Source organism: Lygodium microphyllum, chromosome 30 (assembly GCF_053477565.2).
Source record: "Lygodium microphyllum isolate KBCC chromosome 30, Lygodium_microphyllum_v1.1.10, whole genome shotgun sequence".
Lineage (NCBI taxonomy): Eukaryota > Viridiplantae > Streptophyta > Polypodiopsida > Schizaeales > Lygodiaceae > Lygodium > Lygodium microphyllum.
The window spans coordinates 101,102,206-101,174,294 of NC_141164.1; the positions used below are offsets into that span (position 1 = coordinate 101,102,206).

Below are 72,089 nucleotides of genomic sequence, written 5' to 3' on the forward strand. Positions count from 1 at the left end.
GAGACGTGGGAGAGAAGGGCACACCTAATGTAAGTGCTGTTAACAATGTTATGACAGCCTTATTACACTTTCATATATATATATATATATGAATAAAGAATATGGGCGATCACTGTACACAGGTAGGCCCAAGGGCCTTTTACCCCAACACGCTGAAGTAAGCACTTAGAGAATGGTCTAATAAGATTGGAGAGTATCTTGTCAACATTAGCTTGTATGTTTTTGATGTTGATTACTCACTTTATGTGAGAAATGAAGATGCAAGCTTGGTCATTGTAGTCATCTATGTGGATAACCTAATTGTTGCTGAAGTTGAGGACCTTTTGAAGAAGAAGTTTGAGATGAATGATTTGGGAAAGTTGAGGTACTTTCTTAGTATATTGAGGTGATTAGATGTGATGATGGTATATGGCTGTCCTAAAGGTAGTATGGCTTGGATATGTTGTTCAAGTATGGTATGACATCATATAAGCCTATTTCAATGCCATTGGAGCAAAATGTGAAGTTGAATGCTGATGTTGAGGATAAGATAGAAGACCCTAATATGTTCAAGAGAATAGTAGGGAGTCTGATTTACATGACTATCACAAGGCCAAACTTGAGTTAATGTTGTTGGCCTTGTTAGTTAGTTTATGCAGATGCCTAGAAAGCCTCATTTGGATGTAATTAGATGCATATTGAGGTATGTGAAGTCCACTTTGCATTATGAACTTTTTTATGAGGCAAGTAAGGATGTACATGTGTTTAGATACGTAGATGGAGATTTTGCTGGTAACATATTTGATATAAGATCTACTAGTGGATTCATGTTTTCCCTTGGTAGTACAATAGTTACATGGAGCAATAAAAAGCAACCTATAGTTGCTTTATCGATTATAGAGGTTGAGTATAGAGATGTTGCCATGGCAGCACGTGAGGTAATATGGATACAAAATTTATTGGGTGATTTGGAAGTGCAAGAAAAGTCCAATTGCCATTCATTGTGACAACATGAGCAGCATTTACAATTAGCTAGGAACCCAATGTTCCATGCTAGGATAAAACATGTTGAGGTGCATTACCACTTTATGAGAGAGAATGCACTTGAAAGAGAAATTGACTTGCTATATGTCAACACATAGAATCAGATAGCTAACATTTTCACAAAGGCATTGGGCGCAAAGAAGTTTTGAGAATTTTGAAGCTTACTTAGAGTTACAGAGATATAGTTGAGCTTGAGAGGGATCATTGAGATGACAAGCTTAACATGTACAAACATTGATGATGGAGCACTTAACTAGAGTCTACACTTAGTAAACGGGTGGTCATTATAGTCCTCACATAGCCACTGACTTATCACTTATTATATTTAGTTTATTGCATCTAACTACAACTGACATAGTTATAATGCCAATCAATTAGTATAGTCAATTATACACTGTTGGACTTAGTACGCTACTTTTCTTTATATTATATCTTGTCTACACTTTGTGTACATTGTATTGTGTGTGAAAGAAAAAGAAAAAACCAATAAGAAAACATTTTGGCCTCCATCTCTTTTCTTATGTTTTGGAGTGAGCTTCCTTTTGTGTGTATGGTGTGTGTTTGGCATAGTAGCTCAAAGCAAGTTCCCCCACCACGCAATTCTTCACACTTTGTCCACATTCAAGGGCTCAAGCATACATCCTTTTTACTCATGCTCAAATTTATTGGACTCAATTGTTTTGAGTAGCAACTTAATGCACACAGATTATTTCAGAATGGTTTATATGTGAGTTGGTGTGAGCATTTTAAAGTATAGGATGCTTAATTATTCTACAATGTCATTTGGTATTTTGGAAGTACTCAATATGCACGTATCCCTTTTGGCACATGTAATCTCCTTGTTGATAGTTTGGTTTTCTGCTCTAATATTACACCGAGAATATTTATATGCTTGTTATGAACTCCAAATATAATTGGCAATGTTAAATCATCTAAATGAAAATCGAAGAATAACATGATACCTCGACATTGTCCTTTTTTTCCCTCACGATTAGATATTTGAAACTTTTTGAAACTTGTACTTTGCCGTTCAATGTCCCAATGCTCACAGTGCACCATAGTTTTTTTTCAAAGCAGGCCTTTGTTATTACATCACCTTGTTTTACATGCAAATACAAGTTATATAATGTCCTTTCAATGTTTTCCACGAGTAATTTATCAAGAACTTCAAGTTGCACAATGAGACTTCAAGAATTGCATTTGTTCTAGGCCAACTATGTCAAACTGAATCCATAGTTAATTTAGATGAAGTAATATATTTGATTGTTCCTTATAATGATGAGCACAAAAGTTGTTGCTTTGGTGACAATTTAAAAATAGGAAAAAGCATGAAAGCCACTACAGCAAAGTCTACTCAAGGCAAGCCATCTGATTCATCACCATGAATGAAATTCGGAACATGTTCACCTCAAATGTAAAGATAAATATGCTGCACAATTGATGATTGAACCAAAAGCTCACTAAATCTTAAGTACATATAGCAAGTTTACAAGCTCATGCATGCTGCCTCTCTTCCTCATACATGGCTAACATGCTGCACCTCAACAGAAGAAAGATGCATGTATAACAAGTTTGTCCTGTGTGTCACAGACTTGTGAAGCATGCATTGCAGACTCCAGAAATATAATGAGCACAAAGGATGATGAGAACTTTGACACAAAGAGACGCTTCTGAGCCGTGCCTTGCCAAATAATCTAGACTGAACCAGATCAAATGCCTACATAAGCAGGTGGCAGTAATGCAGTTGTAGGTTTTAAGGCCTTCACCTATACAAGAGCAACAGATAACAAAAGGTTCCTTGTCATTTACAACATATTTTATACCTCTTCAATCCTGTCTATGCCACATCCATCACAAGATACATAACTCACAACACCGAAAGATTAACTACCCAGTTAGACCATCATAAGATGCATCAACTCACAACATAGAAAAGTTAGCTGCTCACATCAACCAAGCCATATGATAGAGAATTGACACTTAAAAGAAGGGGACAATGTCCACAGACTGCTCCATCAGTTTCAAAGTTACATCAGGCCTTTGCTTTCCATACACTCGGATGCATTCATCCATGGCTAGCTGGAAAAGCCTATGGACTGAGACAAAGCTCTTCTGTTGCTTTTCCATAACTGTTGCTAAAATTGTTGCAAATGACAAAGTGCGCAACATGCCAGGAACAGTGGCTTTCATTGCCTCCACGAGCTCCAACGCAGTGGGACTTACAAGATCAGGTGACCAGGCAAAGTCTGTTGAATATCCAATGGTAAGCCAATTTCCTAAGAAAGCAGAGGAATATCCACCTAAAATCCATTGCTTTTGCAGTTTTGTTACACTCTCAAGAGAGGCCACTCTTGTTTTCAAGCTATCAAAAATGCCTGCAAGTTCACGGCATGCAGGATATGCTCTCTTCTCTCTTGTAGTGGCAACAGAGTATACTTCTTCTGAAGCCTTATCATATAAAGCATGATAGTGCTCGCTAATGTCCTGAAGCTGCTCTTGTACAGACCGCTCAACAATGCACCGCTTACACTGGCATCGAAATCCATACCCCATGGATTCCAGCACTTGTTCTCGCTTTTCCAGCGGTGACATGCAGTCCGTATACCCAATTGTTATCTCTTCTTTTGCTTTGATGTCCTGGGAGGCCATAATCAGCATGGCCTCTCCCACCACAAGCCTGCTTGCATTTGGACTGCAACAATGGTTGATGAAGGAAGGAAGCAGCCACAGCCCATTGAGCTTGACTTCTTCCTCGTTCCTGGGTGCTGTCAGCTCGCCCTCGAACGAGTTAACATTCAAGATGTGTACAGTGCGCTTCTCGTCCAACTCCAAGACCTCGGTTGTACCACTGACTGTGTATGGCACATTGGGATCGAAAAGCCTGATGTCAGGCACATCCATCTCGTCATGGTACTCATATCCAGCAAGTGAGTAATACTGGTGGAGCGCACGAGGAGATTCCTTGAGGATGGAGGCAATTTTCGTATACAGGTCAATACTGTGGCAATCATTGTACGACGCAGCAAAGGCGTTGCTGATGAGCAGGACGTTGCCTGCAGGGACGTCCTCGGTGGCATAGAGGCCCCGGCCGCGGCCATCCGGGGTGCGGCTGATGGTCAAGGGGCCGACATAGTCAGGGCATTTGGGGGCCTTTCTCCAGTCGCAGCCATTAAGAAGATACTGAGACAGATCAACCAACACAGGAGAGCCAGGCGAGACGAAGGGGGAAGAAGAGAGCGAGGGCAGGATGGATGAAGAATAGCACCTGATGAAGTGTTTCTGCTGGGTTACTCTGGCTCTGAGGGAGTTAGGATTTCCATTAGGGGAAGGAAGATGACCCGCGTCTGCCTGTAGCGCCCCTGCACGTTTTCCCCTGAGGAATGAGCTGCACCTGATCCTCGCAACACCGCTAAGTACTTGCATTCTTCTGAAGGTTGCAAATTGGGCTGACATTGGGTTCAACCTTCCTAAGAAAATACTCTTTAAGTGAGTAGACCCCCTCGTGAATTTTCTCCGATAGATCCCATGCACTTTGATTCTCATCTTCAACAACATTATGATGGATTTCTTTTGAGAGTGACAAAATAATGGTAGACTTGTATAGCTCATCAACTTCCATCTAAACATCATCATCCATATCTTTAGGTTTAACACCTTTGAAATGTAAGGGTTTAATTTGCAACTTCTACACTAAAACCTGTCATATTTGGGACTTCCAATACCCATAGTTGGTACCATCCAACTTGGCAATGTTAAAGAGAGATGTGTCTTTTAGTTGACCAGCTATACTGTCCCAAAGCAAAGCAAAAAAGCAAAATTGTAGATTGCTGTAATTAGCAGAAAATGCACTAAAACTATTGCTAAAACTAGCTGAAAGAGTGGATATCACCAAGAGAAGTACCTGTCCACAAAATATGACCAAGATAACATTAAATAGTAAGCATTACCCTCATAGAAGTGCTCAAAATCTACAGATTTCAACTTCTTGTAATAAATGACAACAGTATGTAAAACTGTCCCAAAATGAAGTAATCATTGATATATATATCATTGCAATTGCTAGGTAGCAAGATACATCCAACAATGAGTGTCTAGGGGCAAGAAGGTACCAAGAAATGTGACAGAGATAGGTGCTGGCCCCAATTAGCATATCAAAACAGCCCACTACAGACTAATTGCAGACATAAAGCTCTCAAGAGAGCAAATGCATGTAACTGTCCCACAAGCTCAAGCTCAAGTGTAAATAAGACTATGTGTACATCCAAATATACCAAGAGACTCCCACTAGAAGTAAAGTCAGAGGCAAAGAGAGCAATCGATGCTCTAATACATCAAATACATAGCATTAGACATGCCAAATCCTAGTAGGGTACATCCGGAGCATAAATCCCAAGCTATCTAAGACCCATAAAGCATAAGCCTAAAAGCATTCAACAAGCATGTAACTGACAACCAAATGTAATGCCCAGTAGATTTAAAATGCTCAAATACATCTGAAGACGAAGCTCCAAGTAACTGTCAAGCATGGGCAAACCAAGTGGCATTCATATGTGACCAAAGCATAAATGTAAGAAGTCTAAATGTCAAGTAGTGACAACAGGCATAGACCGGTCCAAAGCATGCCAACTGAAGCCAAATGCCAGTGAAGAATGACCAAGTTGGAGCCTAATACAAGCTCAAAAGCATTCCGGAACCAAGAAAAAGCATTTGACAACCTCCAAATATATCGGTATGATCATTTAAACCTCCAGTAAGCACCCCGTATCCATGAAGCAATGCATACACCAAGTAAATGAGCTTCAGCCCACTGTATTACAGCAAGCAATTTACTATTAAATGAAGCTCAAATGATGCTCAAATCCACTCTAAATCAGTCCCGAAGCATAGACATAGCATCCCATAACATCCGGGCATCATTGAGCACCAATAGACATCAAACGGGCAATGCCAAGAAGCATCAAATAGTAAATGTCAAGTACTGCCCTATTTTGACAATCCTAGGACTGTGTATACAGCAAGGGCTGAAGGGGAAAGCACTCGAATCGATCATCGGGAGCCAAGCACTAATGCCGGGGAGTCAAATAATGATCGGGAAGGTTGCCAAGAGTGCTGGGAAGCCGAGGAAGAGCAGGGAAATGCCAGGAGCAGGTTAGCCTAGCCCAGTAAAAATGTACTGAAATTTGCGATGGCTATTCTTGGGGACTGGGGGATCTTCAACAGTCCTCGGGGGAACTTGTCAATGTCGAGGGGGCTCCAATGCAGCCCGGGAAGAAGACGATGAAGGTTCGAAAACTCGGGGAGGAGGTAGGAGATCAAAACATACCTGCAAATGAAGGTGCCATGGTTGCCATTGAAGCTCAGGTTGAAGCTCTTCAAATCTAGGCTGAAGAGAATGCCGAGCAAGCTCCCAATGCCTTTGCTCTGATACCAGTTGAAAGGGAAGTGGAACCCAGGAGGAAGAAGCTTGGCGGTGAGAGCTATGGCGGATGGAGAGCAAGAGCCGAGAGAGAGAGAGAGAGAGAGAGAGAGAGAGAGAGAGAGAGAGAGAGAGAGAGAGAGAGAGAGAGAGAGAGATAGAGACTCAAAAGTGGGAGCTCCAACAACCACAATGTGTAGCCGGGCCTTCTTTTATTCAAACTGTCACTAAAAGAATAAAGAATAAGTGACTGTGATGGGTGCCTGCCACCTCTAGTGTGCAGTGGCGGGTACTATCAGTGTAGTAATACACGGGTGGCTAGGTGGAGGTGCCTTTACCCCCAATAACTGGATCTTTGGATGATCAAGAAGAGAAGTTGAAAGTCCTTCTTAATAGTGTGTGTTGTATAGAGGATGGAGTATGTGAGTTAATTGCTCACATGAATGAGAGCTTAGTTGCACCAGAGAACATTGCTCTTAATATGCCTTACTTTTTTGAAAGTTTATCTTAATAGATTTTCAGCAATGTTAATGTAGATGAATTGCCATGTAGGCTCATCTTCTTGCATTGGAGAACATTGCCCTTGATATGCAGCTTGCTTTTTTGAAAGTTTATCATAATAGGTTTTTGGCAATGTTAACCCATGCTTCTTTGCCATGGTTTGCTTGGTATATGTAATCCCTACAAGACTTCTTAAATGAGTTGTTTGATGGAAATCTCCATTTTGAAATACATTGTCTATCTCTTGCAAATTATAAAGCTATTTTAAAAACATTTTAATAGTCCCTCTTTCTCTCTGCCTCTCTCTCGATTACTATACAATTTTGCTCAAATGTTTTTGTAACTTTGATTAGATTAGATACATAGACTGGTTGAAGCTTAGACACACATACACACACACACACTCTCTCTCTCATTCATCTTCACACACACACACACACACACACACACACACACACACTCTCTCTCTCTCTCTCTCTCTCCTGTCATTCTTCTTCCTCTTCTCTCTCTCTCTCTCTCTCTCTCTCTCTCTCTCTCTCTCTCTCTTAGTTGGTTGGTTAGTTAGTGGGTTGGTTGTTTGGGTAGTTAGGTTAGTAGGTTTCTGTCTTCATTATTTTGAGTTGGTAAGTTATTGTAAGTCCTATGGGATTGGCACCAATAAGTATTTCGAGACTCGAGACACATTTTCGTGTAGGACATGTTCTTTTCTCTCAAGAATGTGCAAATGTAGATGAATGAACATCCATTGGCAAGGCCTTTAGGTGATGCTTGACTGGCCTTTAGTGGGTGCCATGTGCGCATGGCACTCGTGCATAGCCATATATGCATTCTTTCATGCATTTAGGGTTTGTGGTTGCGAATGTGTCTACCACTTATGTCTTGAATAGCTTTGAGATTTATTTGTTTTGTGACTCTTATATTCTCTTTAAAGTTTGATATAGTCATGGAACAAAGCGAAGCCATGGGAGATATTCCTGACGTAGTGCTTTTGACTCCATTGAATGTAGTGGATTCAGTAGAATTAAACAAAACAACGATGACATCATCTCTTTGACACTTGCTAGCTTGGAGTTGTTCGCATGGGTATGGAAGATAGTTGCTTTAATTGTGCTTACATCAAAGTGCTATGTATACTTTTGGCGATAATAATTTATACATTTTGTTGTAGCCACGTATGGGCTCTAATAGTTAGAATGAATGTGCAAAAAATGAAAGAGGTGGTAAGGGGACAAGGAATCATCAGATGAACGGCCGCAATTGAGGAGAAGGAGTTGCTTAGGGTGTAACTTAGAAGTTCGGATTGTCTTGGATATTTTAAAGTGCTTGGGCTAGCAGTTTTTTGTGATAATATATGCTTCTTTTTTGTGAAGCCTACATGGAATGTGCTAAGATGTGCAATGATTTTGATATGACAAAGTATATTTGAGTAAAATGTATTGAATATGTACAATGTGATGTCTCTTTCTCAATGTTTGCATGGAGTAGTTTTGATAATCTAGTGATGGTTCGTATTTTATATCTGATTTTTGATATTGGATATTCGAATATACGCAATACAACTTTGAAATCAAACCATGCCTTTGACAAAATGTGTTGATAAGTGTTTTTGTGGTTGCATGCTTATTTTGTTTTGTTTGTTAATTGGAATAGATCAATTGTGCATGTGTCTATTATAACTAAATTCTCTCTCTCTCTTTCTCTCTCTCTCTCTCTCTCTCTCTCTCTCTCTATTGGAGCCTGCAAGAAATGAACCTCCACTCACCCTTGGAGGAGATCACAGCACAACTGGCGGGAACACTCCACACCTCGACGGCCAAGTACTTCCCCTGCACATCCCCCCGCCCCTCTCCTCCTCCGGACAAGAATGTCCCATAGAATAGCTAGTACGACATAGAGTGCAGGGAAACCCGGCTTCGTCTTCAACAGGACGAATCATGGGGAGTACACAAGCACAAATAGGCAGGCTTGATCTTCCGTCGCCTCGTACGAAGGAAGAAACATGCCTACCTATCCAAAGTGGAATGCGAGTTCTACCAGCTATTCTTGGGATAGGACAACAAGGAGGTGTGGAAGGCATTCCAAGAGCCCCTTGCTCAGATACCCATTACCTCCCTGGACACATGGCATGCATATGTGACCTCACTGTACCAAATACCCGAGCAGCCCCCGCTGCCCCAACCACCAGGAGTAGACCCGAGTCATTTGCATTCTTTAGCACGGAGTGGGTTCGGGATGCCATTGATAGACTATAGAATGGCCGAGCCCAGGACCATGAAGGCTTAGTAGCAAAGCACCTAACCCATGCCCGGGACGTACTTGCACCCCTTCTAGCCCACATGTTCAATAGAGCCTTATGTGAGGGCTTTCTTGCCAGTTGGTTGGCCAACACCATTATACCTATCCTGAAGGAGGCTGGAGATCCCGTGGCCCCCATGAGCTACCAAAAAATCATGGTTGGTCATGTACTAGCCAAGATTTATGGATCCATCCTAGACCATGAGCTGAGCAAGCTGGTGGAGCAACACTAGCATCAGGCGATTGGACAAGTAGGGTTCATGAGGGGGTACTCCACTCTTGACCATATATTCACACTTAGAGCTATTATAGAGGAGGGCAGGGCACATGGGAGGCGGGTATACTGTTGCTTTGTGGACTTCCACAAGGCCTTTGACAGGTACTGTGAGTCAGGCTCATGCAGAGACTACAAGAACTGGAGGTCTCGCCTGAAATGCATTGGGGGATACTGGCACTATACGAATTGGTCATGGGCCGAGTCCGAACATGAGGGGGGCTGTCAAAGGAGATAACCAGCACCATTGGAGTTAAACATGGATGCCCAATCTCACCTACTTTATTTGGTCTCTACATTGATGAGATATCAGAGTACATGTATAGATTGGGAGGGGAGGGATCTAGCATAGGAGGGATTTTGATACCCATCTTACTATATGTGGACGACATAATTCTCATCTCTAGCACACTCGAAGGGCTCTACAGGCCTTCTACTAGGATAAAGACCTCACCGTGAACTTGGAGAAGACCAAGGTCATGGTGTTCAACACTTCAACCCAATGGATTCAATGGTCGCTACCCCCCTTCACATACGAGAGAGTCGTCCAAAAAACTAGCACTGCAAGCGGACACTGAATACTGGTATGCCCAAACAGAGACTTGACATGGACCACCTCCCCCCCTACAATATAGCCTAGATTGCCCCCACCTAGAGCTCAGTTAGGAGGAGGTGAATTGTATCATCAGAATGGACATCATTCAGCTACACATGGCCAAGACATGGGTGACTCCTAGAGAAGACCTAGGGACAAAGAAGGCTTTCTACCAGGAGCACTTCCTGCACATATCTCCAGACGACTTCATTGGCCGCCCAAGCTACATGGACACATAGTTGTCCCACAGAGTTAGAAGCTCCATCAGATAGATCTGTACATCTTCACACGAGCTATGGGTCAAGACAGGTAGATACGGGGCCTAGCCCCTCCCCTTAAAAGATTGGATCTTCCAAATTTGCCAACTTGAGCCAAAGACAAAAAAACACTACATATGCAGGTGCCCAACATACTACGAGATTCAAGATTCGGGGACGCTTCCACTGCTTGTTCAGAGAAGGATTCGGGCTACTCTCTAGAGTGATGGATTTCAAGGACTAAAGATGCCTTGGGCTCTTCCTGCTAGAAATACGGCCCACATAGAGACCACCTCCTCCGGACCTCGGAGTAGAGACAGAGAGCCGCCCAACGCCTACTCATAGAATTCTACCGAGAGCCAACTACCATCCCCACTCCTAAGCCCCCACTAGCCCCATTGACCTCTTGATCATGGGGGATCACCCTAGCCATAGCCATGGCAAGAAACAAAGCCCAGTGCCCACACCCAACTGCCTCTGCCCCTATAGGAGGCACATGTCAGGGATACAAGGGATACTACACTGCCATTGAAGGCCCCCGCCTATTTAGCCGCTTGATGCTAGATAGACTCATGCGGGACATTTTAGGATGACCAAGCTCCATGAGTAGTTCCACACCATACTTGGAACACATATGAAATGTACCCAGCATATATACCATTTTGTACCTACTCAATTAGTTTATCATAGCATTAGATGGTAGCAAAATTGGGACCTGGAAAGTTTCCAAGACATTTTGGTCTCATGGGCCAACTTGGCCTTTCTAGACGTTAATATAACTTTCTTTCTTTCTTTCTTTCTCTCTCTCTCTCTCTCTCATGGGTGAGCTCAACATCTTTATAGTCAGATACATTGATTGGGTTGCAAGCATTGTCTCAAATACATTGACTTGGTATTGTGTGTCTTGATATTTAATATTTAATATTTAATGTACCTGTACATATATGTTGAGCTATGCCTTCGATGCAATGTGCTGATAACATATTTTTTGGCCATCCAATCAATATGGGATGTTTGCATCGAGCAATTGGCAGAGACTATGTGTTGCATGTTCGTAGGGGTGTGCTTACCTCCACAAGGTATGAGTGACGACATATTTCTAGGCTCTAGGCTCGGAAAGGGATTTTAGATCATGGCAGACCCATTCATAGGGATGTTGAAAACATGCCTTTTCATCAAGAGATTCCAAATGGTTATCATGAACTAGGCCAACGATAGAGACCTGGCTAATGCTTTGCCATCATTGGTTGGTTGCAGTGCTGCTTGACATCACATGGATGCAGAGAATCATGTGATTGGTGAGTCATGTGTTAACAATGTTCTGACATTTAACTCCCAGAAAGGGATTTCAAGTTATGATAGAACCATTAGGGGATGTCATCAAAGGATGCATAATGTTCAGAGTATGCCTTTTCACATTGAGATCGCAAGTGGTGATAATGAACTAGCTTTGGTGTGGATTTTGACGAATGCTTTGCCATCGGCGAGTGGTTGCAATGGCCTTAATCATGTGATTATCAAGTCACATGTTAATAATGTTTCGATGTCTAACTACCAAAATGGGGAAAGTCATAATGGAATGGTTTATGATAGTGTGTCTCGCTATGTTGAAATTGTAAATGGAGATAATGAGTCAGTTGAGCAGCATGTTGATATAGATTTGGCTATGATGCATGTTGATCATGTTGTGCCTAATATCTTAACATCAAGAAATGATTGTGACACTGGGAATCACCACAATGTGGAAAATTCCATAGTTAATGAGTTACATGTTGATAATATTGCTATTTTTGACCCCCAAAATGGTGAATTGTGCTCCATTTTACATACTTTTCCTGCAACAATGGATGTTCATCCAACAACAACTATATTGCTATTTCAAGAGCTGCATGTGCATTCCATGGGGAGTCTTTTTGAAATATGTGAGAGGTGTTTAGCTAAGTTGTGGATATGCAAGACTCAGGTGCAAGGGTCGATTTCGTTTAGAAAGCACTGTTGTCGAAATGGAAAAGTAATATTGCCATTGTTGCAATGTCCACCACACCCATTGCATGATTTGTTGCATGGTATACACCCTTAGAGTAGGATATTTCAAAACACCACACCCATGGCATGATTTGTTGCATGGTATACACCCTTAGAGTAGGATATTTCAAAATAACATATGGGGATACAATAATGCTCTTGCATTTGTATCACTTGGAGCCAATGTTGACGATTTTCCTGTTGTCGGGAATGGTTACACCTTTAGAGTGCATAGCTCTATTTATCACCGTATAGGTTCTCTACTTCCTTATGTACAACATCAAGAAAGGCCAATATTTATGCAACTTTATGTTTATGATACCAAGCATGAGTTGTTTAATTAGTTGGGGGTTATGCATGATTTATTACCAGATTTTCTAGGGGAACTTCAATGTATGATGCATGGACACAACATATATGCACATGCTTTTAGGTTTGTGGGTATGCAACTGCAAAATAATATCGTGTAAGAACTAAGAATGAGCATTTTTGGTGTTCAAAGAACCGGCAAATAGTACTTTGCTCTTGCAACTGAGGTTGTAGCTATCATGCCGGGGCAGGGTGATGAGAATACTCTTGATCTTCGGGATATTCATGTTTACACTCAGGGTGGTCGGTGTATTGCTATTTCAAACTTGCATAGAGCATATATGCCAATGCTATATGTTCTCCTTTTTCCTATGGGAGATGATGGTTGGCATATAAAGGTTCCCTATAGTAATGTCAATGTTCCCTATAGTATGGTTGGCATATAAAGTTCCCTATAGTAATGTCAATGTTCATGTTCATGGGAGATAATGGTTGGCATATAAAGGTTCCCTATAGTAATGTCAATGTTCCCTATAGTATGGTTGGCATATAAAGGTTCCCTATAGTAGTACATATATGAATTGTCCAATAAAAATTGTGTTACCCAAATGCAATTTTATGCATTCCATCTTTAGGTGTGCAAAGATACTAAGGTGTGCATGTTGCGGGGTGGTCGACTATTGCAATAGTTTATTGTTGATGCTTATTGTAGTGTAGGGTAGTGCATGTTAACTTGGTGTTGCCTCAATCAGTAAGTGTTGCGATCGGAGGCCTACAAAGGCTTGGCAGACATGGTGTGGGGGTAAACGATAATGGGCCAGTGCAGATTGTTGGTGCCTCTATTGGCAAGAGGATAGTTTTACCATCGTCATTCATGGGTGGGCCAAGGCACATGTATCAATTATTTCAGGATGCCATGGCTATAGTGCAATTCAAGAGAAAAATTTATCTTTTTATAGCAATGACATGCAATCCAAAGTGGTTAGAGATAACATCCTTACTTGAGTAAGAAATACAATGCACACGTAAATGTGGAGGTGTGCTCGACAGTAGCGGCTATTAAGTATTTGTATAAGTATGTGTAGAAGGGGCATGACTGTGCAACCGTCAAATTTTTTGTTGGGGTTGATTCAACATGGAATGATTGCAATGTTCACAAGGTGGATGAGATTCAAAGTTATTTGGATGCACGGTATGTTTCTGCCTCTGAGGCATATTGGTGAATCTATGATTACGCATTGCACGATGAAAAGCATGATATACAACATTTGCAAGTGCGCTTACTTGGTGAGAATTATGTGGTGTTTTGAGATACAGATACTATATCAGATATTGTGCAAAATGAAGCCCTTTAGAAAATTACTCTTATTGCATGGTTTGTGTGTAATCACATTCATCCAGAGGCTAGGACAATTTGCTATCAGGACTTTCCAGTATACTGGGTGTGGAATGCACGACATAAGATGTGGACTAAGAGAAAGCATAGGAATACATGTGGTCGGATGTATTTTGTGGAACCTACCTGTGGTGAGATCTACTATTTGTGGATGGTGGGCATACTTCGTTTGAAGATTTGCTTTGATGGGACCTAAAATGGGATGGCACTGGCTATGGCACTAGCTGAACCTCATGCACACACACACGACACCCCACATGGCCTCGCAGCCAGGAGCGTCTAAGGCTCACACTACACTAACTACTAATATCGACTTTGCGTTTATATTAGAACATAGTCCAACGTTTACCTTCCCTTCTCCTCAGAGGGAGATCCCATAACATATAGGCATAATACCTCATAGCACATACATAGGGAAGCACCTCTCGGCTAATTGCCTCGACTCCATTGCGACTCTCCTACACCTTGGGGATTGGCCCCAAGATGCGTCGCACCAACATAAAGTACACACGATACAAGCTCTACTCTTTCATTTTGAACGTATTCCAGGAGATACCATGTGTCCTTACCAAATAATTTCCCAAGAACGATCGACTAGCCTACAGCTTAGGACGTCTTCACACACTCAAGCGTAGGTCATCATAATGAAAAATAGGTGCTATGCATCCAGTTCTTTATATTCTGATACCATGGTTGATATGCACATGAAAAAGTGAATGATCCTAATGTGCTTAAACATAAATTACAATCCGAAACTTGTCGTGCACAGCCGGGCTTTCCAAAACTCATTCATTAACTCGTTACGGTGATGTAAGGATAGCACCGAGACAACGCTCATGCTACTATCCTCTTAATTAAAATACTACGAACTGTACATCATGATATACATAAGCAAAATCAACACTAAACGGCACCCAAATCGCATCATTCAAACACCCCATCCCCTACTTTTAGGTAGTGCTTCCATTGCATAGGTGTAGGGGTTTATTTTGTCATGTTTTGATGTATGAAAAGTGATAAATCACGAACTTTGACAAAGAGATATGAAGCATATTTCTATTTTTTCCATGTTTTCTCTTATTTTTTAGCATTTATTTGATAATAATCACTATTATTTTTTTATTTTCCTTATTTCAATCATTTTAGCATACTAAAATTTAATTTTATGTTCCATTTTTTCCCATAGGAACACATTTCACCCACCCGAAATGACAAAAACCAGCACTCAAGCAAATTTTCATCACATAATTTCATCGTTTCCATAATCAAATGTCAAAAAAACTTCATTTCCTTCATAAAAAATAGTAATACCGTATTTCTATGAAACTCAAGACCCATTGAATGACTGTGTGACTAGCGGACGGAGCCTCCATTGCTGTCAATTCCATGCTGCACATCAAGCTTCAATATCTCCATCAATCTCCATCATCATTTGCTTCAATCTCCTTCATGATTCTTCCTTCAAGATAATGTGCATGAATAACCCATGGAAGAGAGAGAGAGGGAGAAGAGAGAAACACTAGCAATTTAAATCCTCCATTAAAATGGGCAAGCTTACAACCATCTTGTTCCTCTCTCTGCCTTGATTGAGAATCTCCCTCTCTCTCTCTCTCTCTCTCTCTCTCTCTCTCTCTCTCTCTCTCTCTCTCTCTCTCTCTCTCTCTCTCTCTCTCTCTCTCTCTCTCTCTCTCTCTCTCCAAATGGGTTTGAATCGGAGAGGCATCGAGCGAAAATGACGAGGCGCATTGATGCTTCCCTCTGTTCGATAGTTTTTGCATTAGTTTTGAGACTTAATAAATTATTAAGCCTAAGGTTTAAAACATTAAAATAACTGGTTTATCTTTTTGTGTTCACATTGTCTCGCAAGTGGATATTTCAGTTTTGAGAGGGCAAACGAACTCTAATTTGCAATCCGACTGGACATGCAACTTTGTGGTGTCAAACTCCATCAATTTGGCCTCTCCCACGTACTTGACAGCTTCCTGATCCGGTAGCTGCATTAGAACAACGAACTTTGCGTGGATTAAATGGGGGTCAAATGACCTCCGATTGACGAATCGAGACTTGCATTGGATTCCTGATGTCAAAATTCATCTAGGAAAACTCTAGCTCGGCTATGCACCACTATTTGATTTTTCATGAAAATTGGCTCTTTAATAGCTCCAAAATGAGCTTCAACGCTTCAAGAACGTGTCCAAATCAGGTCCTAAAATCCAGCTCTCATTGGTGACCATGGGATAGGGCGACTAAGTGCGTAGAATCCCACGAATGAACGTGCACATGCATAATCATAAAGAGCATCAAGCTGATTCAAAATAGATACACAACAAAAGTCATCACAGCTCTCACATGCTAAAACCAAGGCATGAAATCCACGAGGAGTAGGCCTAGCATAATCTGATAGAAAGCCTAAATCTAGTCACTAACCGACTGCTCCAACACGGCCAAAGCTAAAAAGAACTATCAAAGAGGTCATCCTGAGTGGTGGTCTAAACTACCTACCTAACTCAAGACAACTCAACGAGGAGTTCCGACTAGGCGAGGAATCCTATAGCCTGATCAAGAAATATCATCTTTTAGCACACTTGCCTTTTAGGCATTTATTTTCCATACTCAGGCATGTAAAAAGGAGGGAGCTGAGTATAGTGATCCAAGGAGGACAAGGCATTGGCCTCAGGTCTTCTCTCGATACCCTAGAGCCTACCAAGCCCTCGCAAGGCAACACGCAATCCTTTTCCAATGCTTACTTTTATTTTCACTCCAATCTTCTTTTATTTTTATTTTCAGCTAGATGCCACCCCTAGGAAGACAAGGCATCGAGGCCCCGGGTCTTGTCTTGTCCCCAGGAACCTACCAGGCCTTCACAAGGCGATGAACAACTGCTCAAGGAATTTTCTTTCTTTCCTTTTTCTATTTTTATAGAGGTTAGAACCCCTTTTTACACAGCTCTGGATATTTATATGTTTTCTTGCAGATATTTAGGGTTTTTCCCTTTGTATCATCATTTTGTATGGTAGGCTTTTCTAACTATCTCACACTAACGAGCAGGTCAGCAGAACATGGTCACTAGGATTGCTATCTAAAACATATATTTCAATGCCTGACAATGCCTTTGTAGAAGGCAACAACTGCTCAAACCTCCCACAGACACACTTAACCTAAACCTGGGACTTCATGCCTTGATTGTCGGTCCCCAATGAGAAAAGAAATCCCTCACAAGTAACAATACATATATAGTATAAAAACAAGGTACTCAAAAAGGAAAGATATCACCTAGATTGGGCCATGACAAGTGCCGACACAGCAAAGGCTCCCCCCCAGGTTCCATGTAATCTGTCTAGCACAGCACTAAAACAGAAAACCGTAAAATGCGCCCGCACTACACAGACAAATGGCCCTCTTGGCCTAAAATGGATAGGTCATTCTAATCCATGCAATACATGGCCTTCTTGGCATATATACCACATCCTATCAAACTAACTAGGATACCAAGGATAGCATACAATAGGACGGCTAGCCCCATGCTACTCATGCCACATAGCTCAAGGTTTAATCTTGGGCTCTTATAAATCCACTAGCCCAAGCCTTTCTACCGATATAACCTCGATATGGCCTATCCTTCCTTGGGTACCATTGGCTAGGTGAATGACATCATTGGGCTCACATGTCCCACATTTATTGTCATCCAAAGGAGCTGGTCATTCAAGCAGCTCTTAGAGGCTCCTTCAACAGAAAGAATCACAGTTTGGTGCTCATTCAAACCTTCCCTATTTGGGTTTTTTGGCATAAGTTAGTGTTGCAACCCAAACTAGGTAGGGTTTCAATCCGAGACCCATCACATGATTGTATCCTAGAGCGGTGCATATTGTCAGATGCAACATTATGGCATTTTATCACACCTACGTGGGAATTGATCACAATATATTTGCATGGTGTTATTGACCTTGTATCTAACACACCAGCTGCATTTTGAGAGATCGTGGATTTCCAACCCCATCTCACATCACTTCTTTCATTCATAGGCTGCCTTGACTGCCCACATTGGTCCAATGGACTCACTGTGGATTTATCACTATTAATAGATGGCCTCACAGCCTTATGGCTTCTATTTAGTACAGGTGGCCCTTTGGCATGCCACATCTTCTCTATGTGAGATGTCTTTACTTGCCTTTGTCCACTCTGCAATTGCCTATTTATAGGAACCATGCTCTTACTGATAGGAACAACATCTACTCGAAAGCATGACTCATTTAAAGATGGCAAAGGTCTCTTTAGAGCATTTCCATTGGCAAAACTAGAACCTCCCATAGGATACTTATCCACACTCCTAGGCCCAATGCTTCTATCAATGTTACTGTCACAACTACCTCTCATGGAAGCATTGCAAGCCTTGATGGGACTTACTGGGCTTGGAATCTTTTGATCCCCAGGGGGTATATTATCACTACTCATCGAATTGCCATTTTCTGCTTATAGATTTTGGCTACCAAGATCCCCTGCCAAGGTTGTCATCTCTTTGCAAAATTGGTTGGATATTTGGTTGCAAAATTGGTTGTCATCTTCGAATATACTGCTCATAGTCAATTGCATGCCCCTTGGCCTCATTTAATGACTAAGGATTTCACATCCTCACTTGGATTTGCGTATTAATATCTAAGCCGCTCATAAAGAGCTCACATAGCACATCACCTGGTAATATAGTAGCTCTTCTTGGCCAAAGCCTAAGAATATCATCAAAGACTCTAGCATATTCTTTAGTAGAATGGTAAGACTCTTGTCTTATCTCCATAAGCTGCCCTAAGACCTGGGTCATAGGCCTTCTTTTCATATTCATCTAAAAATTTATCGTGCAGCTCCTCAAATGACTTAATTGACCCTCTTGGGAGGCTTTACTACCATTTCCTAGCTTCTTCCTTCAAGGTGCTAGAAAATACAAGTATCCGATGAATATCATTGAACCCACTTGCAAGGCAAATTAGGACGTATTCTTTTAAGTGCAACATTGGGTCCTCATTTACGAACCCATGAAATACTAGGAGTTCCCTATAAGGAGGAGGGCATTTAGTCCTCTCCTTTGGGATTAGCATTGGGCTATTAAAATCTTCATATTCATGACCTAACTCTAGTGTCTTAGGGTCTCCAACCTCTTCCATTGAAATCTTTACTGGTGTAGGGAGGTTAATATTATCCTTGCCATCCCTTTCCACTAACTCACACTGAGTGGTTTAGGGAGTCCTATAGCTCTTAGCATATCATTCCGATCCTTTCTTAGAGGATCTTCCAAATCTTGCCCCCCCTTCCTGATGCCAGGAGGCATATTTCACAGTGGATTTCGTGAGGTTTTATGGTGGATTCCATAAACTTTGTTGATCGGGGCTCATACACAAAGTGGAATCTTTGTGCAAGAAGTTGATGGGGACGCCTATCCTTTTCGGGCGTTTCATTAATTTAGTGTGTACATGGGTGATTCCATAGCGGGTGATTCCGCAAAATACATATTAAATTAATAAACGTTTATGAGTTTAGAGTGCGCACTCGTGATATATTAAGGTTAGGATTGATTTCTAACCAGTTGATTTATTTATGTAGCTGAAGACTACTAGGTATTCACTTTTGTCGGTTTAATTGTATTATTTTACTAACGATTGTGAATGCTTTAGTTGATGTGTAGAGATAGCAGCAGTGATGGAGGAAAGCATTGGAGGATAGCATGTATTTGAGTTATCACTTATATTTTGATGGGCACATACCTTAGGCATGGCGCCTATATTTTGTCGCGCCTATTTATTAAGGCGTTGGATATTTATTTATTATTTTGTATGCGCATGGGCGCACGATTATGATATTTGTATTTGGACATTGTATTGGGTATGCCTGACTCTTTGGGCGCCCGTCCATTAGCTTTATTTCTATTTTGTGCTAAAGCAAACTCAAAAGCCAAAAGCGTGCTATTTTGTAATTTGGGCTATTATTTGAGCTTGAAGATGATTAATACATAAAATACATGCTTTGTGGAGCACTCACATAAGGCATGGGGGGAGATTGCACCCAATTGGTCTCTTGTTCCTATCGTGCTTGCTTTCTACCTTGAGTTTTGTGCAAAAAGTAGAGTTCTTTTGTTCTTTGGGACCTTCCGGCATTCACTACGCGAGCATACAACATCCGATTTGTGCACCAGTGGTATCAGAGCCAGGTTGAGATCAAGAGCTTCCAATCGCTACTCATCTTACGCGAAGGCGGAGCTCCTGTAACGATCGAGCTCTACAGTCAGTCTCATCGCGAACGGTCAGTACGGGTGGATTCCTGGCGGTCAAGAACCTCTGTCTACATCCTCTGATCGCGAAGGACTGGCCTGAGGAGGCGGAGGACCACGTCAAGATCTCCCTACTCAAGTCGTTTCTTCTCAGACAAAACAAAGATAATCTTCATCTGTAATCTTTAAAGTTTAAAGCTAAAGCTTAAAACTAAGCTTTTTAAAAAGCTTAGTATCATAATTTTTCAAATCGGCGGCAGAGTGGCAGCATCCCGTGATTTCCACGCTGAAAAACGGGCCCCCTCCCTAAAATTCATCGTTTCCAGGTAGACTTAGCTATAAGCTAAGTCACTCAAGTCTTCAATCACACAAAGCTTCAAAGTTTATCAAGTTTCATAAGTTTTGTTACTCTGCAAGTCAAACAAGTTCCCAGAAGTCAGAACTGACTTATGCCAAAAACTCCCATAAGGACTGTTCCTGCGCAGAAGCACTGAACTGCAAAGTTGTTCCCTGGAAGACTCTGTTCGCATACGCAGACTTACTAAACCAGTTTTAGCACATGCAGAAGGACATACACAGATTTTACAAAGACTACAAACCCCGCAATCACAAAAGTCGAAGACCGTGAAAGCCAAACAAAAATCTATAAGCCTTGTACACCCGACTTTGAGCTACGCTCATCCCGCTAATTGGATTTTGAGAGTGTGAGGTCTTTTGAATTTTTACAGGATGACGGAACAAAATATGGATGATTTAATGGCTGAAGGCGATCTTCCTGAACCTACGATGGAACAAAAATTGGATTTAATTATGATGCAATTGGACGAAGAACGAAGAGCCCGGCAAGCCTTGCAAGTTCAATTGGGCAATTTACAAAGATCGACTATCGACAAAGATGGACCACAACCCGAAGATCTTATCCGACGAACCATCGATGCGACTCTCAAAGCTCAATCCATCCTCAAAGAAACAAATATAAGTAAAAGAAATTTCAAATTCCGTACTTTCAATGCCACTCGAGATGGAAAAACTGTTCTTGCATTCATCAGTCAGTTTGATGATTACTTTCATGAAGAGACATACGCTGAAAAAGATAAAATCAAGTGTGTCACTAATCATTTAGTGGATAGAGCATCTCTTTGGTGGACCGTAGTTCGTAAGAGCATATATTATCCCACTACTTGGGAGAGTTTCAAGAAGAAGTTTATGCAGAATTTCCTTCCTCCACAATTCCATGAAAAAGCCATAAAGCAATGGGATCTTCTTTAGCAAAGAGATCGTGAGCCTATTTTTCATCAGTACACCGAACGCTTTTGGAATGCCTTACTCCAACTACGCATGCTTGAAGAAGTACCTGAAGCGACTCACAAGCGCAAGTATATGTCTGGATTACTTGGGCATTACTACGCTGAAGTCAATATGTTCAAGCCTGCAACTCTTGAAGATGCAATTTCTTTAGCTCATGACACTGAAGACAAGATTCGAGGAAGAGACAAGCATCCACAACAATTTCAAGCAAATGGTAACTATGGTTCAAAGCAATTCAATTCAAATTTTAGAAGATTCAATCAAAGTCGATTTCCTTCATCATATTTTCGTAAGTCTTGGACAAAACCACCTGCTTTGCTATCAAATACCAATCAAAACCCTAAGCCATCTTCACAGCCAAATCCTAATATTCCTAGACTTCCTGCCATTGCAAACAATGTATATAAAGCCAAACCTATAATGTGTTACAAATGCCATCAACCTGGACATCTAGCAACCAATTGTCAATTGAAGAAGCCACCTGTCCATATCAATTATCTTGGAGCAATGGAAGATGAAGAATATGAGGAAATGCCTGACTTCACGGAAGATGAGGACAACATTACTACTCCTTCGGATACTTTACCAGGTATGCCAACCCCACATTCTTTGTTGACAATGAAATGTTTAGTGCATGGAAAAGAAAAAAATATTTTGCATGATGATGGTAGTACACATGATTTTATTTCTGCAAAGTTGGTGAAAGAATTGAAATTACAAACTGTTCCTATGCATTATCGCATTAAAGCAACATTCTTAGGCACAAGGTATAATGGAACACAAGAGGTGCATGATTTAGAAATTCAAATTGGTGAATACACTGAAAGAAGGAATTTTCTAGTTGTACCATTATAGTCCAGTGATATTATCTTAGGTATGCCTTGGCGTCATCAGCATAATCCTGACATAGATTATTCCACGCATTCAATTAAAATTCATTTTCAAGGAAAACACATTACATTGTATGGTATGCACGCATCTAATGCTTTCCCACTGCTTACTCATACTCAAGCTAAACGTGCATTACGCAAAAGTAGTAAATCTTATCTAATTTGGGTGAATGAACTTCAAGCTAAAGAAAAACATATGCACCCTAGACGTAAAGAATTCCTTGCACAATTTCAAGATTGTTTTTCAGAAGATCTACCACCTGGACTACCTCCTTCACGTCTTGAAGACCACAAAATAGATTTAATTCTTGGTACACAACCACCTTGTAAAGCACCATATAGACATAACCAGATAGGGCAGAAAGAAATTCAAAATCAAGTTGAGGAATTATTAAACATAGGATTAATTAGACCTAGTAGTTCTTCATTTGGCCCACCTATTTTGTTGGTAAAGAAGAATAATAATACTTATCGTATGTGCATTGATTATCGTGCTCTAAATAAGATTACTGTAAAGAATAGATATCCAATTCCTAGGATAGATGATCTTATGGATAAACTACAAGGTTTTGCCATATTTAGTAAAATAGATCTTAAATCTGGTTATCATTAGGTGAGATTAGATAAATCTGATATATTTAAGACTGCATTTAGAACACAATTTGGTCATTATGAATTTCTAGTGATGCCTTTTGGATTGACTAACGCACCTGCTACATTTAGTAGAATGATGAATCACATATTTTTGAAATATCAGCATTGTGTTATAGTATTCTTTGATGATATCTTGGTATTCAATAAAAATGAGAAAGAGCATTATGAACATCTGTCTTTGGTTTTCAAGTTGTTGAAAGATAATCAATTGTATGCTAATCCGAAAAAGAGTGAGTTCTTTCAAACAAAAATTGAATATTTAGGTCATATTGTGTCATCAGAAGGTATTAAGGTTGCCTCTAAGAAGATAGAAGCAATATTGAACTGGCCTATACCTAAAAATGTGCATGAGTTACGTTCTTTTCTAGGTCTTGCTAGTTTTTACAGGAATTTTGTGCGAAATTTTTCATTACTTGCTTTGCCTTTAACTAAACTTTTAAAGAAAGGTATTATTTATCATTGGTCTGATAATCAACAGAAATCTTTTGATTTATTGAAACATGCATTAACCCATGCTCCTGTATTACAACTACCTGATTTCAATAGACCATTCTTTTTAGTAGTTACTGATGCTAGCGGATCTGGAATAGGAGCCATACTTATGCAATATAATCATCCCATAGCCTATTCTAGTTGTAAACTAAAACCATCCGAACTTAAATATTCCACATATGATAAAGAATTGTTAGCTGTTGTACAAGCTTTAAGACAATGGAAACATTACTTAATCGATTTTGAGTTTATGATTAAAACTGATCAACAAAGTATTAGACATTTACTTAGTCAACCTCAAATATCTGACCGACATATCAAATGGGCAGCTTTTATTCAGAGTTTTCATCCTCTTATTCAATATCAACCAGGTAAAGAAAATATAGTGGCCGATGCATTAAGTAGAAGACCGACCATTCATAATATCTCTGTTATATCATTTGATTCTCTAACCCCTATGAAAGATACTTATCATCAGGACATTACTTTTCATGCTGATTGGAATAAATTAGTTGGAAATAACTGGATTCCTATTGATTCACTGTCTTATAATGATGGATTCATGTTTTATGAAAAGAGATTATGTGTTACAGTTCCATTTAGATCTTTTGTTTTGAATGAGATTCATTGTCCTCCATATCAAGGTCATAGAGGTATCATATCTACTTTACGTACATTGACTGAAGATTTTTATTGGCCACATATGGACACTGATGTATCTAACTTTGTTTCTGAATGTTTGGTTTGTCAAAGAGTTAAGAGACATCATGGTGAACAGTATGGTTTACTTATGCCTTTATCTATTCCATCAAGACCATGGGAACAGATTTCTATGGATTTTATTACTGGTTTACCTAACACCAAAGCTAACCATGATATGATTTGGACTGTAGTAGACAGGTTTAGTAAACAAGGATATTTCATCCCATGCAAGAAGACTTAACAACATCTCAGGCAACACAATTGTTTTTGAAAACTATTTTCACTAATCATGGATTACCAAAAGCTATTATTTCTGACCGTGATTCTAGATTTTATAATAATTTTTGGATTACTTTGTTTGCTAACTTAGGAACAAAGATTGATTTCTCATCTGCATTTCATCTTGAAACTAATGGACAAACAGAAGCCACTAACAGTACTATTTTAGATCTTTTATGTGCTTACACTATTTTTAAACCACAGACATGGGATACACATTTACATTTACTGTAGTTTGCATATAATAATACACCACACACAGCTACAAAGAAAGCACCGTTTGAAGTGATTTATGGTTATAGATTGTCTACACCTGTTGCATCTTTATCAAATAGAATTCAGAGTGCTGATGATATTGCTAACATGCATGCTACTATTTTTGATGAGGTTAAAGACATGATTGCCAAAGCCTAGCAATCATATACAAAACAAGCCAATAAGAAAAGACATGCCATGAATTTCAAAGTTGATGACTATGTTTGGTTAAGAATAGAAAAACGTAGATTACAAAGTGTAGATAAACACCCAGTTGTGAAATTAGCACCTAGATTCTATGGACCATTTAAGATCATTCATAAAATCAATGACAATGTATTCAAGTTAGAACTACCACCTCACTGGAAAATTCACAACACCTTTCACATTAGTTTATTATGACCCTTTAGAGGCCAATTACCTCTACACCCTATTTATGAAAACCCACCTTTGCTAGATGACGAGACTGAAATAGTTGAACTTGAACCTATTATAGATAATGACTTTATAACCACTAGAACTGGCCATAGATATTCTAGATATTTGGTCAAGTTTAAAAACCATCCTGTTGAAGAAGCCCAATGGATGCATGCTAGAGACTTAAATGCTTTCCCCACTCTGTTAGCTCCACATTGAGCTAATAGCAATTGAGGACAATTGCTATCCCACCCCGGGGGTATGATGCCAAGAGGCATATTTCACAGTGGATTTTGTGCCACGGTGGATTCCGTAAGGTTTTACAGTGGATTCCGTAAACTTTGTTGATCGAGGCTCATACACAAAGTGGATTCTTTGTGCGAGAAGTTGATGGGGACGCCTATCCTTTTCGGGCGTTTCATTAATTTAGTGTGTACATGGGTGATTCCATAGCGGGTAATTCCGCAAAATACATATTAAATTAATAAACGTTTATGAGTTTAGAGTGCGCATTCGTGATAAATTAAGGCTAGGATTGATTTCTAACCAGTTGATTTATTTATGTAGCTGAAGACTGCTAGGTATTCACTTTTGTCGGTTTAATTGTATTATTTTACTAACGATTGTGAATGCTTCAGTTGATGTGTAGAGATAGCAGCAATGGCGGAGGAAAGCATTGGAGGATAGCGTGTATTCGAGTTATCACTTATATTTTGATGGGCGCATACCTTAGGCATGGCGCCTATATTTTGTCGCGCCTATTTATTAAGGTATTTGATATTTATTTATTATTTTGTATGCGCATGGGCGCACGATTATGATATTTGTATTTGGACATTGTATTGGGTATGCCTGACTCTTTGGGCGCCCCCCGTCCATTAGCTTTATTTCTATTTTGTGCTAAAGCAAACTCAAAAGCCAAAAAGCATGCTATTTTGTAATTTGGGCTATTATTTGAGCTTGAAGATGATTAATACATAAAATACATGCTTTGTGGAGCGCTCACACAAGGCATGGGGAGAGATTGCACCCAATTGGTCTCTTGTTCATCTCGTGCTTGCTTTCTACCTTGAGTTTTGTGCAAAAAGTAGAGTTCTTTTGCTCTTTGGGACCTTCCGGCGTTCACTACGTGAGCATACAACATCCGATCTGTGCACCACTTCCTAGGCAGTTCCATGATGGCTTTATCTAGGAGCTTCTGCCCCTCATCAAAAGCAAACTTATCCTTAGCACTTAGGACCTGGGGATTGTGCCTTTTAAGCAATGATTTTCCCTTTACAGCTAGGGCTTCTAACATCCTTGTGATACCTAAAATTTTGGCACGATGTCCCACCATATGGGATGTTTCAACCATAATTGCACTCCACTGTATGTCGAGTATTTCCCATGGCACTATGGCTTTAGCATAATCACTTGTTGATGCCATGACCGCCATAGCATCCAACATACTTGTTCCATGGCCTGTAGGTTGATGGATGGTTATACATGATTTCTCTTGGGTAGAGACCACACCAAGGCAAACCTCGGCCCATGCCATCGCATTAGAGGATGGGATAACCACTAACCGGTTACTCTTCTCATCACCTAAATTATCTTCTGTAGAGGACTCATACTCTACATAACTAACTAAATCCATCATTAAGTTTTGTATAGGAAAAGCGAAGGTTTTCCATCCTTGAATGAACCCCATTTTATGGCCAGCTTAGCACACTACTTATGGAAATTATAAATTTAGGTCCCTTTACAACCTAGATGCAGAAACTGCCACTCATAGGTAGCTTCCGGCAGACGCACCACTGATGGGACCTAAAATGGGCCGACATTGGCTATGGCACTAGCGAACCTCATGCACACACACATGACACCCCACACAGCCTCGTGGCCAGGAGTGTCTAAGGCTCACACTACACTAACTGCTAATATCAACTTTGCGTTTGTATTAGGACATAGTCCAACATTTACCTTCCCTTCTCGTCAGAGGGAGATCCCATAACATATAGGCCTAATACCTCATAGCACATACATAGGAAAGCACCTCTCGGCTGATTACCGTGACTCCACTGCGACTCTCTTACACCTCGAGGATTGGCCCCAAGATGTGTCGCACCAACATAAAGTACACACAATACAAGCTCCACTCTTTCATTTTGAACGTATTCCAGGAGATACCATGTGTCCTTACCAAATAATTTTCCAAGAACGATCGACTAGCCTATAGCTTAGGACGTCTTCACACACTCAAGCGTAGGTCATCATAATGGAAAATAGGTGCTATGCATCTAGTTCTTTATATTCTGATACCATGGTTGATATGCACATGAAAAATGTTGAGAAATAGACAAATGATGTATGCTCCAAGAAGAGTTATCTTGAATCCCATATGCACAGTGAGGACAGTGGAGAAGTTGGAAAGCTATAAAAGCATGTACTTGGTTCACCTTTTTTATGAATGCTATTGTACTTTGTACTTAGAGTCTGTAACTCTATCCATTCAAGATTGTGTTTATGAGTCCAAGCTAATCTATCTTGGAACCTAATTCACTTGAGTAAAAGTTTGTATCTAATGTCTTCTTCATGTCTCTTGCTTATGAGTTCAAGCCTCCATAACTAAACTGGGTTCAAGATCCATGTTTGTTAACATGGTATCAGAGCCATGGTGAGCTCAGTTTAGCCCTTTCTCCTACTTCTCCAGCTTATCGTAGCTCAACTCCAGCTCAGGACAACTGATTGAGTTCATCTCCTACTTTATTTTCACACACTTCTTCTTGGCCACCATAGCCAGATTGTACCTATCTTCAGTGAAGCTCTCAGATCTCATCATACAGACAATTTTAGCTTAAGGTGTCTATTGAGAAACTCTTTCTCTGCTCCCAGCGCAGCTCCTTATCACATCAGAGCACGACATTATCCATCGCAGAGCCTAGCATTACAAAAATCGGCCATCACTGTCTCTGCTGTGCCTTGTGGCAGTCGTACAGTCTGCGCGACATCTGGAGGCTGCGATTCGCTCTGCTTGTATGGGGCATTTAAAGCCTATACTGTAGGCTATCCCCCATCCAATTCTCGGCCTGAATGGCTGCGCCAAGCTCTTGCTATAACAAAAAAACCAGGGCTGTCTGAAACCCTAAACAGTGGAAGCCATAGCCAAGAGCTTAGAAAGCTTGGCAACCTTGTCTTTTCTTATTGGCATCATCAATAGTGACCTTGATCACTCTGAAATTACCTCTGAAGCCAGGATTTGTGGAGACTGGTGATGATACGGCACATCCTATTGTGCAGATTGGAAAAATTCCTTTGTCTATGCAGGATGGGAAAAAGAAATACATGTCGGATGTATTTCATGTCCTGAATATCACCAAGAACCTGGTTTCTGTTGGTCAAATGGTTGAGCAGGGCTTGCAGGTCAGATTTAATTCTCATGGATGCTTTGCTGAGGATATGAAAAATAAAGGTCGCTTGATGCGTTGGATGCAGACATGCCTGAATTGAGTGCAGCAATGTTTGCACATGGGACCGGTGTAGTTGCAGATATTGAAATCTCGCATAAAAACATTGGTCATGTTAATGTACATCGACTTAAAGCAATGCAAGCCCAAAATATTGTTGCAGGATTGCCTAAATTCAAGGTTGCAGAAATACATAAGGTATGTGAAGCCAGTCAATTTGGAAAACATGCAAGGAAACCATTTCCTAGACATGTTCAAGAGAGTAAGAAGCCATTGGAATTAATCCACTCTGATGTGTGGACTACTAAAGCTGCATCTATTGGAGGCTGTCATTATTTTGTCACTTTTATTGATGACTATAGCAGAAAAGTTTGGGTGTATTTTATGAAAAAGAAAAGTGAAGTGTTTGGGCATTTCAAAACTCTTAAAGCTATGGTTGAAAAAGAAACAGGCCTGCAAATAAAATGCCTAAGGTCAAATGGAGGGGGAGAGTATCTCTCAAATGAGTTTGCAAGGTTCTTGCAGGAGCATGGCATAAAGCAGCAATATTCATGCAGTCATACCCCACAACAAAATGGAATTGCAGAAAGAAAAAACAGGCATATTGGAGAGGTATCTCATGCCATGCTCAACAAAAAAGACTTGCTAGATTTTTACTGGGCTGAAGCAATTGCTATAGCAGTCTACATAATGAACATGACTCCCACTGCAGCAATACATGGGATGACTCCAGAGGAGAGGTATACTGGTAGGAAATCAGATATTTCTTATTTGGAAATTTTTGGGTGCATTGCCTATGTTCATGTGCCAGATGAGTTGAGATCCAAGTTGGATCCAAAAGCTGAGAAGTGCATCTCTCTGCAGCAGTAGAAAGGGTATAGATGCTATAACCCTTCTACTCGTAAGTTTACAGTGAGCAGAGATGTTGTTTTTGATGAGATGAGTAGCTGGTATAAACCAGTAAATGTGATTGATGATGTAGATGCACAAAATGGTAATGCTGCACAGAATTCACAGCAGCAGTCACAAAATATTAGTGGACCTGGAGTGTCCTCTAGTAGTGGTTCACATTCTTTGCCATGGACAGGCAGATTGAGATCAGGAGAATCTCCTCAAAGCAATGCAAATAGTGATATGCAAGTTTCACGAAAAGGAAAAGAGAAGGTAGATCAGCCCATGTTTGATGTGAATGCAGGTCACTCTTATGTGGATGGTAAATCCAGTGGCTCAGAACAGAGCATTGATGATGAGTTGGGTATTCCTTCTATTGTTACACCTGGAGTAAGGAAGACCAGGGATGTTTTGAGAGCACCTGGGAGTGAACCTACTTTGCACAGGTCTACCAGAGCTAGGTATCCTGTGGATAGGTTGAAATATGATGGATTTACAACCATTCACTATGCCTATATGGTCAAAGTGATACAGGAACCAGAACCCACTTCTTTTGAGCAAGCCATGGGAAAAGAAAAATGGGAGAAAGCCATGGATGAAAAAATGGATGCCTTGGAAGAAAATGCTACGTGGGAATTGGTACCTTTGCCTAAAGATAAGAATGCAATTGGTTGTAAGTGGGTTTATAAGGTGAACTACAATGCAGATGGTTCTGTGAACAGATACAAGGCAAGATTAGTAGTCAAGGGGTATGCACAAACATATGGGATTGATTATGAAGAAACATTCAGTCCGGTTGCAAGGATGGCAACCGTAAGAGCAGTAATTGCTATGGCTGCATCAAAGGGATGGTCTTTACATCAGATGGATGTAAAGAATGCCTTCTTGCATGGTGATTTGCAAGAAGAGGTCTATATGGAGTAGCCACCAGGTTATGTGCATGTTGTTCATCCTGAGTTTGTTTGTAGGTTGAAGAAAGCCTTGTATGGCATGAAGCAAGCACCTAGAGCATGGTCTGACAAGATAGGACAGTATCTTGTCGCTATTGGCTTTTGGATTTCCAAGGCAGATTTCTCACTTTATGTGAGAAAAACAGAGAAAGAAGTTTGAGATGAAGGATTTGGGAGAGCTGCGTTATTTCTTGGGCATTGAGGTGATTAGATCACCAAGTGGGATATGGCTCTTGCATAGGCAATATGGATTGGACATGCTGTCCAAATATGGGATGACAGGCTGTAAGCCTATTTCAGTTCCTTTGGAGTAGAATGTGAAACTGATCGCAGATGTAGGTGAGCATCTCGAAGACCCTACTATGTATAGACGCATAGTAGGAAGTTTGATTTATATGACTATTACCAGGCCAGATTTGAGCTATGCTGTTGGATTGGTAAGTCAGTTTATGCAGGCTCCAAAGAAAACGCATTTGGATGCGGCTAGACGCATACTCAGGTATGTGAAGTCCAAATTGCAGTATGGACTATTTTATGAGACTAGGGTTTAGATACAGTTGCATGGATACACTGATGCTGATTGGGCTGGTAGTATTTCTGATAGAATATTTACCAGTGGATATGTGTTCTCTTTTGGGAGTGCTGCAGTCACTTGGAGTAGCAAGAAACAGCCTACACTTGCCTTGTCGAGCACAGAGGCTGAGTACAGGGGTGCAGCAATGGGCTGAATGTGAGGTAGCTTGGTTGCATAAGCTACTTTACGATATGCATCAGCCTACAGATGGGCCAGTTTTCATTTATTGTGACAACATGAGCAGTATACACTTGGAAAATAACCCAGTCTATCATGCTAGAACAAAGCACATTGAGGTGCATTATCACTATGTGTGGGAGAGGGTTTTACTAGGTCTTATTGATCTAGTTTATGTCAGGACAGAGGATCAGGTAGCTGACATATTCACGAAGGCATTGGGCGGCACAGAGAAGCTGCGCAAGTTCAGAGACCTGCTTGGCGTGCAGGATCACCCCTCAGCTTGTGTGACATGGAGTACCGTGTTGAGGAAGGTCTGCCACTGTGTTTTAGTAGTTATTTTGGCAGCTTCAACCTTGGCTTCTGCAAGCACCCTTTCACATTCTGCCACTGCCAAGCGTTCGGTCAAGTCTCTCACCCTGTCAAAATTATTCCTTTCCCAATCCATAGCTCTTTCTTCCATCCTTTTTCTCTCTTCTTCCAATTGGCTTGCCAGGGTGGTCACTACCTATTGCTGCTCATTTGTTAAAAACCACAATTGGTTCCTTTCTCTTGACTTTTGAGCCAGCTGCTCTTCAGCAATCCCTTTGGCTTGATCTACAATGTTGAGCCTTTGGTGCACCTCGACCAGTATTTCTGATTTTTCCTGCACCAGAGCTGCTCTTGGCCTTGGATCTTTGCAAGGAATAGCCTTTTTTGATTGAAAGCCATGGCCATGAGGGCCTCTACATCTTCCTGGGAGGTCTCCAATGCATCTTGTAATCTTTGCGCTTCATCTTGTAGCCATTTTGCTTCTGCTGCTGAGACTCCTGGCCCTTCACTCTTCAGAAACTCGATTTCACTTATTAATCTGTTTTGTTCTTCTAGCTCCTGCCACAAACGGAGCTCCATGGTATGTTCTTGTGGTGTATTGGCTTCGCCTTCCTGAACCTCCTGTCTTAGCATTTCCACTTGAGCGACCTTTTGTTGTAGATCATTGTATTGCTGCACTAGTAGCTTTAGACTCCTTTGCTCTACCACCAGGTTCTGCTCTTCGTCTTTCAGCCTTTGTCTAAGGCGGCTTTTGTTGTCCTGGGCTTCCTTTGTTTTTGCTACTAGCTGGTCCTGTAGGGCCTTCATTTCTCTTTGTCGGTCGGCTCCCTGTCTTGAGACTTCTAGCCTAAGAGCAGCTGACGTTTCTTTTTCTTTTTATAGCTCCATCAAGGCCACTTGCTTCTCTTCCTTCACCTTGTCTAGTTGTGCCAGTAGTTTAGCCACATATGCATCATAGTCGGTGTCGGCAGGCATGGGAGTATGGGGTGTGGTGGTTGATGCCTCCAGCCTTTGTCTTTTAGGGTCTTGCCGTGACTCTGCATCTGAGCAGTAGCGGGCCTTTTCAATCTGGTTTCTGGCATGATCTCGGCCACTTTGCTCACTAGCATTTGCATCATGTTCATTAGCTGTGCCGTGTCGAGGGGAGGTGTGGGTTGTGTGATGGTTGTAGTTGTGGTTTCAGCCGTTGCAGGCACAAAAGAGGAAGGAAGTGGACGTAGTAGGGACTTGCCCTTGACTACAACCACTGGAGTTGCTTCCACACTTCAACTAGCTTCAGCTTTATGACGGGGGCTCACAGGTTCGAGCTCTCCACTCCCGTGAGTCTCTTCCACAGATCTTCATGTAGCCTCTGCCAACTCGGCTAGCTCCTTCAGTCTCTGCTCTTCAGCTTCTTCTTTCGCCCTTCTTTTCCTGTCCTCTTCTGCCTTCTTTGATTCTTCTCTTATCTTTGCAAGCTCTTCCTCCTCTTTCCTCCTTCTTTCTTCCTCAGCCCTCCTAGACTCTCTTTGAGCCCTCTTGATTTCAGCTCATTCTTCTTTGCTTAATTCCTCTTTTCTTTCCTTCTATCTCCTGTCCCCTTTCTTTTGTCCTTCTGGTTTGCTTGCTTGTGTAGGTGGCACCTCCTGTTCTCCCTTGTCACTTATCGTTCTTTCACTTGATTCTTCTCCTTCATGGTGAGGTGGGCTTTGATGCGGTGGGCTTTGATGTGCAGCTTGCTCTTCCATGACTCCAGCATCCTTCATTGCTTCATTTATGATGGCTATCAAAACACCACCATATCTAATTGTGGCTGCCTTTGAGGTAGGTTTCTTCCTTGTGGAGCGTGCTTTTGAGGCAGGGGATTCTCCTCCTGCTCGTGCTTCCGCTGGAGTGAGAAGGGCAGCTGAGCTTTGAATGGTTTTCTGCACGAACCCATTCCAGTCTACCTCCTCAGGGACTCCTGCTGCGATGCTTTCTAACAACGGGACCCCGATCCTGTTCATCAATGCGTTGTACATTTGGCCCGAGAAGAATGTGTGGATCATCTTCACTTGCACCTTCATTGCTGGATCCGGGATGTCAGCCAAGCTAATTCCATCCACTGTGTGCACCTCTTCTTTCTTTACCCCCAGCATGGCATAAACATCCCTTCTCGGCTGCCTCTCTTTCTTGGGTACGAGCCCCAAGGCCTTCTCTACGATTGCTGCATTGAGGGGCACTTCAACTCTTCTTTCTTGCTCCCCTGTCCTCACTGTGACAGTGCCACAGTTCCTGCTCTTGTTAAAGTTCCTCAGAAATTCAGCACACATGCCGTAATCCATGGCCTGCCCCACCTTTTCCACATACTTGTCGAGGTGGCATCTGTCCACCAATTCTTTGACTACAGGTTTCTCCAAGATGGCCTCATCCAGGTTCAGCGTGTGCTTGAAGGTGAATTGATTGAATCCTCGTGTCTCGACGCTGATGCCGAACTTGGTCATCTCTTTTTCAAAAAATGGGAGTTTACCCCCCTTTGTCTTGTTCTGCCATGGTGGTTATCTATCTACATACCATGCCAACATTAATGCTTAAATATCGGCTTATTTCTAACAAAACTAAAATTTGAGAGAAAAATGTATGTGCCAAAAATTGGTATACTTGCTTAGAGGCTTGAATTTTAGAGACAGGCTCACAGCAGCAATTGCTATTGTTTTCCCTTTGCAGTATCTTCCATTGAAACTCAATTACTCATAACATTCTGCTAGATAGCATGACTCTCATTTTGCTGACTCTCATTTTGCTCTGCTCTTGCTCACATTGCTCCCCCCTGTCTTGGATCTTTCAAGGAATCCTTCCTAGGATTAGCACAGGAAGTACGAGGCAAATGCTGTTTTTCGTGGATTGACTTACTTAGCCAATAACTAATCATAGAAGCTTGGATTGTATTCGAGTTGGGCATGACAATCAAGAGCAGATGGTTGGATGGAGACTTGGGAGATGTAGGTCAAGACATCGTGAAAGAGATCTCCAGTATTAAGGCGGCTTGCAACATGTAATTCCTCTTCCGTAAGGAATTGGTCAATGTAAGGGCAAGCAAGCACATGGTCGTCTAAATGCTGGTTGCGGGTGATGGCCAAAACCCTAAACGAGATAGGTGCCACATAAGTAGGGTCATATTCGATGGTTTTAACTGCCCTGCATTGCTCAGCATTGGTCATTATCCGGCAACCTTTTTTCTCCCATTGGATTCTCAGAGCAAACCACAGCTGCAAGAACGTGGAAGGCGAGTTTGCCATCTGCGTGAGCTCTTGCAACTCGTGCTCAGGAACAGAATGAGAGGCTTACGATATGAAGTGATTAGTCTTCTGAGGGCAGCTTGCTCCTTTGAGATTTCGTCGTTTGCTATCAGTTCAGCATCAATTTTGGGGAATTTACCAGTCATAAGTTCGTATTCTTCCCAAGTGCATGGTAATGCACGAACATCCGAAGCAAGTGTTTTGTCAAGAAGACCTAGGTCTAGCCTCTCATAACTTCTAGCAAATGTAGTGAAAGTTTTGTCCAACATCTTGATGCAGGTTACTAAGTCATCCCCAGAAGTCGCGGTGAGGTCTTTAGCCAAGGAAAAGAAAGGTCGTATCACGTAGGAAGGTTTAAGACCTGTTGGTGGGAATGGTGCAAATGGACTGGATAGTGGTGACTCCATCATTGGTGTCACAGGTGTGGCTTTGCACTCCAAAGCACTTTGAGGTGCTGTAGGAAGCTCTGGGGGCATGGGAGTTGTGCCTCTGAGTGAGCAGTCATGGGGGTATTTAAGTTCTCTGGATTAGGTAAGTCTAAGGCTTGTGGCGTTTGCTTTGGTCGATAGATGAGCTGGGGCTTACTAGCCACATCGGGGAATGTTTTGCTGACTATGCCTTGGGCACCATGTGTGCAAGCCTCCCTCATTGGGGTGAGATTGCTTGTAGATGAGCTTTTAAACTTGCCATTTTCAGGCACCCAAATCGAGGGGTTGCCCTCATAGTATCCTTGTGCTCGCAAGAGATCTTTGGGGATCCATCGCGGCATGGTTGTGTGTCTATGTCGATAGTGTCTAGACTACCTCTTAGGCCGTGATGGCTGATTATTTTGGCATTTAGAATCATGTTTGGGTGGTCTACCCGGATGTGGTCTTTGCCGTTTTGGCACCCATATAAGCTTGGACTCCTTGGCCTTGTGAGCACTCTTGGTGGGTTTGGGCCTAGGGTCGAGAGCCTGGCATGAGGCCTTAGTTTTCTTATGTTTAAACTTGGGCTGAAGCGTGGTCATAGGGGTTTCTACCGGTGGCTTTGTAATGGTGGAGGAGTCAGGACAGCCCTTGCTGAAAGTCGTCACTATATGCACATTGCCTATAGCAAGTTGAATGCGGTTTAGGTTGTAATCCACATTACAGTTCGTTTGCTTCTCGAAAGTACGGCCTAATAGTGACATATTACCGGCTCCTTTAGTGTCGGGCAACACGTGGAAGAAAGCTGGTAAACTTTCAGACTCGATAGAAATGACTACCTTGCACTTCCCTAGGAGTGAATAAGCATTACCCCCAAATGGGGTGAGTTTGGCATTAGTGGGCTATAGTTTTGGTTGACCAATGCATGCCCAATGGTCATGCGTCAAGATGTTGTAGTCGGCACCTTCATCAATCAAGGCATCGAAAGAATACGTCGCTCCTACTGTGACTGTGATTCGTAGATATGCCGGTGCCATTGCTTCTTCGTCCTGATCTGTAAGGTCGGTTATAGTAGCCATGCAGACGTTCATTGGGGGTTCTAGGATGGGTGGCTCATGTAATGGATGGGAAGGAGGATAGTACTTCTTTATGCAGATGCCATTAAAAAATCCTATTTCTTCGCCTTCAAGTGTCTCTAACTCAACATTCCCTGTTCTACCAATCATGCGTACTCTGAAAGGCCCTAGCCCCCGAAACTTCATCTTCTATTTATGTCCTTTTACAGAGTATAGCAGAACAAGGTCCCCTTATTCAAAGTCTCGCTATTTGACATGCTTGTCAAACCACATCTTTCGTCGAGCCTTTTCACAAATCAGAGACTGAGTGGCGAGGAGTCGGGTCTCCGCTAGGCGCTCTAACTCCACTAAGCGATTGGTCCAAGCCTCTCTTCCCTCCCAACGCTCCTGGACTGCTATCCTTAAGCTAGGGATGAAGAATTCTAAGGGTAAAATGGCTTCAGTTCCATACGTCAGCCTAAAAGGCGTCTGTCCTACAGTTCTTTTATAAGATGTGCGATAGGCCCACAAGGCCGCCATTAGCTTGTTGTCCCAGTCACTTCTTGAAGTAGACACTACCTTTGTAAGCACATTGACTAAGATTTTATTCGTGGATTCGACTTGGCCATTAGTCTGAGGGTAATAGGGAGAGGACTTCCGATGAATTATTAGGAAGGTAGAGAGTAGGTGGGAAATCACCTCATTAATGAAGTGCGTGCCTTGGTCGCTTACAAGTTCGATTGGACAGCCAAACCGTGAAATGACCTGCTCCCACAAGAACTTTGTAGTGGTTCTAGCATCATTATTCCTCGTGGCTCGTGCCTCTGCCCACTTCGTTAGATAATCGGTTGCCACTATGATGTAGCGAGCTTGGGAATATTGTGCCGCAGGACTGATAGGTCCAATAAAATCAATGCCCCATTTTTTAAAGGGTTGCCGGGCTATGATAGGGGTCAACTCCATCTTGTCTTTCCACATAGGCACTTTGGTCCTTTGGCACTCATCGCAGTGCTTTACGAATTTAGCTACATCGTGGAAAAGGGTGGGCCACCATAGTTGGGATTGTAGCACCTTTCGGGCTATTGTGTCCCCGCTAAGGTGTCCTCCAGCGATTCCGCCATGTGCTTCTTTCAATGCATCGTGCATCTCGTGCTCGCATATGCATCTGCGCAATAAACCATCTTGTCCCAACTTGTAGAGTTGGCCGGCTATCACTTGGTATGGCTGAATTTTTAGGATAAGTCTTCTCAGCCTGGCCTTCTCAATAGGTCTCTCAGGTAGTCCACTCTCTAGCACTTGCACTATGTCATCGGCCCAATACAACGTTAGATTAGCTTTAAACAATTCTCTCTCACTAGACAGGTTAAAGAGATGAGCATCCGGTAAATCGTCAGGTATGCCTTGTCCAGCGGCTTCTCCTGTGGGTGTGCGGGACATGTGGTCAGCCATGTAATGTTGCTTTCCTTTGTGTACAACCACAGAGAAGTCAAACTAAGGAGTAACCATCTAGCTATGCGTCCCGTAGCGCAAGGCTTGTTCACAAGATATAGAAAGGCTTGATGGTCAACAAAGAAGACAAAGGGAGTGGCCAATAAGTAATGCCTAAATTTCTTTACCGCAAATACCATGGCCAACCCCTCCCTTTCTGCGTGGAATAGTTCATCTCGGTCTTTGTGAGCTGCCTGCTAGCAAAACTCATCGGGTAATCTAAGTTATGTTCACCAGGCTGGCATAGCATAGCTCCAATAGCGAACTTACATGCATCTATGTGTACATGAAACGTTATGTTCTAGGCTAGGGCTCCTAAGATTGGTGCAGTAGTAAGAGCCTTTTTCAACTCCTCATATGCACGCTGGGATTCCTCAGTCCACTCGAACACTATCAAAAACTTGTACGATGGTCTAGCAATTAGTGCGTAATTTAGTACAAAGCGTCGATAATATTCAGTGTGTCCTAAGAAGCACTAAACTCCCTTGTAGTTATCGGGTGGCGGTAAGTCAACAATGACTCTGACTTTAGAAAAGTCATTGGCAATGCCGTTCCTTGACATTACGTGCCCTAAGATGCATCCGTGTTTCACCCAGAACTGGCACTTTAAGGGGTTCAACGAGGGGTGGTACAACCTACACCTTTCAAAGACAGCTCTCAATTTCTCTAAGTATTCGGCCCAACTAGAGTGTACGCATAAGTCGTCTACAAACACTTCCAGTTTGCGCCTAAGCATGTCCTTAAAGATAGTGCACATTAGGCGTTGAAAAGTTGCAGGTGCGTTCATCAGCCCAAAAGGCATGACAATGTAGGCGAATACACCCCATTCCATGGCAAAGACAGTCTTGTGCTTGTCGTCGGGGTGCACTTGCACTTGATTATAGCCCGAGAAACCATCCAGAAAACTGTAGGCTTCTTTACTTGCTACCCCCTCAAGCATGTACTCGGTGTAAGGTAAATGATAGTTATCCCTCTTTGTAGTGGCATTCACTTTCTTGTAGTTCATGCACACTCGGATTTTTCCATTTTTCTTCATGACAATAGGTGATACCCAGTCCGTGTGCTCAATATCATATATGAATCATGCCCTCACGAGTTTATCAATCTCATCTTTTACTGCATGGGCGTGTTTGGGATTCATGGGGTAAGGTCATTGTTTCGTTGGCACTGCATCAGGGACCATTGGGATATTATGAGTCACAACCCTAGGGTCAACTCCCTTAAGTTCAGGCAAATACGTCAATGTACTCTTGCAAGAGTGCAACAAGTTTGGTCTCCTCATCCTCCATCAAGTCATCTGCAATGAATACAGGTCTTGGCTTTTCACCTTCCCCAGCCAAGTTAAGTTCCTTGACTTTGGCGGGTCCCTCGATCGGTTCACTAGTTTGGCCTTATCTTTTCACACCTAGCAGACCACTCTGACACCCTTTTTAAATTTTGTAAACCGTTTGGGTAGATCCTGCGGTTTCTTTTGCCTTTCTGCTTCTGAGTCCTTTGCTTGCTTCCTGGCCTCCTCCTTTAGCCTCCTGCGCCTTAGGTGGACTAGCAAGTCTCCCTTGGTGCATTTGACTTTAGAAGGTTGTGGTATCTCGGGATCACTCTTAGTGCTGACTTCCAACTCTGAGTTAAACTCGCATCCCTCACTTGAGGAAGGTGTTTCCCCAAGGGGTCGTAGTTCATAGGTGCATCCGTCTTGAGCACTGGGATTACCCATGGTCATGCCACTCCGGCTTGCTCATAATTCACGGCTCCTATGTGTTCTAGCCAGGATCTGTCACACTCCATTCGCATGAATCGTTTTTTGTTCTGACTCGTCCTTCCTCTCCTAGGCCTCGAGTCTGCCCTGATTTATTCTATAGCTTTTCCTTCCGTGTCGTACTCTATTGTATCTATCTCTTCTTCACTCTCCTCTCCCGTAGAGTGACAGTCCTGACAGTCCTCATACTCCTCGTCATCAGAGTCCTGTCCTTCTGACTGCTCATCATCACCTAAGCTTTCCTCTCTAATATCCTTGTCATCAGTAACTAAAGTCCAGTTATATAACAAATTTAGGTTGTGGACCTTGGTCCATTTCCATTCTGGCTTAGCTAATAGATCATGTAGAGGTTTTAAGTTAGCAGCCAAGTTGCCTTCCAGTTTATTGGTCAGATACTCTACAATTTCCTGAAGCTCTAGTTTGTTGTTGGGGATATGGAACGAGGCTGGTTTGCCTGGGTTGAGTGAGCTTCCTACCATCATGCAGAGTGGCACAATTGGCTCCTCAATTGGCATGGTTGCGGCTTTAGCAGCCTGCCGATATAGTTCTTCCTCATCCGAGAATGGTAGGTCAATGGTTGCCAAAACGTGCATCCAATCCCTCTCATCCTCAAGGCAAGGAATATATTTAGTGAGTGATCCATAGGGTTTGGTCATTTGAGTATCGCCTTTCAGTATAGCTGAGATGACATCTAGGTCCACAGGGGTCGTCTTCCAAGTGTCCATCTCTACCCTTACTGCACTAGTTCTATTCCCTAGGAAAATCAAATCATTGCCCCAGTCCTCAATGACACGCGCATTCCTCATCCAAGGTCGGCCTAATAGTATGTCGTAATCCACTCCCTTCAAGACAATGAAGTTTACGAAAAACTGCACACTGGCAATCTTTACTGGCCAATTCTTTAAGACCCCGAATGGTCTTACCTTCATTCCATTTGCTAACGTGATGTTAAACCTGGCAGTACACTAACACCTACGCCTGTGTCTACAATTCCTTTTTGCATCATATCTCCTAAGGCTAGGATGGGTAAAACTGCATGCATTTCAGTGCCTTCCCAAAAAGCATTGATGTGCAAAGACTTAGGAATTGAGTGTAGAGTTAGACTTGGGATCTGTGTAACTGCATCATGATCTTGCGGATCAGCACCGCAAGTCCTGTGTGTCCCTCCATCAAGTCTTTTAACTCCTACCATAAGGAATGATTGTGCCTAAGCAGGTCTTCTTGAGGCTAGCATTTCTAGGCCATGCATTCTGTCTGCCCTCGCAAGTTTCCCCTTGGCCTTGCTGCTGAGTTGCCCCCAGTGGTGCAGGTATGCTCGCAGCTTGTGGTTTTGAAGGTGAGACTGGTGTACTCACGCTGGAGAAATCGTCAATAGGATCTTCTAATATGGGTTTAGCATCCTTGAGGTGCTTTTGGGCGTCCTTGACCCACTCCTTGACCTTAGCTATAGCCTCGAGCTGCCATTTGGGATGGGGATATTTCCCTACCTTGGCACTCCCTAGCTCGACTGTCTTAGGAGCTGAGTCTCCGCCTCTGTGTCTGTGACCCTCTTTCCTGTTACTAACGTAGTCACTTCCTCGGTTTTAAGATTTATCTTTGCATCGGTTCTCTTTTTTTGTCTCCTCCGGCTTTTCTTTCCTATTGAGGTTGAGTCAAGGTTACTTGGCCTTGGCAAAGAGATGCATGCCTGTTTTGTTTGAGCTCGCGTCATAACATGTAGTGGGATGGGTGTATCCTCACTGTCAAAGGTTTCCACTCCAAAAAGCCCCAAAGGCACCGATGGCATGTTGGCAAAGTTGGTTGATGGCTTCCGCCTAGGACAGTCAAGAAACAGATGTGTGATTCCACACTCTGTGCATCGGAGATCCACTTTGTCCTTGTTAGCTTGTTCTCATTCTGGGCAGCGTGATGAAATGTGGCCTGGGTGGCCACAAGTCCAGCATGTGACTGGATCTTGGCTTGGCCCTCCAAAGCCTCTGCCTCTTCCTCTTCCTAAAGCCATCACCGGCACCAGCCGATAGTCCATTAGGATTGGGTTGCCCTCCTCGTCATAGGATATGTACGGGTTGACATATGTTTCTTCCTCATTAGGCTCCTCCACAAAGTGAACAGGAGTATCGCTAGATGGGTGGGTTACAAAAGGCCCTGGTGGTCTGGGTATACCAGTTGGGTTCATCTCCAGCCTAGGTACGGCAGGTCTTGAGTCAGTCGGTGCTGGGAGAGCTAACTGGGCTCCTCTCCCAAAGAAATTGGGTGGCCTATTACCCAAGTATGGAGGGTTGTACTGCTGCGTGTATGGGAATCTCCTCGGCATTCTGCAATGCACTGCATCATGCCCAAATCTACCACAATTTGAGCACGGCCGAGATCTAGGATCTTGGCACTCAACTGGGAGGTGATTGCCGCTGCAGTATATACATTGTACATGCGATCTCACAGGCTTCCTTACCAGCTCTTGCAACCGTGCAATCTCCATTCTCATTTCTGCCATCCCTTGGTCGTGGTCTACACTCTTTCCCTTATCCTGCACACTAGCAGTTGCTTTTTCCCCCGAATTAGTTGATCTCTCAGGGTCCCTCTGGCTTGCACTCTCTCGGTTGGTAGTCCTCATGCTGCGTTCCCTGAGTTGATCATCTACGCGTATTGCCTCCTTGAAAAATCAAGCTAGCACGTCTCCTTGCAAGGTGGAGTTACTGGCCAAAGCCTTGTAGAGCTCCTCACTTCGAATCCCGTTCATGAACACTGTAGACACTGCCCTCTCGGTAGGTTGCTCATTGGCAGGGATTCTCTTGTAGAGGCTACGCACCTGAGTGATGTAATCCCTAACGTCTTCCTTCTCCCTTTGAATGATATTCATCAACCTAACGATGAGGTTATCCGAATACCCTACCTCCAAAAACCTCTTGATGAAGAGGCCCTTAAGGCGAACAAAGTTCATACGTTCTGCGTCATCTAGACTAGAATACTAGGTCCTCCCCTTATCACCTAAGCACAGGCCGAAAGCTTGAGCTCGCTACGCAGGGTCAGTAAGACGGTTTGCCTCACATACTTGCTCGAACTGCTCCATGAAGCTGTACGGGTCACTGCTAGGTTCGTATCTAGCTAGTTGTTTTGCTACGATGGGGATTCTAGCCTACCCTTTAGCCCCTTGCGTGACTCCCAATCTCAATAGTAGCGCAGTGGCTAGGGCAGTAGCGCTCTGTTCAACGGACGTATTGTCCAAGAGTTGCTTGGCTACTAGTTTGCTCAATGTCATGTCAACCTCTGCTGCCCGTTCCCTCTCTACATTCATTCCAGATTTGGCCGCTCCAGCTAGGTCTAGCCTCGTACATATCTACGTCTTGCTGTAGCCTTCTAGCCCTTTGCTCATGGTTGTAGGCAATTATGCCTTCTAGCGCTCTCTTGATTGCTCTTCTCTCTTCTTCCAGGTTTGCTACCACTTCCTCTATAGGTTTGCCCTGGATCACGGTCCTAGTGAGTAGATCGTAGTTGTGGACCAATTCCTGGACTGAGGTTGGAAATTATCCTAAGTGTAATTGATCCTCTCCTCGTTCGCCTCTTGATCTCGACATTATTTCTGCTTCCAGCTCCACGAGGTTGTCAATAAATCCAAGCAGTTCCGGCAACGTCCAATTCTCTATATTGTTGCTTTCCGTGTCTTCGTGTCTTCTCCAGGTCCTACTAGTAGGGCACTCAGGCACCTGTCTAAGTCTTGGGGTCTTCTCCTACTATTGGGTTCCTTAATGTTATTAGATATCCTGATGTGTTTCTTGTTATTTGAAAGCAGCTGCAATCCTTATTCACACGTTATGCTTAGTGCTTTCGTAGTGCTTGGTGCGAAACCAGGCTTTTCTCTTTTCTTGCAGTGCAAACTTAGTGGAACACAAGAGTGAAGTGCTGATGCAGAAAGCGTTTAATGCGAACTCCACTCTGTTTCTCTCCACATTCTTAGCCTGATTTTAGTTCTAAGCTCGGTTCCCGGCTATTCTATGGTCTTTCTGAAGGTCTGTGCTACGCTTTCTATTCTGCTCTAAGTTTGATTGGTCTCTGAGGTTCTATTGGTCAAACTGGGTCTTGGGGGTGTTCAGGGTTGTGTCCTGGGGTTCAAGTTTGTGGCAGGGTCAACTAAAGATCCTTATTTTTCCTTCTGGCAGGATGGTTCGATTCCCAAAATCGGATTGTTCGATTTTGGGAATCGGACAAGGCTGGTCCGACTCTAGCAGTCGGACGGTCCGATTCTTGCAGTCGGACAGAGTGGTCTGAGTCCAGCAGTAGGACAGGTCGGGTCCGATTCCTAAAGTCTGATGGTCCGACTATGATGGGCGATCTGAGTGCCACGTGGCACATCCGATCGGACTGTCCAATCCGGTAGTGGGGTCCGATTCTAAAATTTTTTGGTCCGATGAGAATGTTGGATGGTCCGACTAGCACACAGTTCGACTCCCTCAGTTGGACGGTCCGATTCTTGGAATCGGACGGTCCGACTCCAGGACTTGGGTGGTCCGATTCTGGGAATCGGACCACTGAGACTTGGTCCGACTGCGTCTGGCGATAGGCGCGATTTCGACGCGTTTCGATCCCACTTGACGCATGCTACACACAATCACAAGAGACTTTTCAGATATGATTAGGGTACTACTAAGAAGCATCAGACTCACCTGGAGTAGCACAAATCGATGGCACCCAGAATCATGATAGCGCTCCCTCTTCCTGGCAACTAGAAGCTCTCTCTCTCTCTCTCTCACAAAGCTAACCAGTGAAATGAGGTTTGCCCTGGCCTCCCAAACCTCTTAAGGTCCTTTCCTAGCACTGCAAAACCTTAAAGCCAGTTCCCTTTTCCCTGTTTTACCCAAAAATTTGAATCTGGTCCCCTGTTTCCCTGTTTCCAGCAGTAGCCAAAACCTTCTATTTTCTCTTTTCTTAACCTAATCTAACCTTAATCTAGTACAGCCAAAATGCAAAACAGAGATGCAGAATGGTAGTCCTACACTAATGCTTCCAACAAACCAAAACACTTACTTGTTTCACGGATTAAAACCTCCTAAATCTCCTAGCTATCTCGAGCACAGTTCGGGTTGCAAATCCTACTTCTATGCTCGATTTGATGCACGCGGCACTCAAGGCTCGATTCCGTCTGTCCCGGCAACGGAACCAAAATGAAGGGAAACTACAAGCTCTACCCCGAGACCTACGGACCACTTATTGCTCAAGTGTTTTGAAGTAAGTGGCCATGGCTACCTCTCACATAGCCGACGTGCAATGCCTACCTTACGGGTGTAGTGAGCTTACCTTGATGCTCGATCGAGTACCCTCCTCTTTCTTGCACACCGGTAGCTCCACGATCCTTGAGGCAAGCTCAAGCAACCTCAATCCCTCTCCCATGAGCTTCATCCTCCATAGCCACGCGCGAGACAAGAGAAGAGAAGAGAGGAGGGGAAGATGAAGAGAGAAGATGGAGAGCTTCTTCTCCAAGATCCCTCACTCTCACACAATCACTTCCTCACTCCCTCACACTCTCTCAATCCCTCTCTCAAGCACAAGCAAGAAGGCAAGAAACAAGAGAAGAAGAAGAAGAAGCTTTGGCCACACACAAGAATGATCTTCTCATTCACTTTTTGAACTTTATATACATGCCCTACTTTTCATGGGCAGTCATCCCCTTTTTTACATGGCCGGCCATTAGCCTAGCCTAGGCCCATTTCTCATTTCCCACCGTTCTAATCTATCCTATTCCCAACTAATGCATACAATTTGCACAGGAGTGAGCCTGGTTCTCTTTTACAAGGATTCGGGAGTGCTTTCACACTTAATGGTGCGCTTTTTACTCTTTTACTTTCCTTGGGCGACTCTAAGACTTCCTGAGAGTCCTGCCCGTGCTTTTAATGTTTTCAGGGTCTAGTTACCGGTTAAGGCGCCTTTTTCTTCTTTTTGTCCTGCGCCTTTTGCTATTTCCTTTTTTCCATTTCCCGCTCCTCTGTGCTGCGGTAAACAGGTATGTTGGAGAGTGATGATGAGTATATTGTGTGCTTGGAAGAAACTGTCTTTGTGAAAATCGGTGCTCAACTTCATACTTGTTTGTTGCAATTTTGGTCTTCAATGAGCCAACTCAACCTGGCCATCTATGGGAAAGATTTTTGGTACCAATGATAGAGGATATCACGTATAGATTTGTGGCTACAACACATGCATGTCTCGCTTGGTATTCTACAACATGAGGCATCTAACATGGCTTTGTTACATTTGTAAGACCTTTTATGCCATATAGGGTGAAGATTCTCTAATTTTGATGGGTTGCTTGAACCTCATCAACCAAACTCTCAACTGCATGCTAACCCCCTTTTATAAGATGAATATGCATACAACACATCGGAATAATGTAGGGTTTCTGAATCCATGGAGGGAATGTTGAATGAGGGACAAGGAATTGCCTTTCGTACAGTGATGGATGCTGTCGATGAAAATACTGGGGATATATTATTTTTGGATGGTCCTTGTGGATCTAGGGGGACTTTCTTGTATAAATGTTTGCTTGTGAAGGTGCGCAGTGGTGGCCATATAGAACTGGCAATAGCATCATGTGGCGTTGTTGCCTTGCTTCTACCAGGTGGTCATACAACTCACTCATGGTTTAAAATCCCAGTAGAATTAAACAATCAATCCACCTATAACATTCCTGTTCAAAGTGATCTTGCTCAGTTATTGAGACAATCAAGCCTTATTTTGTGGGATGAGGCTCCTATGACCCATTGATATACCTTTGAAGCGGTTGATAGAACTTTGAGAGACGTTGTGAGTTGTGATAAGCCATTTGGTGAAAAGGTTGTTTTATTTGGAGGGAATTTTAGGTAGGTCTTGCCAGTTGTAGTAAAGGAAACACATGAGGATATTGTTAATGCTGCATTGTGTTGCTATGATTTGTGGCATTATACATAAGAGTACTAAGACTATCTGGGAATATGCGAGTGTTAACATTGAAAGGTGAGAAGGATCGAAGCTTGCACGCGAGCTATGATGGGAGAGCAAGAGCAAGAAAGAGAGAGACAAGAAATGGGAACTCCAACAGTCACAATGTGTGACCGGGCCTTCCTTTATTTAAACTGTCACTAAAAGAATAAAGAATAAAGTGACGTGACAGGCGCCCGCCACCTGCAGTGTGCAGTGGCGGGTACTGTCAGTGTAGTAATACACGGGGCGGCACGGCAGAGGCGCCTTTACCCCCAACAACCTCCCATTTAAAGGCGAATCTGCCCTAGTGAGAGAGAAAAGAAAAAGAAAAAGAAAAAGAAGACAGTACAAATGTACATAGGTACAAGGGATGAGGAAAGGCGACATCTCATCCAACGCCCATCAACCTCCTGAGGTAGGCAAAGCGCTCAGTAGTGAGGCTCTTCGTGAGCAGATCTGTAGGATTCTCGTTAGTGGAGATCTTGACAAGGTCAACAGACCTGTCCTCCACGACACCACGTATGAAGTGATACCTCACCTCAATGTGTTTCATCTTCGCATGGAAGACCGGATTCTTAGCCAACTGAATGGCACTCATAGAATCCGAATGCAGTGTAGGTGCAGCATCAATCCCAAGGTCAGCAACTAGACGGCCTAACCATATGGCCTCCTTGCAAGCCTCAGTGGCTGCAACATACTCGGCCTCAGTGGTAGACAAAGCCGTACATTTCTGAACCCTAGACATCCAAGAGACAGCCCCTCCAGCATAGGTGAATACATAGCCAGAAGTGGACTTCCTACTATCTGCATGTCCTGCATAATCGGAGTCAGTGTACCCCATAATCCTTGTATCCTGGCTGCCATAGCAAATACACATATTTGCTGTGCTCTTCAGGTACCTCATGATACCCTTCACAGCATCCCAATGTCTACTGCCAGGTGTAGCCATATAGCGTGCCACAACACCAACTGCATGCGCAATATCTGGACGAGTGGCTATCATGGCATACATCAAACTGCCCACGGCTGAAGCATAAGGGATCTTGGCCATCTCGGCCCTCTGCTCATCTGTCTGCGGACAATCGGCCTGTGATACCTTCACATAAGAAGGTAATGGACAGCCAATAGGCTTTACGTCCTGCATGTGGAAGCGCTCAAGGACTTTATGAATGTACTCTCGCTGTGAGAGATACAAAAGCCCCTAATGCCTATCGCGCTTAATGCGCATCCCAAGTATATGGGAGGCCTGTCCCAAATCCTTCATCTCAAAGCTCTTCTTCAGCTGAGATTTAAGAGCATCTAGCTCATCATGAGCTTTCCCTGCTATTAGCATATCATCAACATAGAGTACCAAGATAAGCAAACTGCCATCACGGGCTTTCTTCTGTAAAGACACGGATCCATAGCACTCCTGCTATAGCCCTGTGACTGCATAAAGGCATCAAACTTATGATACCATTCCCTAGGTGCCTGCTTCAAGCCATACAAGCTCTTCTTCAACTTGCACACTAGGTGCTCCCTACCAGGTTCTGCAAAGCCCTTAGGCTGATCCATATAGATCTCATCATGCAAGTCCCCATGTAGAAAAGCCGTCTTGACATCCATCTGATATAGATCTAAGTCAAGCTGTGCAACCAAAGCCAAGACTAAGCGCAGAGTGGTCATCTTAACCATAGGAGAGAAGACCTCATCAAAGTCCACACCATGTTCATGCTTAAAACCCTTTGCTACCAATCTAGCCTTGTATGCCGGCTTGGGGTGTCTAGGGGTACTTTTCAGCTTGTACACCCACTTGCATGGCAAAGCCTTCTTGCCCTTAGGCAAGGCAACCAAATCCCAAGTCTCATTCTTATGCAGGGAGTCTATCTCAGACTGCATAGCCCTCTCCCAGGAGTGATTGTCACCCCTGCGCATAGCCTCATCATAAGTGAAAGGCTCTCCTACATCTGTAACCAAAACATAATGCATAGAGGGTTGAAATCTGTCAGGTGGACGTCTGTCTCTAGTAGACCGTCTCACCGCAGGCTCTGTTGCCTGTCTAACTGTTGTCCAACACCCTGGCCCTGTGGAGGAACTGCTGCAGGTTGTACTACTGGCTGTGCTGGAGCTCTAGGCTCCTCCTGAAAGATCACTCTGCGGATCTCAACCACCTTCTCAGGCTGCCTGTGCATCTTGTCTTCATGGAAGACGACATCATGGGTGCGTACTATTTTCTGCGCCTGCGGATCCCATAGGCGATAGCCCATCTCTCCTGACTCACCATAGCCAAGGAATATGCATTTAATGCTCTTTGGATCCAATTTACTCCTCTTGTCCTTGGGCACATGGCAAAATGCCTCACATCCAAAGACACGGAGATGCGCATAAGAGGGTGGCTTACTAGCCCAAACTTCCTCTGCAACCTGGAAATCCAATCCACTGGAAGGCGATCGGTTTATGACATGCACTGCTGTACTAATTGCCTCAGCCCAAAAACTCTGGGGTAGGCCTGCATGGCTAAGCATAGAGCGCACACGCTCTTGAATAGTCCTGTTCATGCCCTCAGCCAAACCATTCTGGGGTGGGGTGTAAGGGGCGGTCAACTGACGCTTAATACCCCTGTCATCACAAAACTGCTCAAAAGCACGTGAGACATATTCTCCCCCATTGTCAGTCCTAAGGCATTTTAGCCTATACCCAGTCTGGTTCTCAACAAGAGCAAGCCAACGCTGAAAGACTGCCAAGACATCAGACTTTTGCTTTATGGGATAAGCCCACACTTTCCTAGAAAAATTATCAATGAAGGTAACAAAGTACTTCGCGCCACCCATAGACATGCAAGGCATAGGCCCACAAACATCGGAATGCACCAATGCCAAGGGCTCACTCATGCGTGGCCTACCCGATTTCTTATGCGTAGACATATTCTGCTTACCATAAAGACAATGATCACACGAGTCAAAACGTGCATAGTCCAAAGGCGGAAGATACTGCAAACTAGATAACATTTTCATTCCTTTCAAAGACATATGCCCCAAACGGGCATGCCAAAGTGATACATGTGGGATAGAGCCCACTGCCAAAACATGGTCTACAGAAGACCCAGATACAACAAGAGGATAGAGGCTGCCAGCCTTGGTGCCTCTAGCAAGCACAAGTCTCCCTTTGGTAATTTTCCAGGCAGAATCCCCAAAACAGACATGAAACCCTGCATCATCCAACTGTCCTGCAGACATAAGACTGCGCCTAAGCGCAGGTACATGACGTACATCCCTGAGCAAAAAGGAACTGCCAGTGGAAAATTGCAACTGAATATCTCCACATCCCACAATATCAAGAGACCTGTCATCTCCAAGTCTGACTGATCCAGATACAGAACGGTAAGTGTGAAACCACTCACAGTAAGGTGTCACATGGAAGGACGCACCTGAATCCAATAATCAGCACTATGCATACATATTAGATGTCTCAGTCAAGTGTGAAGCATCAAAAGAACTAGCTGCAAGTATAAACTCATCACCACCATCGGACTCCTCAATCTGCGTGACATTAATTTCCTCAATCTTGACACTGGACTTCGCAGGTACTATGCTGCGATCAGAGGACTTCTCCTGTACTTTATCTTTCCCCTTATCCTTGCGCTTCTCATTGCGCAACTCATGACACTGTGGTCTAATATGGCCCTTTTTCCCACAATGATGACAAGTGACATTTGCATTGCGCCCACGCGACTTACTACGCGACTTGCCACGAGATTTAGACCGACCCTTCTGCGAGTCACGACCTCGGCCATTACCACGGTCATACCTGTCATTCCTGCCTCTAACTGTCAAAGCATGACTACCACGAGAGGCATCCAAGTTTTTGCGATTCATCTCTTCCTGAAGAAGAGCACTCTCAACGTCTGCCAATTTTAGAGTAGCACTAGAGGCACAAAGAGCAGTGCGGAATACATCCCATGACTCATTCAGAGTCCCAAGCAAGAAAAGAGGAGTTACTTCCTCTCCAAAGGTGATATCCTGCAAAGTCAGGTTCTTTAGTATAGCATGGAACTGGCTCAAGTGAGCAGACATAGTCGCATTATCCTTCATGCGCAGATCCATAAGCTGCTTCAACCAGTACATCTGACTCGCCGGTCTTTTCTTATCATAAAGATTCTTGATCTTATTCCATAGATCCCATGCACTCTGTGCTTCCTCAAATACATTATAATGTACCTGTTCAGTGAGAGACAATACAATTGTGGACTTGCATAGCTCATCAAGTTCAAGCCAGTCGTCATTGTCCATAGTTTCAGGCTGCTCCCCACTCAACCGAAGTGGCTTAATCTGAGATTTCTGCACCAAAACCTGCCATATTTGACTCTTCCAGTAAGAGTAGTTGGTACCATCCAACTTTGTAATGTTAAAGATGGCACTATCATGCGAAGATGACACCATTATGCAGGCTAGAAATGCCCAAACAGTCCAAAACTGCTTGCTGTTTTACTACAGAAACTGCCCAAAAATGACCAAAACGGGGTCCAAAGGGCGAGCAAAGTGTGCCAAAAGTTGCTGCCCACTTAGTACTAGGTGTGGTACACCAAATCAGGATATTTCAGCATGCAAAGTACACCTCAGTCCACCAATAACTGCTTGCTGTAATAAATTGCAGGTATGCAGTCTAGAGAGCAAACTGTCCCAAAATAGGATCCAATGTCAAGCAAACAATGCTAGGTCCAAAGCCGGCATGAAACGGACATAAGCAAGGCCAATGACAGTGAAAAAAGAACATGAGCTCAACACCGAAGCATGTCAAAATAACATTTGCCAGTGAAAGGCACACCCCCAGACACTCTAGGTAAAGTGTTCCTGTAACTGCCAAAACCTGACACAAATAGGTGTCCGCTCAAAGAGAAAGATCCAAATATGAGACTCAGCTCATAAGCATCCTGTGAACCAAGAGTACATCAATGCATATCCATAAAGATCGGAGTATGATCCCAAAGTCTCAATGCGTATGTAGCTGCTCAAGACATAAATTGCTCCAAATACATGTAAGTGCTCCAATAGCATGCAACTGTCAAAGGTCAAGCAAGCATGTAAAATGCTCCCACTGGCACAAAAGGCGTACAAAGCAAGCTCAGAAGCTCAAACAACCCAAGAGAAAGCACCAGTGATAAGTGACCCTGTCAATGCATCAAGCGCATCCAAGAGAGCATGACATACATGAAGCACCGGTCGTATTAACCATGAAGCAATACATAAGCCCAAATAAGCTCTCGGTCAACTCAATGACATCCAAATAGCAACCAAGATCAGTGATCAAGTAAGCCAGGAATGCTCAAATACATCCAAATCCAAGCTCCAAATGTCAGTATGGCATACACGAACCAAATAGCATATGTCACGAACCAAAGCATGTAATGCAAAAGCCTAACTGTCAAGCAGAGACATGAGGCATAGGCGGTCCACGAGCATGCCAAGTCGGTCCAAATGACAGTGAAGACGGAGCTAATGCGAAGCTCAAAAGCATCCCATAATCTCATACATATGCTCCAAGTCATCCCCAAATGTCAGAGACATCATGCCAAAGCTCAAAGCATACATCCGGTATCGGTAGGTAAGTGCCAAAGCATGTAAAGTACCTCCGGCCTCCTGTTATTCCAGCATGTATTTACTGTTCTAAACAGTAGATTTCAGCCCCGTATTCAAGCCAAAATCGTGGTCAAACCAAATGCATACATCCCCAATACATCCGGGTAGGAAGTAGACCGCATACGGGCATCAAATAGCTCCAATGGAATGAGGCATAAGCAACAAATGTCAGTGTCAGGGGTGCTGCCCTGTTTCCAGCACTCTTATGCAGTAAATGACAGTTTCAAAACTGAGAATGATCAGCTCCCAACCTCAATGTCAAGCCAAAGCATCAAAATGACATCCAAAAAATGGCTCAAATGCCCTCCAAATAGGCCAATGATGAGTGCTCCATGAGCAACAAAGCATTCAGCTGTAAAACGTGGATGTCAAAGTCTGAAAATGGGCGCCATATTCAGCGTGTTGAGGCCTGGAGTGCTACTTTAATCACGTGGCTGAATGTTGAGTGTGGGGGGGCTCAATGATGGCCCAAGGTAGGCACATACCAAGCCATGAAGGCCCAATGCAAAGGGGAGGGAAGATATGAGCTATGGAGCTCAAGAAGAGTGGCTGCCCTTTGTTCCTGCCCTGTTTCAAACTGAGAATACACTCAAATGCCTGCAAATGCTAAAGCAATACCTCAAGGGCAAGGCCCTGATGAAGCTCAAGAAGACCGGGATGGAGCTCGGGAAGCCGGGGAGAGTCGGGAGCTCAAGAGGTCGGCTATGGCTGCCGGGATGGAGACCCAATGCATGAAGCGAGTCGATGAGAAGGTCAGGAAGCACCGAGTCGAGCTCGAGCAAGAGAATGCCAAGCTCTGATACCAGTTGAAAGGTGAGAAGGATCGAAGCTTGCACGCGAGCTATGGCGGGAGAGCAAGAGCAAGAAAGAGAGAGACAAGAAATGGGAACTCCAACAGTCACAATGTGTGACTGGGCCTTCCTTTATTCAAACTGCCACTAAAAGAATAAAGAATAAAGTGACGTGACGGGCGCCCGCCACCTGTAGTGTGCAGTGGCGGGTACTGTCAGTGTAGTAATACACGGGGCGGCACGGCGGAGGCGCCTTTACCCCCAACAAACATCTGGTAATATGGTGGACAATGGCTTCATTTGTTAAATTCAAGGAATAGGGGATGGAGTGGATATTACCAAAAACTATGATAAGATGTGCGTTCCACCTAGCATGGTGTTGAAAGGGTAGTCTATCGAAACCTTGATTGGTAGTGTCTATAGTGACATATTCAATGTGGGTGACTACACAACACATTTTAGTGAGCGGGCTATGCTTACCTCATGGAATACAGAGGTGGCTACTTTGAATGATCATGCATTGCAACTGATGCTAGGGGAGGTTAGATAGTATTATAGTGTAGATTTAATTGCAGAGATGGATGACTCATTTTTGTATTTTGTTGAGTATTTAAATACATTAGACATTGGAGGTGGATTTCCTCCTCATTTATTGTTGTGCTAAAGATAAATGCACCTATTATTATTCTTAGAAACCTAAACCTAAGAAGGGGTATGTGTAATGTTATGCGGTTGATATGTAGGGCTTTCAATAGAAAGTGATAGATGTTGAGATAATAACGTGGGCAAGTGTGGGTGAATGAGTTTTTATTCCTTGGATTAATTTTATTTCCAATTCTATACAATTGCCATTTACTATGAAACGAACGCAGTTTCCCATCCGATTGGCATTCACTACTATGACAATCAACAAGTCACAGGGATAGACTCTGTCCATTGTTGGGCTTGATCTAAAGACACCAGTATTTACACATGGTCAGCTGTGTGTTGCATTTTCAAGGGTAAAATCTTTGCATGGTGTGAAAGTACTATTGGGTGAAAAGGATGGGGATATGACCACAAACATTTGTGTATACAAGGATGTACTTTGAAAGGTGCAGTAATGTGCATTGCTTTCTTTGCGGAGATGTAGTTATTGATGACCATGTAGGGACATTGCTTTGGCATATATGTGAATTGTTCTTCCTGCCACTCCTGAAGGGATGGACTAACCATCATTTGGTGCATAGATTGGTCGTCGTATGTGCACGTAGTGAGCGTTAGAAAGTCCCCAAGAACAAAAGAACTCTACTTTTTACACAAAAACCAATGAAGAAAGCTTGCACGACGTGAACAAGAGACCAATTGGGTGCAATCTCCCCCCATGTCTTGTGTGAGCGCTCCACAAAGCATGTATTTTATATATTATTCATCTTCAAGCTCAAATAATAGCCCAATTCACAAAATAGCATGCTTTTGCTTTTGAGTTTGCTTTTGTGCCACTAAAGAAGTAAAGCTATTGGGCGCCTAAGAAGTCAGGCGGTACCCAAATACAATGTCTAATACAAATATTTAAATCGTACGCCCATGCGCATACAAAAATAATAAATAAATATCAAGCACTTTAATAAATAAGCGCGACAAAATATAGGCGCCATGCCTAAGATACGCACCCATAAAAAATTGATGATAATTTGAATACACGCTATCCTCCAATGCTTCCCAATGCCACCGCTGCTCGCTCTACATATCAACTGAAGCATTCATAATTGTTAGAAAAATAATACAATTAAACCAACAAAAGTGAATAGCTAGCAGTCTTCAGCTACAAAAATAAATTGGTTAGAAATCAATCCTAACCTTAATTTATTACGAGTGCGCACTCTAAACTCATAAATGTTTATTAATTTAAATATGTATTTTGCGGAATCACCCGCTATGGAATCACCCATGTACACATAAAATTAACAAAACGCCCGAAAAGGATAGGCATCCCCATCGACTTTTCGCACAAAGAATCCACTTTGTGTATGAGCCCCGGTAATAATAAATTTACGGAATCCACTGCAAAACCTCACGGAATCCACCGTGGAATATACCTCTTGGCATCATACCTCCGGGGTGGGATAGCAATTGTCCTCAATTGCTATTAGCTCAATGTGGAGTTAACAGTGTGGGGAAAGCATTTAGATCTCTAGCGTGCATTCATTGGGCCTCTTCAACATGATGATTTTTAAACTTGACCAAATATCTAGAATATCTACGGCTAGTTCTAGTGGTCATAAAGTCAGTATCTATAATAGTTTCAGGCTCAAGGATTTCAGTTCATCATCTAGTAAAGGAGGGTTTTCATAGACAGGGTGTACAGGTAATTGGCCTCTAAAAGGTCGTAATAAGCTGATATGGAAGGTGTTGTGGATTTTCCAATGTTGTGGTAATTCGAGTTTAAATGCATTGTCATTGATTTTGTGTATGATCTTGAATGGTCCATAAAATCTAGGTGCTAATTTGACAACGGGGTGTTTATCTACACTTTGTAATCTTCGTTTTTCAATTCGTAACCAAAGATAATCATCAACTTTAAAATTCATAGCCTGTCTTTTCTTGTTTGCTTGTTTTGTATATGATTCCTAGGCTTTGGCAATCATATCTTTAACTTCATAAAAAATAGTAGCATGCATGTTAGGAATATCATCAGCAGTTTGAATTTTGTTTGATAATGATGCAACAGGTGTAGGCAATCGATATCCATAAATAACTTCAAATGGTGCTTTCTTTGTAGCTGTATGTGGTGTGTTATTGTATGCAAACTGAAGTAAATGTAGATGTGTATCCCATGTGTGTGGTTTCGAAATAGTCTAAGCACGCAAAAGATCTAAAATAGTACTGTTAGTAGCTTCTATTTGACCATTCGTTTCAAGATGAAATGCAGATGAAAAATCAATCTTTGTCCCTAAGTTAGCAAACAAAGTAATCCAAAAATTATTTCAGAATCTAGAATCACGATTAGAAATAATAACTTTTAGTAAACCATGGTTAGTGAAAACAATTTTCAAAAACATTTGAGCAGCTTGAGATGTAGTTAAAGTTTTCTTGCATGGAATAAAATATGCTTGTTTGCTGAACCTGTCTACAACAGTCCAAATCATATCATGGTTAGCTTTAGTGTTAGGTAGACCAGTGATAAAATCCATTGAAATCAGTTCCCATGGTCGTGATGGTATGGATAATGGCATTAGTAAACCATATTGTTTACCATGATGTCTTTTAACTCGTTGACAAATTAGGCATTCAGATACAAAGTTAAATACATCAATGTCCATGTGTGGCCAATAAAAATCTTCAATCAATGTACGCAAAGTAGATATAATTCCTCTATGACCTTGATATGGAGGACAATGAATTTTATGCAAAACAAATGATCGAAATGGAATAGTCACACATAATCTTTTTTCATAAAATATGAATCCATTAGTATAAGACAATGAATCAATAGGAATCCAATTATTTGCAACTAGTTTATTCCAATCAGCTTGAAAAGTAGGATCCTGATGATAAGTATCTTTCATAGGGATAAGGGAATCAAATGATATCACAGAAATATTTTGAATTGTCGGTCTTCTACTCAAAGCATCAGCTACAACATTCTCTTTTCCAGGTTGATATTGTATAAGGGGATGAAAACTTTGAATAAAAGCGGCCCATTTAATGTGTCGGTTAGATATTTGTGGTTGACTAAGGAGATGTCTAATGCTTTTTTGGTCAGTTTTGATCACAAATTCAGATCCCATTAAGTAATGTTTCCATTGACGTAAGGCTTGTACTATGGCTAGCAATTCTTTGTCATAGGTAGAATATTTAAGTTCAGATGGTTTGAGTTTGCAACTAGAGTAGGCTATGGGATGATTATCTTGCATAAAGACTGCTCCTATTCCAAATCCACTAGCATCATAACTACTAAGAAGAATGGTCTATTGAAATCAGGTAGTTGTAATACGGGAGCATGAGTTAAAGTATGTTTCAACAAATCAAAGGACTTTTGTTGATTATCATACCAGTTATACACAATACCCTTCTTTGAGAGTTTTGTCAAAGATAATGCAAGTAATGAGAAATTCCTTACAAACTTTCTGTAAAAGCTAGCAAGACCTAGAAAAGAACGTAATTCATGCATATTTTTGGGTATGGGCCAATTTAAAATTGCTTCTATCTTTTTATGGTCGACTTTAATACCTTCTGATGAAATAATATGTCCTAGATATTCAATTTCTGTTTGGAAGAATTCACTCTTTTCGGGATTAGCATATAATTGATTGTCTTTTAACAACTTAAAAACTAAAGACAAATGTTCATTCTCATTTTTACTGAATACTAATATGTCATCAAAGAAAACTATGACACAATGCTGACGTTTCAAAAATATGCGATTCATCATACGACTAAATGTGGCTAGTACATTAGTTAAACCGAAAGACATAACCAAAAATTCATAGTGTCCAAATTGTGTTCTAAATGCAGTTTTGAATATATCAAATTTGTCCAATCTTACTTGATGATATCCAGATTTAAGATCTATCTTACTGAATATGGTAGATCCTTGTAGCTTATCCATAAGATCAACTACCCTACGAATCGGATATCTATTCTTAACAGTAATTTTATTTAGGGCACGATAATCAATGCACATGCGATAAGTATTATTTTTCTTCTTCACTAATAAGATAGGTGCACCAAATGGAGAACTACTGGGTCTAATTAATTCTTTGTTAAGTAATTCTTCTATTTGATTTTGAATTTCTTTCTATTCAATTTGTTTATGTCTATATGGTGCTTTACATGGTAGTTGTGTTCCAGGAATTAAATCTATCTTATGATCTTCAGGACGTGAAGGTGGTAATCCATGTGGTAAATCAGCAGCAAAACAATCTTGAAATTGGGTAAGAAATTGTGTATGCCTAGGATGCATCTGTTTTTCTTTAGCTTGAATTTCATTCACCCATATTAAATAGGATTTGCTACTTTTACGTAATGCACGTTTAGCGTGAGTATGAGTAAGCAGTGAAAAATTATTGGAAGCGTGCATACCATGCAGTGTGATTTGTTTTCCTTGAAAATAAATTTTAATTGAATGCGTAGAATAATCTATGTCAGGATTGTATTGATGACGCCAAGGCATTCCTAAGATAATGCCACTAGACTACAAAGGTACAACTAAAAAATTTCTTCGTTCAATATAATCACCAATTTTAATTTCTAAATTATGCACCTCTTGTGTTCCATTATATCTCATACCTAGGAATGCAGCCTTGATGCGATAATGTGTAGAAACAGTTTGTAAATTCAATTCTTTGACTAATTTTGCAAAAATAAAGTCATGTGTGCTCCCATGATCATGTAAAATAGTCTTTTCTTTACCATCCACAAAACATTTCATTGTTAATAAAGAATGGGGAGTTGCCATACCTGACAAAGTATCCGAAGTAGTACCAATGTCATCATCATCTTCTGTAAAGTCCGGCATTTCTTCATGTTTTTCATCTTCTATTGCTCCCAGATAATTGATATGGACATATGGCTTTTTGGATTGACAATTGGCTGCTAGATGTCCAAGTTGATGGCATTTGTAACAAACTATGGGTTTTTCTTTGGATACATTATTGGTAATGGCAGGAAGTTTAGGAATTTTGGGATTTAACTGTGGGGATGGCTTAGGGTTTGGATTTGTGTTTGATGGCAAGGCAGGTGGTCGTGTCCAAGATTTACGGAATGAAGATGGAAGAAAACAACTTTGATTGAATCTTCAAAAATTTGATTGAATTGTTTGGAACCATAGTTACCATTAGTTGGAAATTGTTGTGGTCGCTTGTCTCGTCCGCGAATTTTATCTTCAATGTCATAGGCCAAGGAAATTGCATCTTCAAGTGTTGTTGGCTTGAACATATTGACTTCCGCATAGAAATGTCCAAGTAGACCAAACATAAACTTGCGTTTATGAGTTGCTTCAGGTACATCTTCGAGCATACGTAGTTGCAATAAGGTATTCCAGAAACGTTTAGTGTATTGGGAAATAGGTTCGCGATCCCTTTGTTGTAGAAGATCCCATTGCTTGATAGCTTTTTCATGGAATTGGGGAGGAAGGAAATTCTGCAAAAATTTCTTTTGGAAAGTCTCCCATGTAGTGGGACAATCAACGCTCTTGCGGACCACAGTCCACCATAAGGATGCTCGGTCAACTAAATGGTTAGTGACATGTTTAATTTTGTCTTTCTCAGCATATGTTTCTTCATGGAAGTAATCATCAAATTGACTGATAAAAGCAAGTACAGTCTTTCCATCGCATGATCCATTGAAAGTACAAAATTTGAAGTTTTGTTTACTTATCTTTGTTTCTTTGCGAATGGATTGGGCTTCAAATGTTGCATCGATGGTACGTCGTATAAGATCTTCGGGTTGAGATCCATCTTGGTCAGTGGTAGATCGTTGCAGATTGGCCAATTGAACTTGCAAAGCTTGTCGGGCTCTTCGTTCCACTTGTAGCTGCATCATAATCAAATCCAACTTTTACTCCATTGTTGGTTCGGGTAAATCACCTTCAGCCATAAAATCGTCCATGTTTTGTTCAGTCATCCTGCAAAATTCCAAAATACCTCACACACTCGAAATCTTATTAGTGGGATGAGCATAGCTCAAAGGCGAGTGTACAAGGCTTGTATATATTTTGTTTGGTTTTTGTAGTATCTCTCCTTTATGATTGTGGTATTCGTTGTCACAACCGTCTTCCAAGAGAATAGTGTTGCATATAGACTACGTATAAACTGCGTATAGTCTGCGTACGAACTTCTCTTTTTGCTGAAACTGGTTCAGCAAGACTACAAGTGTGAATCGGGACTTCTTGAAAGTAGTACAGTGATTCATATGCTTCTGAGTATGAACTGTCTCTTAAGTAGTTGTTGAAGAAGTCTTTAATGACCTTTGAGACTTGGATTGCTTAGTAGACTTGGAGTACTTGGAATCTTTAGTGGTTAAAACTAATCGTGATTTTGAGGACCTCAGGAGCTTTTCGTCAAATTTAACGATGGCGAGTTCATGCTATCGCCATGAACGCAGAAATTTGATTAATAAAGCTTTTTTTAATAAGCTTCTTGTCTTGTAAAGCTTAATAAGTTTATTCTTAAAGCTTTGAGAGATATGGAGGATCTCTTATCTGTATATTCCACGACTTGATCAAGGAGCTTTGCCGCCGGTTCTTCGCCTATCGAGAGAGGTCCTTCGCAATCAGAGGGTACAGAAGGGGGTTCTTGACTGCCAGGAACACACTGGTATCAACCGTTTGCCACGAGACTGACTGTAGAGCTCGATCGTTCTAGGAGCTCCGCCTTCGCGCGAGATGGTAATGGATTGGAAGCTCTCGATCTCAGCTTCGCTCTAATACCACTGGTGCACAGATCGGTCATCGTATGCGCGCGTAATGAGTGTCAGAAGGTCCCCAAGAACAAAAGGACTCTACTTTTTACACAAAAACCAATGAAGAAAGATTGGACGACATGAACAAGAGACCAATTGGGTGCAATCTCCCCCCATGCCTTGTGTGAGTGCTCCACAAAGCATGTATTTTATATATTATTCATCTTCAAGCTCAAATAATAGCCCAATTTACAAAATAACACGCTTTTGCTTTTGAGTTTGCTTTTGTGCCACTAAAGAAGTAAAGCTATTGGGCGCCCAAGAAGTCAGGCGGTACCCAAATAAAATGTCTAATACAAATATTTAAATCGTGCACCCATGCGCATACAAAAATAATAAATAAATATCAAGCACTTTGATAAATAATCGCAACAAAATATAGGCACCATGCCTAAGATACGCGCCCATAAAAAATTGATGATAATTTGAATACACGCTATCCTCCAATGCTTCCCAATGCCACCGTTGCTCGCTCTACACATCAACTGAAGCATTCACAATTGTTAGAAAAATAATACAATTAAACCGATAAAAGTGAATACCTAGTAGTCTTCAGCTACAAAAGTAAATTGGTTAGAAATCAATCCTAACCTTAATTTATTACGAGCGCGTACTCTAAACTCATAAATGTTTATTAATTTAAATATGTATTTTGCGGAATCACCCGCTATGGAATCACCCATGTACACATAAAATTAACAAAATGCCCGAAAAGGATAGGCGTCCCCATCGACTTTTCACACAAAGAATCCACTTTGTGTATGAGCCCCAGTAATAATAAATTTTACGGAATCCACCGCAAAACCTCACGGAATCCACCGTGGAATATGCCTCCTGGCATCATCATTTGGATGAAGGAATCCAAAAAGGAGTGTTTCTCAGAGGCCTACAACCAGAAGTTCGCAAGTTCGTAGAATTGAGAAGATCAGTCAATCTGCAAGCTGCAATGGAAGGTGCAAGATTGTATGACGAAGTTGAAGCAAGGCTGTCAATGACTCCAGGAAGAGGAGTCTTATCTCTTCCCATGCCTAGAATGGTATATCCACCAAATGCAGTCCCAGGGACAGTTCCCTACCCCTATCCCTAGATGCAAACAATACCGCAGTATAATGCACTTAATCCAATGTGGTCACCGCAAACGACAGTGCCTCAAATGATGGTTCAACCATAGCAACAGTGGCCTCAAATAGTTCCTCCAATGGCAACTCAACAACAGTGGAATCCTACCAACTGGAATCAACAACCCCAAGTCTCAACAGGAGCTTTGAATCAAAGCCAGAACAGAGGACCTTTTGGATCGACCTAACCAGTGTATGTAGTAATTACATATGCTTCCCAAAATCCCACTACAAGTACTTCAGGAGGTGAAAATCTGAAGGACTACTTATCCAACTCAGTTGCAAGTATCAAGAAAGAGCTTCTGGATGTGATTACAGAGCAGCTACAGACGCTGAAGGTGAATACCACCAATATATCCACTCATGCAGGAGCTGGAAGAGATGTGATGCGCTCTAACACATGATGTGGAAAGTGTCATCAAGCGGGGCATTTGGCCACTGAATGTACTCGAAAACCAATCATTCCTGGAGCCTTCTATTCCTACTGTTTGTAGAAGAACCATATAGAGGATATTTGCTCTCTGAAAGAGATGCATAAACGAAGACAGAAGGATGAAAATGTAAGATTCAACTTGCTAGAATCCAAAATGACAACACAGGATATTGGACCAAAGCCTAGGGAGTTTGGTCCTAATTTCGGTCCAAGGAGGTTTCCCTCTCAAAGTTAAAGAGGATGACAGTCTGGCGGTGGTCAGAGATCAGAGGTGGAATATTATAGGTGTGGAGAAAAGGGACATATCTCCCCGAATTGTCCAAACCCTAGACAATCTGTGGATTGCAAGTCCTTATGCAGCCATGCAAAGGAGAAGGACACACTGTAAAGAACTGTCCAAGTCTAGCCCCTGTAAAGGCCAATGCCACTGATAGCCAACAAAAGGTACAAGAGCCTGCCTCCGAATTGGTAGAGTTGGAAGTTGCTGCTGTTACACGCACCAAGAAGAAGGAACCAGTGGTTTAGAATGAAAATGATTCTCCTGCAAAGACTGCGAAGTTCAACCTACCTACAGAGGGACAGAGTAGTACAGAGCACTGTAGCACCACAGAGAGTTACAGAGACAGTCCCAGAGACAGGACTAGAGGCCCAGGAGATAGAAGATATAGAAGCACTTTCAGAAATAGAGGAAGTGCCGATGCTGCAATTACTAGAAGAGAAAGGAAAGATGAAAATGGGTGTAGCCCCATTCCCTAGTAGGCTAGAGAAGCCTGTGGATCCTATCAAAGATTATGACTTGGTCAAAGAACTAGATACTTTTAAACCAAACTTAACATTTTGACAGTTGCTGATGCTATCTCCCAGCTGCTGAAAGAGATTCAAAAGCATCTTGACAAGAAGGCGTGGACTAAGGATAGCTCGTTCAATAGCAACCAAGATCAATAAAGCCCCGGAGCCTGTAAAGGAAGTAGATGTGGCTAATGCCTTCCTAGATCCTAGAACCCCAGAGATTAGTGTATGGATAGAAGGGTGCTTCATTTCAGATGCATTGATTGATGGAGGCTCATCAGTAAACATAATGACGGATGTCACAATGAAGGACTTAGGGTTGCAAGGAATTCAACCTACACAGTGGCTTATCAAATTGGCAGACCAAAGCAGAGTCAAACCGTTGGGCATCCTCCCATACGTAAAAACAACCCTTGCAGGAAGAGACTATTGGCTGACATAACTGGTGGTCAAACCAAAATTTTATGGGACCTCATACCCTCTGCTATTGGGAAGACCTTGGCTTTTTGAAGCAAGAGCCAGGACGGACTGGTTCAAAGGAACCCTAACCCTAGGCAAAGGACCCAACAAAGCGGTGTTAAAGTTGTATGGATTGAAAAAAGGCAATGGATCCACATCCATTGAAGTCATAACTGACTCCTCTAATGAGGAAACATATGGTACATCAGGAGATGAAGAGGCTATCAAGCATATCTTTCCTAAGAAAACAGAAGCACAATCCCTGACAGTGGGCACTATAAGCCAATTGCCACAGGATGTAAAATCCTTGTCCATGGGTGAATACCTCCTGCCTCAACTAGAATTAACTTCTGAAATCACATCTGATAGCAAAATAGAAGCATGGATGTACTGTTCTCCCTGCTACATGACAGTCGCAGAGACAAAGCAAAGACAGTACAGAGGCAGTACAGTTACAGAGCAGAGAAAGAGTACAGAGGCAAAGCAGATATAGAGCGGCTATAGAGCAGAGACATAGCGGATACATAAATAGTTACAGAGATAGTAACAGATACAGAGCCAAATCCAGAAGCAGAGTCACAAGCGATGATAGAATCAAAAGCAGATGTAGAGGCATAAGATATATTCTTCTCCTACAGAGCCTCTACAGAAGCAGAGACAGAGCCTCCAGAGGAGGAGGATGAAAATGATGAGAAAGAAAATGAAGTAGGTTATGAAAGTGTAGATGAAGAATTTCCTTTGATAGAGGATGATCTTATTGATGTCCCTACAGAGACCTCAGAGGCCGCAGATCTCAGGGTACTAGATGGAATGACCATGGTTCCACTTGGGTTGATCAATGGACCACAAAGTATGCAGAATATGTATAAGCAATGGATCAAAGGCATAAAAATTAAGCTCACTAGTGGCTTCTGTCAGCCTAAATGTTTAGTCCAGAGAAAAGATGATGATGATGTCCCTTGCCAACAAAGCCCTCAGAGCCATGGCCTCTAGCAAGTCCGTGCTATGTGACATTCGTGGACGCATTCTCAGAAGATGAATATCTAAGTACAGAAGAAATCACCACTCACATAGAAGTAGACAAAGCTCTGATACCCTTCGGACAACCTCAACAGACGAATGAGTCATCTGTTCAGAAGGAGGACATTGGTTCTAGTGAAACATAAGATGAGGATACTACCCTCTTGAAAGAGTCTGAACTCTACCCAGAAGCAATCCGTGGGACATTTATCCGCGAAGTGGAAGGTGAAAGACAAGTAACGTTCTTGGATACTGATGGTACTGAACGTCACCTGAAAGTGGATCTCAATCTTCCAGAAGAAGAATTAGTGGTCCTGCGAGACCTATTAAAGGAGAACTTAGATGTGTTTGCTTGGTCATATAAAGACCTAAAGGGGATTGATCCCACAGTATATCAACATCATATTGATTTAGAGCCTGATGCCAAACCTGTAAGGCAAAGACAAATGCGAATGAATCCTAATTACTCTGCTGTGGTGAAGGCCAAATTATTAAAACTTCTTGAAGCAGAGTTCATTTATCCCGTGGCTAACAGTGAATGGGTTTCACCCATTGTGGTAGTATCCAAGAAGAACGGGAAACTTCGAATATGTGTCGACTTTCGAAAGCTCAATTTGAAGACAAAGAAGGATCATTTTCCCATCCCTTTTACAGACCAACCGTTGGACACAGTGGCAGGCCATGAGCTGTATTCCCTCTTGGACGGATTCAGCGGATATAACCAAGTCCAAATCGCAGAAGAGGACCAATCTAAAACAACCTTCACCACAGAATGGGGGACCTATGCTTATAGAGTGATGCCATTCGGGCTCTGTAATGCTCCTGCCACCTTCCAGTGAGTAATGATGGCTGCCTTCCAGAATCATCTGCATAATTTCATTGAGGTGTATCTTGATGACTTCTGTGTGTATAGTTTGATCTGAGAGCACTGGGGACATCTAGAGTGATGTTTTGGCAGATGCCGCGAGTATGGGATCTCTCTCAACCCCGACAAATGTGTCTTTGGCATCTCCTTGGGAGTTCTTTTGGGCCATATTGTCTCGGCACAAGGGATTGCAACAGACCTAGCAAAGATTGAAAAGATTGCCACTTTAACAGCACCAACAAACCTCAAGCAATTAAGAGGATTTCTTGGACATGTGGGCTATTACAGAAGATTTATTGCACATTTTGCAACCAAGGCAGCCCCTCTGCACAAGATCCTAAGGAAAGAAGCTAATTTCCTTTGGACTGATGACTGTGAAGAGGCCTTTAATATCCTAAAACAGTGCCTGATCCAAGCACCTATTTTGCAGCCTCCTGATTGGACGAAGGAGTTCCATGTGCACATAGATGCATCAGTTGAAGGGATAGGTGCTATCCTATGTCAAAAGGGCCCCTCTAAATTAGATCAACCGATATATTATGCAAGCCAAAAGGTCACTGATAGGGAATGGAACTATACAATGACAGAGCTTGAATGCTTGGCAATGGTGTTTGCACTGGAGAAGTTTCGGCACTATCTACTATCAACACATTTCAAGTTCTACGTGGATCATGAAGCCCTGTCCTTCTTGATGAACAAAGCAAATGTTAAAGGATGACTGATGAGATGGTTTCTCCTATTCCAAGAGTTTGACTTTGAAGTGGTCACTAAGCTTGGCCGTTCCCATGTCCTAGCTGATCATCTATCACGGATCCCTCAAACAGAAGAAGAGGAACATGATGATCTAGACCTTCCTGATGCTTCTTTGTTTCTAGTTGAAATAGTTACTCCCTGGTATGCAGATATAGCCAATTTCCTGGCAACTCAATAATATCCTCCTGGCATCTCAAGCCATGAGAAGAAGAAGCTTCTGTCAGAATCAGTCCCCTACACCTTGCTAGGCAGAGCCTTGTACAAGAAAGGCAAAGATGAAGTGCTGCGAAGATGTGTTGCAGGAGATGAAATCGACATAGTATTGAAAGGATGCCATGATGAACCCTGTGGTGGACACTTCGTAGGAGAAGCGATAGCTAGGAAGGCTCTGTTAGCAAGATACTGGTGGCCGACCCTCCACAAGGATGCATATGATGCTTGTCAGTGAATGAGGAAACCCACCAAAACAAGTGCCATGCCACTGCAACCCATTCTTCCCCTAAAGTTGTTCGAGAAGTGGGGGATTGATTTCGTGGGTCCCATTGATCCACCTACCAGGCGGAAGCAGAACAGATACATCCTAGTATGTACGGATTATGTCACAAAGTGGTGTGAAGCTAAAGCCCTGAAGCGACACGATGGTAATAGTGTAGTCCTGTTCATGTACGAGAATATTATCACCCGTTTGGCAGTCTCCTTGAGCTAGTAAGTGATAGAGATACTCATTTCCTTAACAAAATCATGGAGGAGTTGACAGAACTGTATAAGATCCGCCATCGCAAGTCCACTCCTTATTACCCCCAAAGCCAAGGGCCAAGTTGAAGTCACCAATCGCACCCTCTACTCAATTCTGACAAGAACGATTGCCGCACATCGTCGCGATAGCCTATTCTAGTTGCAAACTTAAACCTTCTGAGCAAAAGTATTCTATCTATGATAAGGAATTGTTAGCTGTAGTACACGCCTTATGTCAATGGAAATACTATCTAATGGGATCTGAATTTATGGTCAAAACTGACCACAACAAAGTATCAAACATCTCCTTAGCCAACCACAAATTTCTTACCATTATATCAAATGGACTGCTTTCATTCAAAGTTTTCATCCATTTATCCAATATCAACCCGGAAGAGAGAATGTCATTGTTGCCGATGCATTGAGTAGAAGACCAAGTATCCATAATATTTCCATTCTATATTTTGATTCCCTTATCCCTGTAAAAGATATCTATGACCATAGCTCTTTCAAGCTGATTGGAATAAATTAGTTGCTAATAACTGGATTCCAATTCTTTGTCTTATTCTGATGGATTTATGTTTTATGAGAAAAGATTGTGTGTCACTGTTTCATTTAGATCATTTGTGTTCTGGGACGATCGACGTACAGAGGCCCCCTGGGCGTACAAAACCTCTCATAAGGCAGCTACAGGACAGACCCCTTTCCAGCTAGTGTATGGTACAGAAGCTGTCTTCCCTATCGAACTGGAATTACCCTCTTTGCGAGTGGCAGTTAAAGAACGCTTGGGAGATAGTGAGTCACTGCAACGCCGTCTCCTGCACTTGGAATGCTTGGACGAGATATGGTGGATGGCCCTACAGTGCATGGAAACCACTCAAGCGCGACGCAAGGCCTATCATGACAGTTTCATCAAGCACAAGGAGTTCAAAGAAGGTGACCTTGTTCTAGCCTATGATTCCAGATTTGGCAAGTTTCCTGGCAAGCTTCAACAACAGTGGATGGGCCCGTACAAGGTACTTGTTGTCAATCCTAACGGCTCTGTTCAGGTGCAGATCGTTGATGCCTCTGATGATCCTTTCCTCATCAATGACTATCGCCTGAAGATGTACTTCCCTCCCTGGGGACCTTGACAATCACAGTCGACCTACCCTTTTCCTTTTGGGCATCGCACTGTCCTTCTTGTCGTGCTTCTAATAGCCATTATGATTCTCCTCATGAGGCAGTCTCGTTCTGCTACCCCCTCATAGAAACATCTCAACCCGACCTTATTCTCTTCTCGTCTGATCCAACAACAATGGCGAGGTTGGTCTTGACATATGGTATTCCTACCATTCTCTTTCTTAATGAAAAAAAACAAAATAAAAAAAGAAAAAAAAGAAAAAAGGAAAAAGAAAATAAAATAAAAGAAAATAAACAAACAAAAACAAATAAACTGTTGTGGGAGAAAAGGAAGAAATTCCTGTCATAACAGGCCTTGTTCCAAGAAAAGGTGGAAACACCCTTAGGTGGGAAGCTGACTGTGGAAAAGGTGGTAACACCCCGCAGTTCAGGATAGCTAACTCACCAGCAGAACCTCTTCAGAAAGTAATTTGAAGCCACCTCCCTTGGTGCGCTATCTCTGTAATATCAGTATGTCTACCCTTTTTAACAGACGACTTTTCTTACCAACTTGTAGGCTGCCTCCTTGGGTACGCCTCGTCTTCAAGATCCTCATGACAACAACAACAGACACGATCTTCATCACCAGCCCCTTGAGTAATGTGAGCTTTCATCCTAACAGGATGGGGACACGAGTATGGGCTACCCTCTGTATCTATCAGAGCATGAGACAGAGGGTGGGGTGAGTGACCAGTTTTTTCCTTCAAATTAAATGAGAGGTGAGATGTGTGAATGGAGTGTTGCATGCATGGGATGGGCCTCTCAATGCACAAAGCACGATCTGTTCCTGTGCACTGCACCATAAGGCTTCTGGCCTTCCTTCTTGCACTGTATGCCGGCACAGGGTGGGATGCACTGTTGCACCATCAAATGTGCACAAGGCATACAACCTCTGCACAAGTGACTGTGAGGATTACATCAATGGGTTTTAGGAAAGGGCTGCCCCCTATATCGTTCAACAGAGCGTGAGACAAAGGGTGGGATGAGTGTGACTAGTGTTTCTTCAATCAATTACCGAGAGGTGAGGATTGAGGGATGTTACGACCCTTGGAGTCAGGTACGTTCCCGTTTTCCTATGCACCCATGGGTTGGGTCTTTGCCATCAGCACAGGTCACATCACTCTGCTCTATACACTGCACTACAAGGCTCCTTGGCCTTTCTCCTTGCACCTATGCCAGACGGGTTGGACGCACTGATGCACCATCAATTGTGCACCCTGGCATACTCTCTCTACACCATCCCCCTGTTGATTCCTAAACCGGATGTGAGCTATGGGTGTCATTATTATTTTCTTCGAGTGATGTTAGTCATGGGCGAGTGACTGCTCTTTCAATCCATTTGAGTTATCGTGAGTTGAGTGCAATATCCCTCGCCATCGACGAATTTCCTATGATTCCTTCAACCAGCTACCTCCCTGGGTGCTGCCACATGGTCCCTGCCACGAAGAACGAAGGACGAGTGCTGTGAAGACACCTTGTTACCTCCTCTAGCCGACACAATGACACCAGACGCAACCTCGATAGTCGACATTCCTCCTCGGGAATATGGGCCAAGTTCTTTTAACCCTACACATTCTATTTTTCGTGATGGTTATGTCTTAAGTGTGGGGACATCGTGGTTGGTCTGATTTGATGTACCATGTCCTTGATGTTTGGGTTACTCTTCATGCTAAGGTTTTAAGTGTGGGGACGTGTCCCTACGCGTCTATGTTGCTTACTCCTATGCATATACCCCGTTCTGATCATGCATCTATGTTATGACTTCATTTTACCTTGATAGGGTCCCTTCCCCACCCTTCCGTTCTATTTCACCTTGTCCTCGGGGTTGTTTCTTGCCCGTTTGCCCTCATTCTTGGTTTTGTGATTTTTCCATGTGAATGTACCCTACGTTCACTAAAATCCCAATCCAACCTTACAACCTTGTTCGTCCCTTTGAATTGCCTATTTTTCCTTTTTACCAACCCCTGTTTCGGTAGACGGTTTTCAAGTTATTACTTTTTGAAGCGATTCTCGTAAATGGGACAGTTTCCCATGTGAATGCATCTTTATTGCTTTGGAACCCTGATCTGATGTACCAGCCCTATCCTACCCATTTCTCTTGACACTTTTCCTTTTTATTCTGTGTCCTTTCGATGCACGGTTCATTCGTTATTAATTTTTACGGGTTTTCGGGCCTTTTCATGCTTATTTTTCACATTTTTCCATGTGAACCTACCCTATTTTCACCAGAATTCCAGTTTAACTTGACAACCATGTCCTGCCAGTCTTTCCCCCACTTTTTCCTTTTCCTCCCCCCTCTTCAGACTGTCATATTTTTAGTTATTAATTTTTTCGAGTGTTTTCGGATGCATTTTTCCTGTTTTTTCCACGTGAATCCATCCTAATTTTTCGTGTTTTCGAGTCCGTTTCGGGCCCATTTTTTGGGTTTTTCCCATGTGAACGCGTCCTATCTCGCTCGAAACTATGTTTTGTCGTGATAGGCTTGTCGGACACCTTATTCTACACACTTTTCCTTCTTTCCGCACTTCGTTCTGCTACGCGAATTTTTCGATATTAATACCCGTAGGTGTCTTTGGGTTTGTTTTTTGTGTTTTTCCCATGTGAACACCATGATTTTGCCCCGGACCCGGTGTTACATGTTTCCAACATTTTTCCCTCGCCTCCTGGCACATTTTTCCTTTTTACAGATTTTTGATCCAACAAACGGTTTGGATTTTATTAATTTTTCTTCATTTTTTCCATTAACTGTGTTTCTCGCCTTGCGCGTGAACACACTTGTTTTTGGTTTTATGTGTCTCGGGACGCCTCGTGGCGTCCGTGGCTAGTGCGTCACCGTCCCTGCCCGTTTGACCCCGTCATTGCAAATTTTTTTACCCTTGCCCGCGCATGCGCACGGGCCGGAGGTATGTTTCTTGCCCCTCCATTTTCCATTTTATTATTTATTTTATTTTTCTTTTTCCATTAAACAACAAAAAACACAAACATAAAAAAATTTAAATAAAAACCAAGAAGAGAGAAAAAAGAAAAAAAACAAAAACAAACCACTTAAAAAACACAACAAAAAAAAATACCTCAATCCACAAAAAGAAAACAAAAACAGAATAAAATCAAAATAATTAAAAAATAAAAAAGAAAACCAAAAGAACAGAAAGAAAACAAAGCACGAAGAAAAAAAGGAAAAAGAAACAAAAAAAAGAAAAGAAAAAAGAAGAAGAAAAGAAAGAAGAAATAAATCAAGAACACGAATTTTAAAAAAAAAACAAACAAAAGAGAGAGAGAGAAAAAAAACCTACATGTTCATGTCGTGTCGTTTCGTCCTTCCTTCCTCTCTCCTCTTTCCTCCTCCCCCTCCTCTTCTTCCTTCTCTTCCTTTTTCTCTCCCCCCCTCGGTTGCCCAGCGCCTGGCACGCCGCCCCTTCGCCGTGGATGCCCTTCGCCGCTACTCTGGCACACCGCCTCCCTGATGGGCATGCGCCTGGAAAACGCCGCCCTCTACCGTTTCCATGCCTTTCCTCCCCTCGGCCGCTGTCGTCTATCCGCTTGCCGCCGTCGGATGCCCGTCGTTGCCGCCTACACCCTCGACGCCGCCCCGTCGCTGCCTTCGCCGCTCCTCCTCCACCACCTTGCCCCCCTCCACTACACTAACCTACCTATAGTTAGTACCCTCACTAACCTAACCTAGGTTAATATACTAACCTAACTAGGGTTAGTACCCTCAGTAACCTTAGTTAGTACCCTCACTAACCTTACTAGGGTTAGTTCCCCCTCCACTAAACTGAACCATGGTTAGTTGACTACCCCCTACCTAGCTCTGGTTAGCTAGTCTAACCACATCTAGTTAGCACTTGACTAACTACTCTGACTTCACTAACCAACCTAGACTAACCTAATTGACCTCACTAGACTAGACTAACTCAGAATAACCTAATCAACCTTGACTAACCTAACCAGACCAAACTTGACTTATTCTGACTTAACTAACTTACCTAGACTAACATGACTTAATTGAATTGACTTGACCTCACTTAACCAACTACCTTGATTTACATCATTTAATTGATTTAGTTAATTCCACAAATTCATTTAAACTCAAAAGAAATTACAAAAAAATTTCTAAAAATTTCCCAATATTTTTGCAATTATTTGGAATATTTGTAAGGTTGAAATTTAAAAAAAATAAATTATAGAAAATTTCAATTCTGAATATTCATTCAAAATTACATGAAAAATGGCTAAAATTCATTAAAAAGTAGTAAAAATACAAAAATAAATTCAAAAAAATCTCTATAATTCCACAAACCCCCTGTC

The 72,089-nt window shown here is 42.4% G+C and overlaps 2 protein-coding genes across 2 annotated transcripts; one reads left to right on the forward strand and one right to left on the reverse strand.

Annotated features, from left to right (window-relative positions):
- Positions 1-2,499: 2,499 nt before the first annotated feature.
- On the reverse strand, positions 2,500-4,538 carry LOC148010183 (uncharacterized). The gene has a single exon (XM_087672741.1). It carries the CDS (start codon positions 4,474-4,476, stop codon positions 3,004-3,006), a length of 1,473 nt encoding a protein of 490 aa, XP_087528867.1. The 5' UTR covers positions 4,477-4,538; the 3' UTR covers positions 2,500-3,003.
- A 41,509-nt stretch (positions 4,539-46,047) lies between these two features.
- LOC148010184 (uncharacterized) lies at positions 46,048-46,404 on the forward strand. Its single transcript, XM_087672886.1, has one exon. It carries the CDS (start codon positions 46,048-46,050, stop codon positions 46,402-46,404), a length of 357 nt encoding a protein of 118 aa, XP_087529012.1.
- Positions 46,405-72,089: the final 25,685 nt, after the last annotated feature.

What these genes read in the sequence shown, in the direction of transcription:
- LOC148010184 (XM_087672886.1), top strand. Translation starts at nt 46,048, where the DNA reads ATGGAGGGAATGTTGAATGAGGGACAAGGAATTGCCTTTCGTACAGTG.
- LOC148010183 (XM_087672741.1), bottom strand. Translation starts at nt 4,476, where the DNA reads ATGTCAGCCCAATTTGCAACCTTCAGAAGAATGCAAGTACTTAGCGGT.